This window comes from Engystomops pustulosus, chromosome 1 (assembly GCF_040894005.1).
Source record: "Engystomops pustulosus chromosome 1, aEngPut4.maternal, whole genome shotgun sequence".
NCBI lineage: Eukaryota > Metazoa > Chordata > Amphibia > Anura > Leptodactylidae > Engystomops > Engystomops pustulosus.
Genome location: NC_092411.1, coordinates 156,187,912 through 156,248,859, shown reverse-complemented (window position 1 = coordinate 156,248,859; position 60,948 = coordinate 156,187,912). Strand labels below are relative to the sequence as shown.

The 60,948-nt window shown below is 41.2% G+C and overlaps 1 protein-coding gene across 1 annotated transcript; it reads left to right on the top strand.

Moving 5' to 3' along the window:
• The first annotated feature begins 408 nt into the window (after nt 1–408).
• Nucleotides 409–38,485, top strand: REX1BD (required for excision 1-B domain containing). Its single transcript, XM_072112436.1, has 5 exons — nt 409–565; nt 6,448–6,530; nt 31,928–32,132; nt 32,208–32,296; nt 37,541–38,485. The coding sequence occupies exons 1-5, from the start codon at nt 563–565 to the stop codon at nt 37,611–37,613; spliced, it is 453 nt and encodes a 150-aa protein (XP_071968537.1). The 5' UTR covers nt 409–562; the 3' UTR covers nt 37,614–38,485.
• Nucleotides 38,486–60,948: the final 22,463 nt, after the last annotated feature.

Genomic DNA, 60,948 nt, shown 5'->3' with positions numbered 1-60,948 from the left:
GGGTTGGGGTGTGGCTAGGGTCGGTGACTGCCGCCTAGCGCGCGGCAGTCACTGCCGGCCTATGGAGCTAGCGGGGCGGTCCGGGGAAGAGACCTCATGAATACATCCGACAGCTTTGCAAGCTGTCCGATGATTACACTGCACCCCGCCGCAGTGTTTGATAGCGTTACCGAAGGTTTCCGGTAACGCTATCACTATAACACTGCGGCGTTTGATCAAACACTAGGAGAAGCTTACTTTAGTAAGCTTGCTTCTCTTAGGGGCACGGATCGAAGGGACCGCGGCGCGGGACATCGGCGCCGGAGGAGGTAAGTACATGTTTATTATGTTTAAATATCGCTCCCCAGCCATAAGAAATTTTTAAAACCCGGATATCCCCTTTAAGGTTCGTTTCCAGTCTTGTGTGAAGTGAAGCACAGATTGATCATTTGCGTGTCATAAGTCATCCATCAGATAGAGGGTGCTCCTGAGCCACAGATGGATCAGCACGGTTTCTTCTTGCCTCATTCAGGAAGAGTCCAGTCTTTAGTGGGATTCCTGACTAGAACGTGCGTGTGGTACAATGGTGAGCATTACACCAGCTAGGGATGTGTTCCCGCCATCACTGCTCCTCGACTGCTGTCAATTATGATCCACTTGTGACTGCGCTGGGTTATCTGGGGGGATACAGCTTACATCTGACGGTCTGTGTTATGGAGGAAATGCACTGTTTGCTATCAGCAGCCAGTTCTACTTCTTTGTTATGTAGTGAAAGTGATGCACGTGATTGTAGCACAGAGATGCCAAGGCACTGATAACATTAGTCTGCTTCTCTATCTGTATGCATATAATAATAATACTAATCTTTATTCATATAGAAGAACAAGAGCATCCATAGCTGTCTGCTGGATCATTCCAGAAGCTCCAGTCTCTGTGTAGTGGGAATGGTAGCCACCACTACTCAGAGAATATGGTCATATTCTTATCACCTATCCTATTGATTGGTCCTGAGTTTGCAAAGCTAGAACACCCTTGACGTTTTTTAATACTGTTTTAAAATATGAATTCTAGAAACTGGAGGTTTCTAAACTTGGTGTACCTATAATACTCTAAGGCACCAGTAGATGGTGATGCAGCTTTATCAACTACTCAATAGACACCATCATGTGATTCATCTTCTCCAGACAATATGATGCTCCAGACTCCTCTAATAAGAATAGATCTTCCACAGCTTACACCTTCTTCATGTGTTGTCTAACATAATGGACCAAATGCTTATGCTACGTCCTACCACCTGGACTTAACATCTCTAGGACCTTCCTGCAGCGACACGTTTCTTCTGCTCCCACACTAGACGCAGGAGTGGTTTATTAGTAGTAGAGCCAGCACTGATGGCTCAGGTTAATCACAGCTGCTGGGTCGGATCAGTCCTAATACAGCTCTGATCCAAATCCGCTCTCACAGGAAGTTGTTTCCACCTGTAACTGGGGCTCTTAAAGAAATAAAAATGTAAAAATCAGAAGACAAAAGAAAAAACAGTCAAGTTGTTCTCCAAGGGTCTTTTATGACCTCATGGGGGACATATAAAGTAAAAACACACACAAGATATGAATTAATATTCATAAAAATACATTCACATTTCCCAATATAATAAAAAACAAATCCCCTGCTACTCTAGAAAAAACATGGCCATAGTCGCCCCAAGACTATACATAGCACTAAAGAAAAAGAACACAAAAAAGGGGGGTAAACAAGAGGACAGCGCCTTGTTTTTTATTGTAAGATAAGTGAAAAACAGATACCAAAGAGATACATGTAGGAGGGAGGGTATAGAATACGCCCCTCCCTAGAAATACGTTCACCTTAGGTAGCTTAGGGCAGGTGTAGAACTGGCATATTATTTTGCTTTGCTGTGCTTTATTTATGAATTAAATATTTGTTATTTTTCGACACTCACGCGCTTTTTTGGGCACACAGTTTTGAAATCCCAAGACTTTTTTTTGCGCTTTTAGTTTCCCAACGCAGTTTTTGGCACACAGAGCTGCGAAAAGCTGGTCTACGGAGTTGTTTCATTATCATGTACTAAAGTTCTAAACCTTTTCAGTCCTGTACCAATTCATTAACCCCTTGCGCTGCAATCTAACATCCCAGTGTAAATTATAGCACAATTTGTGCACCAGAAACGGCAGACCCTGCGCCAAAATTGATAAATGCCCCACAATGTGTTTACTGCCACTACTTCTGGACGACTGAATGTACCCTTAGATGGCCAGATTTATCACTGGTCTAATACTGGATGATAAATCTTGAAGAAGACTGTTTAGTTGAGCTTTGCACATTCTTTTAGTTGGTCTAGTTTAAGTCCGAAAACTGCAACAAAAGTTTCTGTGCATTTGCATAATTTTTCCTGTACAGACTTTTTTTTCCGCAAAGCCACACTTATTCGGCCATGATAGGAAAAGTGTAAAAAAAAAAAAAAAAAAAAACCCTTGATAAATTTGCCACAAATTACAACATAGTCAACTTTCTTAAAGGAAACCTACCACTTGAAGTGGTAGGGGTAAACTGTAAATACCGAGCACCAGCTCAGGGTGAGCTGGTGCCGGTGCTTACTTTCGTTAGTGTTATTAACTGCTGTATCGCGGTTTTAACACTTTTTAAAGTTTATAGCTGTAGCTGCTTTGGCGCTGCGTGCGCCCGCGCGCCTACATAAGAAATGCTGGAGACGTTGCGCGCACATGGTCGCGCACAGCGCCGAAGCAGCTTCTGCTATAAACTTTCAAAAGTGTTAAAACCGCGATACAGCGGTTATTAACACTAACAAAAGTACCTGCATCAGCTCACCCTGAGCTGGTGCTCGGTATTTACAGCTTACCCCTACCATTTGAAATGGTAGGTTTCCTTTAAATCTTCCACTTTAACTGTACACCTTGTCGCTCAACTGGCATAGATGGCAGAGTAGTTGCAATTCCAGCTGGGAATTGTGACCAAACCGCGGCTTGTACGCTTGTGTTATCAGGTGTACAAGCAGTGATAATCCCCCCCCTCTTTGTCTGCACATGAATGTTGTTTTTGTATGTATGCTACCCGTTAATTTGGTGGATAGTTCACGGGCTCACACACACGGCCATGGCCATACTACTGGAGCCAATAAAGCACAGGCAGTCTTTTCTACTGTCATTGGCATGTGAGCGAACTTCACACGCCCAAATGACAAATGAGCTGCAAACAGGTCAATTGTTTGCAGCCCAAGAATGCACACATTCATTTGCAGTTAGATCTAGCCTTATGCTTGCACCTGGGAAAGCTTCAGGGTATACTATAATGTTCCCTCAAAATATGTATGACAAAAATATAAACCTTGAAATAATGCCAACTTTATTGCACAAAATAGAATATCCAAATTCAAAAACATTGTCACCAGTGACTATACCCTCTAATGTGGATAGTAATATAATCTCCAGATGCTACCTTTGGAGCCTAATATGCATATGTATGGTAATAATACAGCAATACTGCAGGGACAATTTATAAAGGTATATGTAACTTTATTGGTAGGTTTACAGAAAACTAATGTTCCAATAGGCCGCATTCTTGATAACATTTTAACCTAAATAAAAACATACCATGCAGTATATGTTCCATATATTTCCAGTAAGATATGTCAGGAATGTAGTATATGATATGGACTCCATTGTTTTGTTAGAGCTATAACAGTGCTAGAAGAATATAAGGACGCTGACCATCTCTGCCAACCTTCATATTACATTGGTAGGTTCCAGACAATGCCGCCAGAAACCACTATTGCATTTGTACAATAAGTAATATAGGACCTAGAGCAGGCTGTAATACAGTACGGACAATAACAATGATGATGAAAATTGTCTGAACTCAAGCAACAGGTAATAATTGTGAATGACTGGTTGCATGCAGGGGCTCTAATAGGCTCCAGTATTGTACCCTGCCTACAGCCAGCCGGTTATTCTTACTTATTATCTGCTGCACAGGACGGATTTTTGTTTTTTTGCTGCCTGAGGTAAAAACTAAAATGTGTCCCCCCGCAACTATTATACTGCACCTGTGTGCAAGAATAAAACTATGATAATGCAGCCCCCGATGCACAAGACTATAACTACTATAATACTGCCCCTATGTTCAGGAATACAACTACTATAATACTGCCCTCTATGTACAAGAATATAACGACTATAATACCACCCTCTATGTACAAGAGTATAACTACCATAATACTGCCCCTATGTACAAGAATTTAATTACTATAATACTGCCCTCTATGTACAAGAATATAACTACTATAATACTGCCCCCTATGTACAAGAATATAACTACTATAATACTGCCCCCTATGTACAAGAATATAACTACTATAATACTGCCCCCTATGTATAAGAATATAACTACTATAATAACGCCCTCTATGTACAAGAATACAACTACTATAATACTGCCCCTATGTACAATAATATAACTGCTATAATAACTGCTGATCACTATGGAGGCCCAGGATGGCTCACCTACCGTACATCCCGGTCCCGGTGTGTGCCGGTACCAGGGGCTCTGCGGGCCACGAGTTGTGCACCCCTGCAGTAAAGGATGGGCTCCTGCCCATTTTTGATACTGCTCATCTTCAGAAAGGCTTGTAGAGCAAATAAAAATAAAGGTTTCTTTTTACTTCACTGTGAGTTCTAATAAGTTACATTTATTTGTCAGGAGTTCCTTTAGAGCAAAACTGTTCCCAATCAGAGCTCAGCTTTCATTTTATAAACTGCTGTAATAAAAAGATGATCTCTGATTGGTTTCCATGGGCAACTAGCCAACCAAAAGTGATGCCCTTCAAACCAACAGAAGCCATAATTTCATAAGGAGTAGGGTTGCATCAATACCAGAATTTTGAGTGTGTTGCGATACCCATAAAAGTATCACAATACTCGCTACCGATGTGCTTTCAAGAAAAGAAAAAAAGTATTACAGGCGGTCCCCTACTTAAGAACACCCGACTTACAGACGACCCCCTAGTTACAAACGAACCACTGGATGTTGGTAATTTACCAGACTTCAGCCTTAGACTACAAGAAACAGCTATAACAGATATCGAAGGTGTCAGCAATGAAGCTTTATTGTTAGTCCTGTTTCTATGACAATCCAACATTTTTCAAATCCAGTTGTCACAAGCACCAAAATATACAGTTTCAACTTGCATACAAATTCAACTTAAGAACAAACCTACAGAACCTATCCTGTACGTAACCCGGGAACTGCCTGTATATGAATGTTTAAGGTGCGTTCACATGATCAAATGTAATGCAAACGTCTGGGGGTGGAGCTCGGCCCAATCACATATGCATTTCCATTGAAACACATGCAATCAGTAAAGGTCACCCAGTGATTTGCAAGGAGAAGCTTTTGTGTTTTATGACAGTGTAGTGTATGCATGTAGAATTTTGTATAGTTGCAGTTCCAGTCCTAGTGAGGGAGCTACGGCACAGCTGTAAGTCTAGAACAATCCCCTAAAAAGTCAGTGTAGTGAAAAAACCAAGCTGCTACCTCCAATTTCTGTCCAGATTGATCACAGAAAAAACCACAGTGTCTTCTTTATGTTGCAAATGGAACACAGACAAGTTTCCAATCTGCCCACACTTCTCCGGTATTATTTCTTTCATGTCCTGTTCACACTGAGCGGCAACAAACCTTCTCTGTATCAGCAGGATCTCCAAGATTTTAAAACGGGATAAAGTAAGACAGATTCATGGCATAGATGTTACTTTTAAAAGTATAAAATTCTTTTATTATACTCACAAGTATGATAGTAAAAGAGTAAAACAGCACTTTTCAGTTAAAAAGCTTGAGCCAAAGAGGCATACGCCTGACCCTGGGTTTTGCTGATTCCATTTTCTTCCGTGGCTTGCCCTTGGCTCACACATGTCTCCTTTTATACAGCTGTTGTCTTGTAAGGGATGTAATAGCATTGTTGGTGGTAACTGGTGGCAGTCCCACCAGGCTAACAAGGCTCTTTTAATGGGTCTACTGGGATCTCCGCTTTTCATGGATGTGAACGAGTGCTGTGCCAGGTTGAAGGTTGCATGGCCCATTCTCACTTCCTGTGCCCTTTTGAGGAGGTGAAAAACACTATTGGGCCCCTTTACACTGCCAATGTGGGGATGTGTATGGCGTCTGGCGGTGGTACGGTGACCACACACGTTTTGCACCATACTGTTCCCTGCAGGGGGAAAAGGTAGAGTGTGTTCTCTTTTTCCGTGTTTGTGGAGAGGGTAGGGGTGAGTACGGACTCCGGCCAGGAGAGCGTACGACAGTGTTAAAGTAGCCTTAGAGTGACCTTACAGATCCCAGGGGGCTGCTAAATATCACATCTGTCTAGTACATCTTTATACCAACATTAAGACGGGATTACTAAATAATTACAGTGTATATTCACCATTTTTCTTTTAGATGGACAATGATTTTCGCCTCCTTATTCAAAGATTTTACCAATTACAAGGTGAACGTGTGGAGACCTACCGTCTGTTTGATGAGTGAGTATTTTCATTTTCTTTAGTGTCAAAAAATGTGCAAGCATACATAAAACGTTTTAAAATATTGTTTGTGTTGTTTTCCTCTGAAGAAGATTCTCCCTTGTGTCTATCAAGGCATTAACACCTGGAGCTGACATGGCCTTCTACCTTCACTGATGGACGAATTAAGTGCTAAGCTGGTATTGCACAGATAAAAAGCTGTTACACCCAAAGTATTTTATACACTTTAGTGTAGCACTGCTGTATAATATCCACCTTACGGCTTCTAAGTGATAACACAGGGAACGGAATGTCATGTTTTCTCCATGTGTTGTATTTTGAAAACATAATAGTGGCTAGCCTTCATGCACTAGATAAGGGACAACTGATTATTAGAGAGAGTCCCCAGAGTGGGCAACTGCTTTGTATTGAAGAATACAAGTTATGAGAGATGTTATAACGGAGTCATTCAGAAGTTGCAATACACCATTAACCCCTTAATGACCGCCCTATCGGGTTTTTACGGCGGTCATTAAGGGTACTTCTTCTGACGCGTACGCCTTTCTACGGCGGCGCATCAGAAGAAGTTTTCGGGACACCGGGTCTCGCTGGTGCCGGTGTCGGGCTGTGATATCACAGCCCAGACCCGGCACTAACACCCGGGATCGGAAAAACTCCGATCCCGGGCGTTTAACCCCTTGCACGCCGCGGTCAAGCATGACCGCGGCATGCAAGTGTGTCCCCCGTGGATCGGACCCCCCCGGTGTGCTTACCGGGGGATCCGATCCCTCCTGCCGCTGCCCCGGGTCCCGACGAGTGAGTGCCTTCCTGGCAGGACCCGGCTGTAAGTAACTGAGCATGCGTAGCATGCTCAGTTACTTTCACTATACACTGCAATACAGTGTATTGCAGTGTAAAGGCTTGATCAGATGATCGCTTATTCAAGCCAAGAAGTTGAAAATGTAAAAAAGTAAAAAAAAAAAAAAATTTAATCTTTTTATAATATAATTAAATAAATAAAATAAAAGTCCCATAATCTCCCCAGTAACACATAAAATGCAAATAAAGTAAATAAAACACAAAAACACGTACATATTTGGTATCACTGCGTCCGTATTAATCTGTACAATAAATCTAAATCAATATTGAACCCGCTCGGTGAACTACGTAAAAAAAAAACTCGAAAAACTTCCCATAATATAAAATTTTTCATCAAACACCATCACAAAAAATGTTCTAAAAAGTGATCAAAAAAAGTTACGTTACCTAATATGATACGACTGAAAAGAACAACTCTTTTCGCAAAAAATAAGCCCTCAACCAGATCTGACAACAGAAAAATACAGAAGTTATGGCCCTGAAAAGTTGTCAATAGTAAAAACAATGGTTTCTAAATTGCAGGTCCATATTTTTTAACCCATGTGAAACACTTAAAGGGTTAATGGACTTAATAGAAGTTGTTTTACATATGTTGAGGGGTGAACTTTCTATAGTGGGGTAATTTATGGGGTTTTACTATTATTTAGGCCTCTCAAAGTCACTTGAAAGCTGAGTTGTCCCTCAAAATGTGAGTTTTGGCAATTTTCATGAAAATAAGAAAAATCGCACCTAAAGTTCTGCACCTCATAACATCCTAGAAAAATGACCGGAAGCATAAAATATCATCCCAACATAAAGCAGATATTCTGTAAATGTTAATTATCAAACTTTTTGGGTAGTTTTACTTCCTGTCTGGAAACCAGAACATTTCAAACTTGGAAAATGAAGAATTTTTACAAACTTTTGCCAAATTTTCACTTTTTTTCAGAACGAAACGCAAAACTTATCACTTAAATTTTATAACTAACATGAAGTACAATGTGTCACGAGAAAACATTCTCAAAATCACCAGGATATGTTAAAGCGTCCCGAAGTTATAACCAATTATCGTGAGACATGTCAGATTTGAAAAATCGAGTCTGGTCATTGAGCTGAAAACTAGTGTCGGTGATAAGGGGTTAAAGGAAACCTACCATGAGGAATCTACTATCAGAAGTATATCTAATGTTAGATTCCTCCTGCCTGCCTCTGCCCTAATCACTAATCTAATAATCCTGTAACCTAACCACACTTGTTAAAATATGTTATTTTAGCAATATGTAAATTAACTGGAGAGGCTACTGGGGCGTGTACTATCCCAGCCAGGCACTGGGAGTAGTGTTAATTTACATATTACTAAAATTAGTTAGGTTCCATGATTATTAAATTAAAGTTTAGCACAGAGGCAGACAGTAGGAATTTATCAACAAATCTACTTCTTATAGTAGATTCCTCATGGTAGGTTTTCTTTAAAGGTGTAGGTTTGTCTAAAGCAATAATGTCCTGGATAGGTGCTGAACCCCTTAGGGACGTGGCCCTTTTTGGTTTTTGGATTTTCATTTTTCACTCCTCACCAGATTTTTGAATCTGTAACTTTTTTATTTTTCTCTGTACAGAGCTCTTGTTCGGCGTAACAAATTGCACTTCATAGTAATGGTATTTATCATTCCATGCCGTGTACTGGGAAGCAGGAGAAAAATTCAAAATGCAGTGAAAATGATGAAAAATGCATTTGCACCGTTTTCTTGTGGGCTTGGATTTTACAACTTTCACTGAGCGCCCCAAATCACATGTCTATTTTATTTTTTGGTTCGGTACGATCACGAGGATACCAAAGTTGTACAGGTTTTATAATGTTTTCATACATTTAAAAAAATTAAAACCTTCTGTACAAAAAAAATTCTTCATTTTGCCATGTTCTGCCACTAATAACTTTTTCATACTTCAGTGCACAGAGCTGTGGGTGGTGTCATTTTTTGCGACTTTTGATGACGTTTTTAATGCTGTCATTTTGAGAACTGTATGGGCTTTTGATAACTTTTTATAGAATTTTTTATATTTTTCAAAATGGCAAAAAAGTGTCATTTTCGACTTTGGGCGCCAATTTCCGTTACGGGGTTAAACGCCGAGAAAAATCGCTAATATATTTTGATAGATCGGACATTTTGGGACGCGATAATACCTAAAGTGTTTTTTTTTAAGTGATTTTTACTATTTATGTATATTTATATCAGTTCTAGGGAAAGGGGGGTGATTTAAACTTTTTTTTACTATTTTTTTTCATATTTTTTTTTTACCATTATTTTAGATCCCCCCCAGGGTAATTTAACCCTGCAGGGTCCGATTGCTAATACTATATACTGCAATACTACGGTATAGCAGTATATAACTATTTTACTATGATTTTTAATAGCCTGCCCTCTGCTGGCTATTAAAAATCATTACACATGGCAAGCCTATAAGTCTCAATGAGACCCCGATGACGTTCCAGGGGGCGGCGATCAGCCATCCAAGATGGCGGCGCGCATCTAACGGTAAGTTAGGTGCCGTGATTGGGTTCGACTGCGGCACTTAACTTGTTAGCTGCCGCGATCGGTGCCAGCACCGACTGCGGCAGTGACAGGCTGTTTTATACAGCCATTACCCGGTGTGTATGGAGAGAGCTCGGTCGGCAAGGTGTTAAAGGGGTTGTCCACTTTCAGAGAATAATTGATATAGTTTGTGTAAGCTAAAGTTATATAATTCCAATATACTTTCTGTATCAATGCCTTGCGGTTTTCTCGCTGTTCTACTACATAAACCTTTTTTTTTTCCATGGTCTTGTTATGGACACGGAGGTGTACGAGCCGTTAGTATCACACAACTTTGATTACTCGCTATGATAATAACTGCTCGTGCATCTGCATATCCATCACATGACCATGGGCAGACATCTATCCAATGAAAATAAAACATGGGTTTCTGTAGTATGACAGCAAGCAGAGGTCTAGATAACCATGAGGAATTGATACAGAAAGTATATTGGAAAATTGTATAACTTTTAATTACACACACCGTATCAATTATTTGCTGAAAATGGGCAACCCTCTTAAAGGCTAGGTCAGTTGGAGTCTGAGCTCTGGGACACCCCAGATCTCTTATCTATTTATTGGGGAGATTGAATAGTGGTTCCAGATATCTAGCCATTTTCCCCAGTCCAGTGTATAGGTGGTGATCACTTCATATGATAATAACCTTTAGTGATAGATGTTATAGTGGAACTTGTTTTTTCCACTATAAACATCCTGACATTTCCAACCAGCCTGTTCGGTGCAATTTGGCACGTGTAAAGGTTTTATTTTTTTGCCAAGTTCATAGATGTCTTCCAGCAGGGGCATTGCTAGGGTCATAAAAGATCTGGGGCACGGGCCCCAATGCATTTTTATTGAATATTCAGTAGTGTCCATTTGTGTACCCTCAAATGAGCTTCCAGAGCCAACTGAGAACACAGGAGAAAACCCTACCTATTCCATCCAGTGGCTGTAGGTGATGTGTCTTCGGACAATAGTTGTTCTCTATCTTCTCCATTACGTCCTGTATCACCATGTCCCAACTTCTGATGTGTTCCTCCCCTGTGGAGTTCACCACACAGACATCTTATGTTCTTCATTATTCCTACATCGTGGGCCCCCAACACTGTCCCCCAAATACTGTAATATGACTACACAGGAAATCCCTAAATGTTCCTTAAATGTGGCCTAACATGTAATAATGCACTTAATACCTGTGGTCTCTTTTTTTTAATGCGCATTCAATGTAACCCTACACTGAATAATGCCCCCTCATCGCCCCTACACTTATTGTCTCACGATTGTGACCCCTTTCTAATCATGTGCAGTGAAAGGAGCCACCTAATTCCAACACCAAATAATACCCCCTCCACTGAATAATTCTCCTATATACTGGTTTGGTTTTAATCCCGCATCATGTCATAAGGCTTCCTGCGGGTCATGCTTGATGTCAAGGGAGCTGCCTTACAAATGTAGCTAAAAGAGGCAGGGTTTTCCTTACCCCTTTCTGGAAAACTTTGCATATTTTCCCAGAATTACATGTGATTTTTTTTTTTTTACTACATCGTCACATGTCCCTTAAGAATGGTCCAGCATGTGATATAATAACATCAGTGATTATAGGCCATTGTTTTTAGGCTGAGAAGTTGTGATCCAAGCTTTTAGGGTTTATGGGTTTATTTCTTAAACCCTACTCCGCATTACCCACTCTACTAAGGTTGTGTAATATTGGGTTATTATAATCATAAAGATTGCTCCGTTGCAGGCAGTGATGTTGCTGACTGAAGGCTATAGAGCGCTTTAAAAGCCACATGCAGTGTCCACATGCATCCAGCTCCACATGAGAGCTACAATTTTCACTGCCCACACTGAATGCATATATTTAGTCTTTCCACTACTGATGTGCCGCTGACAGCTGCCTCATCTGCTGTACTGCTAGTTCTGGTATCACTGCTTGCTCCAGAATCGCTTAGGAGCCCCTGTAGCTTGAGATCTATTACACAGCACATTCATTCTTTTCAGTCATTCCTCCATTACTGACTGGCTAGTAATAGATTGATAGGCTGGCTATCTATAACCTTCACACGTGTATATCACATTGTACACGGCGTGCAGCCGATATTTTGACATGCCGCCATGCTAAGAGTGTTGTTCCTTATAAGGATCCCCTTACAACACACCCCTTCCTGTCCTCCAATCAGGAGGTCAGTCCATGCCTCTTTTCCGAGCACCAGTAGGATACTGACAATCTCAGAAGCTCCGCCCCCTGCTAGTCACATGACCTCTGGGCCGGCCAAAGCATCCGGTCAGGTGACATAGAAGGAGTTTCCCTATGCAATGTCAACAAGAGTGAGTGAGGAAACAGAGCCCTGCCCACCCTTCTATTGGTCCGGACATGTTAACCCTTTGTGGAAGCGTCTCATTGAAGAGCTATTTGTTCTCTTGGTCCTTTTATAAGGCTATTTTGGCATTTTTTAACAATAGTAATAAAAGTTATTTTTTAGCGTCTTTAATCTATTCAGTGAAAATAATTAACTTTTGGAGGGACGTAAACTTGATCAGCTTAGGATAATCAGTGTCCCAAGTATATTATGTCGCCTCAGTCCCCAGTATATGCCCCCCTCAAACCACAGTAATGTCCCCATAGTCCCCAGTATATAATGCTCCACGTAGCCTCCAGTATAAATGTCCCCCACCTCCCCCAGTATGTTATGTCGCCACAGCCTCCAGTACATAATGTACCCCACAGTCCCCAGTATATGCCCCCCTCAAACCACAGTAATGTCCCCATAGTCCCCAGTTTATAATGCTCCCAATAGCCTCCAGTATAAATGTCCCCCACCCAGAGGTCGCATTAACGCCATTACCCCCCAAAATAATTGCCATGCGTAAAGTTACGCTTGGCAATTATTCCCTGTAGCGCGCAGGCTGAGCAGTTCGGCGCGCGCTGCAAAAGAGGTACATGTCTGTAGCGCGATCACAGCGCGCCGGGCCACTCAGCAGGACACGTCACACAGTTATCTGTGTCAGCAGCGCTCCGGAGCGAGAGCGCAGGCCCCGGGAGACCTGTGGACAGCGGGGCTGCTGCTCCCTGTGCTGCTCCATCTGTACCTGCCCGCAGATCCCGCCGGGACTTAAGAGCAAGGCCGGGTGAGTGTGTGCAGTGTGAGTGCAGTGTTCTGTGTGTGCAGTGTTCTGTGAGTGCGTGCAGTGTTCTGTGAGTGCGTGCAGTGTTCTGTGAGTGCGTGCAGTGTTCTGTGAGTGCGTGCAGTGTTCTGTGAGTGCGTGCAGTGTTCTGTGAGTGCGTGCAGTGTTCTGTGAGTGCGTGCAGTGTTCTGTGAGTGCGTGCAGTGTTCTGTGAGTGCGTGCAGTGTTCTGTGAGTGCGTGCAGTGTTCTGTGAGTGCGTGCAGTGTTCTGTGAGTGCGTGCAGTGTTCTGTGAGTGCGTGCAGTGTTCTGTGAGTGCGTGCAGTGTTCTGTGAGTGCGTGCAGTGTTCTGTGAGTGCGTGCAGTGTTGTGTGCGCAGTGTGAGTGTAGTGTTGTGTTGTGTGCGCAGTGTGAGTGTAGTGTTGTGTTGTGTGCGCAGTGTGAGTGTAGTGTGCGCGGTGTAGTGTAGTGTGCGCAGTGTAGTGTGCGCAGTGTGCGAGTGTAGTGTGTGCGCGCAGTGTGCGAGTGTAGTGTGTGCGGTGTATTACCGAAATTCTCGGGTAAAAATGCTCCTCAAAAATGGTGAGAGGAGTATTTTTACCCTTCTGGAAAAATGTTAGTTCGACCTCTGCCCCCACCGCCCCCAGTAAATTGTCGCCACAGCCTCCAGTACATAATGTACCCCACAGTCCCCAGTATATAATGTCCCCCACAGAGCCAAGTTAAAGGACATCTACCTACCATGGTGTGATGTGAATAAACAAAGAAGGATATATCATCATATTGTTAAACTGGTTAAAGGCAGGCCCTGTGCTAGTCATTTCAGTGACCTTCCTAAAAAATAATTGAAATGGCAGCAAATAAGAAATTTAGAAACTTGACTCAACTCCCTGTGGTCTTATTGCCCTATATTTGCACCACATACTAGTGGCTTAATTTGGGAAAAAAAAGTCTATCAAAATTTTGCCACAGGACTAAGTCCCTGTTTTTGCAGCGCTAAGGAGCAACAAAAACAAAGCTGTAGAGGGGAAGTTTGTTGCTTACTTTGTGATTTCTGTTGCCATATAATGTTAGGGAAGAGAGAATATTGGGAACAGAAGAAGGATGGTTGTGAAACATGTTGATTTATGAGGTGTTTTAATCATAGTCTCATACTATCATAGTATAGAAGGCTGGAAAAAGACACAAGTCCATCAAATCCAACGTTTAATAATGAAAAAAATGTTTTTTCCCCATAACCTGTTATATTTTTTCTCTCCAGAAAGTCATCCAGGCCTCTCTTGAACATGTACATAGAGTCCACCATAAGAACCTCCTGCGGCAGAGAGTTCCATAGTCTCACTGCTCTTACAGTAAAGAACCTTTGTCTATGTGGATGGTAGAATTGCCCCTCCTCTAGGCATAGAGGATGCCCCCTTGTCCTGGTCACAGGCCTAGGTATAAAAAGATCTTTGGAGAGATCCTTGTACTGTCCGTTCAGGTATTTGTACATTGTAATGAGGCCTCCCTTCAGCTGTCTTTTTTCTAAACTGAATAACCTCAAATTTTGTAATGTCATTGTATTCTAGTCCCCACATTCCCATAATAATCTTGGTTGCTCTCCTCTGCACCCGTTCCAGCTCTACTATATGCTTTTTATGTACTGGTGCCCAAAACTGTACACAATATTCCATGCGTGGTCTAACCTGTGATTTGTATAATGGCAAAACTATGTCCTTCTCCTGAGAATCTATTCCTATGTATTCTTGATACATCCCATAATTTTATCTTCTTTAGCAGTAGCCGCTTAAAATGAAGTTTACCATCCACTAGTACCCCTGCCACGTGTGCCCCGCAATCCATGTCACAGAGCACGGGCACACCCATGCCCCTCACTGTGGGGTTCCCCCTCTCCCGGCCCGCATATACCTCTTCCCAATCCAGTACCGGCTAGGCCACACCTGTGTCCCCCCTCCCCATGGGGTGCACGCGCCACCACTTGAAGATTTAAAAGCCCAGCGCACTGCTGATTGATGCTGGCCACTTCCGGCTTTCATTAAAGACCGGTGGCTCCCATCATTCCCCGCCGGATCTTCAAGCCATTCTGCGAGAAGAGAAAACCCCTCTGTGTTGCTGCGTTCCCGTTCCTGCTTCAGAATTCCTGTGTTCCGTTCCTGTTCCGTGTTCCTGTTTGTCCCTATGTTCCTGTTCCCATCTGCATGGACCTCCCGTTGATGACCCCGGATTTGAATTCTGACTTCTGCATCTCTGCTGCCTGTCCTGACTGCCCGCTTAGCCAGACCACGAGACTGTCACCTCCAACCTCATCCTCGGCTGCCATCGCGGGCTAGTTGCACCTGTGGAACGACCTGGTGGCACCCCCGCGCAGCAAGACCATCCCGCTTTGTTCCGGCCACTTAGATTCCGGTCCCAGGTGTCGGCTAGTACCATCTCCCGCGGTGGTCCACTGATCCCGAACCCTGACAACCCCCAAGTCTTTTTCAGCTGCAGTTTTATAAAGTAATTGACTGTTTGGAACATAATTGTACTTTTTTTTTCCCTGGCCCAAGTACATTACCTTACATTTATCTACATTAAACCATGTCAGCCATTTCTCCGCCCATTCCTTTAGCTTCCACAAATCCCTTTGCAATGCTATACTATCAGCTTCAGTATTAATTACTTTACACAGCTTAGTATCATCTGCAAACATTGGAACTTGACTCTGTAAACCCACTACAAGGTCATTAATAAAAATATTAAAAAGTGGCCCTAATACTGACCTCTGTGGCACTCTACTGGTAACGTCAACCCAATTTGAGAATCATTCAATGACATTTGGCAAATGTTGTCACCTGCTCTTACTGTTTGAGCATAGTGTTGGTGCCATCCTGTTTTACCTAGAAGGAGACAGACAGGCTTCCAAACCATTGGTATCATACATCCTTTGACATAAGTGAGTTAGGAGTAGTATATACAATCTGATTATAACTTGGAAACATTTGCATGTGGCTTTCTTTGAAATAAAATACAAGATGTTTCATTTTTCTCCATTTACCTCATCTGGACTTCATTAGTGATCCGAAATAACGCTTTACTTATAGTTCTGCCTATTTAAACTGCCATTTTTCCACTTTTGCAAAGAATAACAGGGCTGAGGAGTGCCTGATTTTAATTCTGTTTGCTCATTGCAGCCCTCTCCATTCTGTGGTATCCATAACACTAGATAATATTTGTTACTGGTACCTCTATGATTTATTGTCGGCCTCAGAAAAAAGTACACAAGTTCACTAAACACTTTCAGGTTTTTACAAGTGTGGTAATTGCTCCACAACAGGCAGGGGCATAGTTCGGATTACATAGAATTTCCCTAAAGGTTCTGAATTAGGACATCAGCTACAAAGGAAAGATATGGTCTAAATTCTGCAATGATTATGAGATGGTACATGGTAGGAAGAGACCACACAGGAATTAGATTACACATATTTAGTCCTAAATACAGATCCATAAAGAGATGGACTTCTATGGAAATATAATACCGTATATACTCGTGTATAAGCCGAGTTTTTCAGCACAAAAAAGTGCTGTAAAACCTCATATCGGCTTATACACGAATCAATAAAAAAATAAACTTACATGCACAGCCTCTGGCGTCCCCGATGCTCGTCGCGGCTCCGGATCGCCGTCAAGGCTCCTGGCAGCTCCTCTTCTTTCTTCTCTGTGCTGTAATTAGCCAGCAGAGTCGCGTCCATGCGATCTGCCACCGGACACTATGATGAGGTGGTGTCGCCACTGACGTCATAGTGTGCACCAGCCAGCAGATCACGTGGACACGTTACAAAGAGAAGAAAGAAGAGAAGCTCCGCAACGGGATTTTTTTTTCTTTATGTGCTTAGCTGGCTGTATAGTACATAGGGGGCCGGCTGGCTGTGTAGTACATGGGGGGCTGGCTGGCTGTGTAGTACATGGGGGGCCGGCTGGCTGTGTAGTACATGGGGGCTAGCTATATACTACTGGGGCCGGCTGGCTATATACTGGAAGCTGTGACCAATGCACTTCCCACCCTCGGCTTCAATACTCGAGTCAATAGGTTTTCCCAGTTTCTGGTGATAAAATTAGGGGTCTCGGCTTATACTCAAGTGTATATGGTAGTTTTGCCCTTGGTATCCTAGTATATAAGGCTGGAAAAAGACACAAGTCAACTACAGGCATATAAAGCTCTATGTACAGATGGGAAATATTGTGTAAATTTTTTTACACAGTGCCTTGTGCTACATTCATGACATTCATACATTCATTCATATGACCAGAGTGACATAATCGCAGGTCCTTTTAGCTTTCTAAGAATAGCAAACTGTACACCATTTATGTGGTTACATGAAATCACCGCAGCCTCCATGGAGGATGGAGAGGAGTAGAAGTCCATGGAGGCTGCTGTGACTTCATGAGGTCAGATACATGCATGGAGTTTGCTATTGTTAAGCGGCTAAAGGACCTGAAATGATGTCACTCTGGTCACATGATATGAACTGTGACCAGTAAGGAGGCATAATGCAAGGGGAGTATTCGATGGGAGGGGCCGGATGAGCAGGAAACGCCCTCTTTAATGCTAGATGGATGTAAGCAAAACAATTTTTAGCTAAAAGAAGGATGTCGGTCAATTATTAGAGCTCTATAGGAACCTGTCATTGGCTGTATATGTGCAAATGTGGCGACCAGTTCCATTTACATAATGACATCTTGCCCAGGTAGCTGCTCGTAGTGTGTTTGCAACGTCATCTCACAGTATCTGAAATGATCTACTAATACTAATGTATGGTGTTGCAATGACTGTCACTAGGTGTTTCAGGGGAGGCCTTATATTTCTAAGCGTGAAGCAAATTGCACTAAGTATTATTTTTGGGGGATGTCTTATTTTCAGGGAAACAGGGTATGAGGCAGATATCAGGACAAGCCAGGTGAGGGATAGTATGAGGCAGATATCAGGACACGGCCAGGTGAGGGATAGTATGAGGCAGATATCTGGACACGGCCAAGTGAGGGATAGTATGAGGCAGATATCCGGACACGGCCAAGTGAGGGATAGTATGAGGCAGATATCAGGACACGGCCAGGTGAGGGATAGTATGAGGCAGATATCAGGACACGGCCAGGTGAGGGATAGTATGAGGGAGACATCAGGACACGGCCAAGTGAGGGATAATATGAGGCAGATATCAGGACACGGCCAAGTGAGGGATAATATGAGGCAGATATCAGGACACAGCCAGGTGAGGGATAATATGAGGAAGATATCAGGACACGGCCAAGTGAGGGATAATATGAGGCAGACATCAGGACACGGCCAGGTGAGGGATAATATGAGGCAGATATCAGGACACGGCCAGGTGAGGGATAGTATGAGGCAGATATCAGGACACGGCCAGGTGAGGGATAGTATGAGGCAGATATCAGGACACGGCCAGGTGAGGGATAATATGAGGCAGATATCAGGACACGGCCAGGTGAGGGATAATATGAGGCAGATATCAGGACACAGCCAGGTGAGGGATAGTATGAGGCAGATATCAGGACACGGCCAGGTGAGGGATAGTATGAGGCAGATATCAGGACACGGCCAGGTGAGGGATAGTATGAGGCAGATATCAGGACAAGACCAGGTGAGGGATAGTATGAGGCAGATATCAGGACAAGACCAGGTAAAGTATAGTATGAGGCGGATATTAACCCCTTAATGACCGCCCTATCAGGTTTTTACGGCGGTCATTAAGGGTACTTCTTCTGACGCGTACGCCTTTCTACGGCGCCGCGTCAGAAGAAGATTTTGGGACATCGGGTCAGTATAGTGCCGGTGTCGGGCTGTGATATCACAGCCCAGACCCGGCACTAACACCCGGGATCGGAAAAACTCTGATCCCGGGTGTTAAACCCCTTACACGCCGCGGTCAAGCGTGTCCCCCGTGGATCAGACCCCCCCCCCCCGGTGTGCTTACCGGGAGATCCGATCCCTCCTGCCGCTGCCCCGGGTCCCGACGAGTGACCCGAGGCTGTCGGCTCCTCTTCTTGCCGGGTCCTGCCTTCGTGGCAGGACCCGGCTGTAAGTAACTGAGCATGCGCAGCATGCTTAGTTACTTACACTATACACTGCAATACAAGTGTATTGCAGTGTAAAGGCTTGAATAAGCGATCGGATGATCGCTTATTCAAGCCAAGAAGTGGAAAATGTAAAAAAGTTAAAAAAAAAAAAAAAAAAATAAATCTTTTTATAATATAATTAAATAAATAAATAAAATAAAAGTCCCATAATCTCCCCAGTAACACATAAAATACAAATAAAGTAAATAAAACACAAAAACACGTACATATTTGGTATCACCGCGTCCGTATTAATCTGTACAATAAATCTAAATCAATATTGAACCCGCTCGGTGAACTACGTAAAAAAAAAACTCGGAAAACTTCCCATGATATACAATTTTTGTAAATGTTCTAAAAAGTGATCAAAAAAAGTTACGTTCCCTAATATGATACGACTGAAAAGAACAACTGTTTTCGCAAAAAATAAGCCCTCAACCAGATCTGACAACAGAAAAATACAGAAGTTATGGCCATGAAAAGTTGCCAATAGTAAAAACAATGCGATTTTCTCCAATATTGGTTTTGCTCAGGAAAATTAAGCAAAAATAAGAAAAACTATATAAATGAGGTATCACCGCAATCGTAGTGAACCAGAGAATAAAGATAAAATATTATTTTTACGTTACGGTGAGCGGGGGAAAAATAATGCTAACAATCCAAAATAAAAATTGATGATTTTGTTTGTGTCCCCCTTGAAATAGTTAATAAAATCTCAAGAATAAGCTTTAGACTCCCAAAATGAATTATCTATACATTGTATCTCATCCCATAAAAAATAAGCCCTCATATGTTTGCATTACCAAAAAAAATAAAAATTTATAGGTCGTACAATGTGACAATACAAATCTGCTGTGAATGGCGCCTCCATTCATTCTATACTCGGCCGTGCGCCTGTACAGCAGTTTACCACCACATACGGCAGGAATTGGGCATCAAGCGTTGCAGTGCGTTTCATCATTTAATTTATTCTGAAAATGTCAGTTTTGGCCTAAATGAATGCATTTTCCAAAAAAATTCTATAGTTTCTAAATCGCAGGTCCATATTGTTTTAACCCATGTGAAACACTTAAAGGGTTAATAGACTTAATAGAAGTTGTTTTACATACGTTGAGGGGTGAACTTTCTATAGTGGGGTAATTTATGGGGTTTTACTATTATTTAGGCCTTACAAAGTCACTTGAAAGCTGAGTTGTCCCTCAAAATGTGTGTTTTGGCAATTTTCATGAAAATAAGAAAAATGGCACCTAAAGTTCTGCACCTCATAACATCCTAGAAAAATGACCGGAAGCATAAAATATCATCCCAACATAAAGCAGATATTCTGTAAATGTTAATTATCAAACTTTTTGGGTAGTTTTACATCTAGTCTGGAAACCAGAACATTTCAAACTTGGAAAATGAAGAATTTTTACAAACTTTTGCCAAATTTTCACTTTTTTTCAGAACGAAACGCAAAACTTATCACTTAAATTTTATAACTAACATGAAGTACAATGTGTCACGAGAAAACATTCTCAAAATCACCCGGATATGTTAAAGCGTTCCGAAGTTATAACCAATTATCGTGAGACATGTCACATTTGAAAAATTGAGTCTGGTCATTGAGCTGAAAACTAGTGTCGGTGATAAGGGGTTAAGGACACTGGTGAGGTGTAGCATTGCAGAAGACATTAGCGGAAGAAATTATTCTTACTCTTATGTAAGACGGTAGTATTGATAATATACAACATATATTAAGAACAACAGTACATAAAGAATACATAAAACATACATTTATCTGCTACAATGTGCAAACCAGATTTCCATCTTTATGCTGTAAAACTGATATTATTTTTTCACACGTCTATAGAGAATGCATCTGCAACTTTTTTCTGTCTTTTATGCACCGTACCTCCTTATGTGTCCGCACTACATTTTGAAGGTTTATCTTTCAGGGTCAATCTGCAAGTCAATTTTTCAAAGACAGAGAATATAGAGAGTTCCAATTTTAACACTTCTGCCCCAAATCATTGGCTTATTTATTTTATATATCTGGAATCTTTATTTGAAAAAATAATAGTAAAAATAAGAATATATAATAATAAAAAGTTAAACGTTCCCACATGACAGGATATTGGAGGATTGCTTGACTTCAAGACATCTGCTGGCTCTGTGTCTTACAACCTTTATCCATATGAAATATAGAGGTATTTCTGCAATGTGTTAATCATATTTGTATTACTGAGGATTAAACAACAAACTCATAACTTCAGTCTTGAAATTGTGCAGTTTATTGTCTGCAAGATTTTAATAACTTCTGAGATATTCCCAAATGTAATAAGAAATATAAAGAAGAATGACTGGCAATGTCAACAATTGCAATTGATAATTAAATTTTTGTAGTTGTAATACTTTCATTCATACTCTGCTTCATTGTATTTTTGGAAATATGGCCTGTGAAAGCATACCATATTACGAACTATAAGATGCACTATTTAGTGAAAAAGTAATTTAGAAAAACTTTGCCTGTATCTTTTAGTTAACACTTTTCGAACTGCGTTCTGGTAGATGCATAAATGTTCTTTAGGGTGTGTCACTGCAAACGCAGATACGATCAGGCCGAACCCGTTTACGCAATGCAAACGCTATGTGTGAGCCCACCCTTGGAGCTGTGTATTTAGCTGTTTGTATGTAACAGAGCTGTATGTGTGAGCAGCGGGAGAAGTTTTATTTGGCATCAAATATCAATTTTTCAAATTTTTTTTTTTTGTCTTACAGCCTGAATATATATTTTCTTATCTGCTCTCTTAAACTGCCCTATAACGTATGTTAACTAGTCCTGCTTATTCTGAGGGACTCAGCATTCCCTCTAATATGTATGGGGAGACATGGAGCCGGTACCAGAAGCATGGGGTGCCAGCTGTATGTTATGGCTGGCACCCGTCTCTAGTACCCGCGATCGGAGTTTCCCCTGATCGCGGGCATTAACCCCTTACACGCCGCGGTCACGCCGCGGTGACCGTGGCATGCAAGGGTCTTGTGCGCTAAATCGGACCGCCCCCCCCCCCCCACAGCACTTACCCGGGGGGGGGGGGGGGATTCTCTGCTGTCATCCCTGGCGTCTGCCAGTGCTCCGGGGATACGCGGCTACTTCCTGCAGCCGGGTCCTGCCTTCTGGTATTGATTGGTATGATCTAAAATAAATTTATCTATTTTCATTATATCGGCTGGACCGTGGTTTGTGTGAACCCAATAGAGGTCTCCTGCATACAACGGCTATAGTGGTTGTGTTTTTCTAGCGCCCCAAGATAACGCTCACTCTGTTTAATCTTCCATATATTCTGGCAGGACCCGGCTGTGATACACTGAGGATGTGCAGCATGTCACATAATATAGTTTAATACATCTGTATTACACTGTATTAGCTGAAGAAGAGCTTGAACAAGCGATCAGAGGATCGCTTTTCCAAGCCAACCTGTAAAAGTAAGAAAAAAAGTTAAAAACACTTAACATAAACATTTATTAATAAAAAGAATTAATTAAATAAAGTTAAAGTCCCTTAAACACAAACATACATATTTAATAAGGTAAAAAAAAAAACCAAACCACAAAATCACCGGAAAAAACCTTGATATTTGGTATCTGCACGTCCATTACAATCTGTACAATAATGCAGTATCATTATTGTACCTGGTTGGTGTAAAAACTGTAAAAACAAAACCCGAAAAACTTGCCAAAAATTTATATTTTTCATTAAATCTCTTCACAAAAATGTTCTAAAAAGTGAACAAAAAAGTTATGTACGTCAAAATGGTATCACTGAAATGGACACGAATACGTAAAAAATAAGCCTTAAACCAGCTCTGTCAACTAAAAAATATTAGCATTATATCTAAGTAAAGATGGCGATACGAAAATAAATGAGATTTCCTCTGAATTAGTTTTTCTTCAGTAAAATTGTAAAAATATATGAAAAACTATATAAATGTAGGTATCACCGTAATCGTAGTTGGACTTAAGAGGCGACAATAACTAATGGTGGATGTGGCAAGCTGGCGCTTCTGCGATGAGGCAGTATTCCCAGAGCCTCATTAACATATTTTTAAAAAATGAATTTTTTCAAAATGCATCGATTTTAATATTACAGACGGCCCCCTACTTAAGAACACCCGACTCCCCACCCATTTTACGGCTTTCACTTTGCGCCCCAAATGACATGTCTACTTTATTCTTTGGGTTGGTGCGATTTACAGGGATAACAAATTTGTATAGGTTTTATCATTTTTTTATTATAAACAAAAATTAAAACCACCTGTACAAAAGTTTTTTTAGATTTTGCCATCTTCTGGCGCTAATAACTTTTTTACACTTCGTTGTATGGAGCTGTTGCGCTGCCATCTTTCTGAAGCCGCTGGAAGCTTTGCCGGTGGCGATCGCTCACGATATGTGCTAGCACTGTTTGCTGATGTTGCTGGTAGGTCTTGGCTGCAATAGACTATTACGGCGCGCGTCGGTAAGGGGTTAATATTTTACCATTTAATGTCTATGGAAATAGCTGAAAATATTGGAGCACAAAACTTTCTCACACTCTCATTCATCTGCTTTGAGAGTGCCACAGATCAACCTCTGGGAATCCCTCTGATCAGATTACTATTTATCTCGGCAACAAAGGGTGCAAATTAAACACGGGGCAACATACTTAAACAAATTGTCCAACAAACTTAGACCTCATGCACACAACAGATGCTGGGTGAGAATCCAGCCAGGTGCAGGAGAGAAGAGGGGTCCTCTCCCCTCTCCATGGAAAGACTAGCTGCCATCACCATAGTACTGCAAAATATTGGACATGTATTATATTTTTTCTGAGCATGGTCACAGTGTGGTGAGACAGCGTGTGTTCACTGCACTGTGACCAAGTGCAATAGACGTCTGTTGGGACTGTGTGGTGGGATCATGGTCCCCATTATGTTTGTGTGCATGAGGACTCATGCCGAGGACCCCAACTATCAGAAGAATTGATGTCTTTGAGTTCTTTGTGTAATGTGTGTGCATGACCACGACATCATTCACTTTTATGTGATTTCTGCACTTCCTGCAGTCCCTTAGGAACAACGGAAGTGTTGGTTGCTTGTATGTATTCTATCAGAGTACAATTCCTGCGGCTGGGCATAGGTTGGCACCTGTGCACAAGTGGTATTTTATATGTTTCATGAAGTAACATGTTCTCATGCAGAGATCGCGATAAGGCCTGTACAAGCGTCTATGACGCATGCAGAGGCTCATTTACTCTCCAAATAAACAACCAAGCGTATAAATACGCTTGGTGATGTAATTGTGTAAGCGCTGTCAGCAGTAGCGAAGTGCAGCTGCCGCCTGCTATTGTGTGAGAGACAGAGCGGGCAGCGGAGCTCAGACACAGAGCTGTCACTTGCCCTGCACACTGCCCCACTACACTGCAGAGATGTATCTGCTCCTCCCCCGCAGAAGAGGAGCTCAGGCCACGCCCCCCTCAGCACAGAGCAGTCACTGTCTTCTCCCAGCTGCTCTGTATCCAGTATCACTAGCATATAGGGAGCAGCAGGGGAATCACATTACACTGAGGGGCGGGGCAAGGCACAGGCAGGAGGACAGGACATGTGACCTTTACTGGGGTCTCTGCTCCTCCTCCCCTCCTGACCCGTCTCTAGTTCTAATAGATACAGCTGCACATGTGCACTAGCAGAAGAGAGTGGAGGAGCGTTTGATTCCAAAGGGGTTTGTTGTCATCTGTGGTGGGGGTCCTGTGCCTGGTGTGGTGGTCCTGTGCCTGCTGTGGTGGTCCTGTGCCTGCTGTGGTGGTCTCACAGGTTTGTGTGACTGACCTATTCCCAGGGAGTTCAATTAATGAATAGTGGTTACCTGAGCCTGACATAAGATGTATTCAATAAAGTACAAAATAGTTATGATTGAGGTTCTATGCATGGGACACAGGAGGGGACAGTGCTTGTACAATGGGCCCCAGAGCTTACAATCTATGAGGAGGGGGACACAGGAAATGACAGTGCTTGTACAATGGTCACAAGAGCTTACAATCTATGAGAAGGAGGAGGGGACACAGGAGATGACAGTGCTTGTACAATGGTCACAAGAGCTTACAATCTATGAGAAGGAGGAGGGGACACAGGAGATGACAGCGCTTGTACAATGGTCACAAGAGCTTACAATCTATGAGAAGGAGGAGAGAACACAGGAGATGACAGCGCTTGTACAATGGTCACAAGAGCTTACAATCTATGAGAAGGAGGAGAGGACACAGGAGATGACAGCGCTTGTACAATGGTCACAAGAGCTTACAGTCTATGAGAAAGAGGAGAGGACACAGGAGATGACAGCGCTTGTACAATGGTCACAAGAGCTTACAGTCTATGAGAAGGAGGAGAGGACACAGGAGATGACAGCGCTTGTACAATGGTCACAAGAGCTTACAATCTATGAGAAGGAGGAGGGGACACAGGAGATGACAGCGCTTGTACAATGGTCACAAGAGCTTACAATCTATGAGAAAGAGGAGGGGACACAGGAGGTGACAGTGCCTGTTTAATGATCCAGGCATTTCAAGTAAGGTATAAAATAAATAAATACCCCCAAAGACCCTAAGGCTGTGTTCACATTGTATTGATACTCATTCTATTGTAAAAAATCCTCCCTGAACCAAAACACTTGTGCTGAGTAAGTAGCAACTTTATCGCGGCCAAATACATCTTGCTAGTTATTGAACGCAAGTGCATTGGTCAGAAGGCTTATGCTTTAGGGAAGGACTAAAATAAAGGTAAAAAATAAACTCCACACCCCAAAAATAAATATTAAATAAATTTAGTGGCGGCAGCCCCAGCCTGCTCAGTATGGGGAGGTAGGGGGTTTGGGGCTGGCTATTAACAATGTATACGACTAGGAGTTATATATTTGTATTACTGAAAATTCCATACTCTTCCTCGGGTAAAAATACTCCTCAAAAATGGTGAGAGGAGTATTATTACCCTTCTGGAAAAATGTTAGTGCTACCTCTGTTCTCATGTAAAACTGCTTGTACCACTGTAATTAGTAGGCAGAGAATGAGTTACATTGAAACTACACTACACACAAACTGGCTACACTCGCAGTCTGTGGTGGGAACCGCTTTAAGTAGTGTTAGTACTTTTTTCCTGGAACCTGCAGGAAGGTAAGCGGAATATGGTAATATGGCCTTTACCCACAAACCCTAACTGTAACAGAGGGGGGAGGAGTCGTTGTTTAGTTAGTAGGTCAGTTGAAACAGGCTTTGGCCAGACATCTCTGTTTGAGTGGAAAATGGAGACCAAGTGGAGAGCTGAGCATGTGAGAGAAAATTCAGCCGGTCTACCTCTAAATGAAAGGTACCTCTACTATTAGTGGAAAACCCACAACCCAAATGGACTTGAGGATATTGGGTGGCAGATTAAACGTACAAGGACATGTGGATTATTCAAGGAACGCACGTAGTATCTTTTAGCTCGGACTATATACTTAAAGGGGTATTCCAGGAATAGGCATAATTCAAATACAAATGGGTCCTTAAAATATAAGATTTTAAATTTTGCTCCCCTCAGCAGAAAAATGCTGTGGACATGCACTGTAATGAAGAATTCAAATCCTGCTGGCAATTTAATCAGTCCGTTGATTTTCTCCACGCAGAACAGACACAGGTCCGGCCGCTGGTCACATGTACACATCACGTGTCCTGCACCTGCCTGGCAGGTCATGTGATCATCGCTATGTTTGGCTGTAGTCTGTTGGTTGCAGTATGTCCAGTGTTGTTGTGAGACGTCATCTCAGTGAGGCACTGTGCAGTGATAACAGTTACACTTCATTAATATGATAACAGGGCAGGGCAGTCTGTTATATCATCACTGGGAGCAGAGCATAAGAGGTAGGAGGAGTTACTGAGAACTAAAGCATCATGGGACTTGTAGGTTCCAGTGGCGGCCATCTTGGTGATAACTCCACCTACATTAGAAAGCCCATAACATTTTGTGAATAATAAAATCAAACTTTTTAAGCACCGTTTTGTGACTGACATTTAGTTTTTTTATTTTCATTTATATATAGCATTATGGGGTTTTGTATCGGACATTCGTATTCCCTGAATACCCATTTAAGTAGAAAGCTCCCTATGTTAAAGGGAGGTAAAAGACACAAGCACCATTGGGAAAGTTGGGATAAGGGGGCCAACCAGCCCCCAAATCATACTGATAAACTGGGGTTTAAAGAAGATATCGATTTCTTTACCCACAAACACAGCAACTAATTCCAGGCCACCAGTATTAAGATTTATATGTAACTGGACTGTACAAGTGCCTTCAAGTTATCAGTAAAAGAGTTATTGCTACATTGTCTGCCTCCTTGTCTACCTGTTGTCTGGTCCATCTGCACCTCTCCACCATGAAGGGCCACCTTGTCGGACCGCAGTATTAGGGGATGGCCCCAGGGGAACTACAGGTCCAGTGCCCCTAAAACCTCTACAGCGGCCCCCAGAAACGAGAGAGATTACAGACTATGACAGGTGAGTAAGTTTGTGGTGCATTACAAGGCCAAGCCATCCAAGGTAACAGCACCACTCTCACCCTGCAACTTGTTGTATCCCCTCAAACCAGAACTCAGCGTAACCAAACAACAGCAGACTTTGCTACTACCAGCATCATCCTCTCCTCTGTCCCTCTCACTCTCTTCAACAACCAGGAACTCTGCACATACACGCTACACCCCCATAGGGTGCTTAATTTTAGTTGAACTATTATTGATTTATACATTATGACTATGAGACATGTACAAGGTATAAATACCTCCAGACCAGGAAAGTCTCCTGAAATGCATGTCTGGGTGTGTGTGTGTGTGGGGGAGTTTAGTATTGGGGGCTTGTCATCCTGGTAGGTGTAGTTGTTATCAACATGGGTTAGCACCTTTTGCAATTATTTTCACCTTAGGTAATTTTTCTGCATTCTCCCTGCCACTCTGCTGGTTATGAATACATTGTGGGAGATCTATTAATGCAGGGGTCACGATAACGCCTCTACAAGCGTCTATGAGGCATGTAGAGGCTGATTTACTCCACCCAAAAATCATTAAGCGTATAAATACTTTTCTTGTTTAGGCACTGGCTGACGGCTCCGAGCGCACAACGTCAACAGAGCCTGCTGGCGGCTCAGATAGAACGTCATGTCACCGGATTTTAGGTCACATGATGTGCTACAGCGGGGAGTAGCTACGCCCATCCCCAGGGCTGCGTGCAATTGTGCACACAGTGCACAACCCTCATTTCCCTAAAACTAGGCCGGCACCTAGTATGATGTCATCAGCGGCGCCCGGGAGACAGCAATGGCGGCGCCCAGCGCGATGTACAGAGCACACAAGAGGCGCCGGGAAGCCAGAAGAGGACCCGCACAGACATCGGGGGAGCAGCACTGCAGATCGGGGCCACCGGAGGGTGAGTATATAAGTTTATTATTTTTTAAGTATTTTTTGAGACTCGTGTATAAGCCCAGGGGACGTTTTTCAGCACATTTTTTGTACTGAAAAACTCGGCTTATACACGAGTATAAACGGTATGTCCCCCATACATGTGTGTGAATGTAGCCTAAGACTGGTGAGTCGTTCTGTGCACTTCCTATTTGTTGATGTTTTGGTATGTCTCCTTTGTGGCATTCAAGTCCTCATTATTTGACCCCTGTTTTTCTATACATTGTTATTGTCAATAAAACATTTTTAAATTATTTTAATGAATTTTTGGAGTGGTATAAAATTTATTGTAGGTATTATGTTTATGTTGTCAGTTCTATTTGTCAAAGGTATTCCATTACACACAACATTGTAGTAGTAACTAAATTTGGGTTGCTGGTAATTTTTTTCAGTCCTAAAACCATTTTTCTCTTTTCCCTTTTTGCCATTTTTCCCCAACTTTGGTTTAGAGTGTGCTAATGCTCCTTGTTGTTGCTGAATTGCAACACCTTTGGTGCCATTTGATCAGTAATATGTTTGTATGGTTTCTATGCATATCTAAAGTGTTATATTTCCACTGTGTATTAACTCTGTATCTGTTTAACCCTTTAACAACCTGGCCTTTTTTTGTTCATTTCCATTTTTCGCTCCCCACCTTCAAAAATCTATAACTTATTTTTACATATAAAGAGCCCTGTGATGGCTTGTTTTCTGTGTAACAAATTACAATTCATAGTGATGGTTTTGAATATTCCATGGCGTGTACTGGGAAGCAGGGAAAATAATTCCAAATGCTGTGAAAATGGTGACAAAACGCATTTGCAACATTTTCTTGTGGGCTTGGATTTTACGGCTTTCACTGTTCGCCCCAAATGATATTGCGGAGATCCACGAGATGCTTGAGGTATTATCCCGCTTCTGGAGGCGCTGCTGCTAGTGTAGAATGAGTGTGTACACTCGGTACGATAAAAAACTATTTTATTTAGAAACACTACGCGTTTCGGCCCCGGGCTGGGGCCTTCGTCAGGTGAAATAGTAACATACAATTCCAAGAAACATTAGGCATTTAAATATGCAGGGGTTTGACGTCACTGATGACGGTAATCGGAAGTGACGTAAAAGACATTAATAAAGATTGATTGTAAAAAAATTGATTATAAAAAGGACTTGTACATAAAATCAAATAAATATATTGGTAAAAGAAAGATTAAGAAACACAATTACATGTACCTGCGGACGTGGGTGACAAAGGTGGAAAGGAATGTGGAATATGTGTGGAGCACGGGAGTATGGCGCACGGGGGAAGGAGGCGGTGTATACGAGGCGCACAGCAAGTGTGTCTCTACTGGGTGTGAAAGAACGGGGGGATCGCTGGATGTATGTTTGAGAAAGACTGCATAGCTGACTGTGGTATCGAACGTGGAGGGTCCAGAGACAACTTTTGTAACGATGTGGAGGTAAGCGGCAATGGATGGGTGAGAGTGACTGGATAAGGATGATGAATGGTGGAAAGGGTGAGTGGTAATTGTAAAACAGACCCCATAGATAGTTGCATGGTAGAGAGATGAATCAGGGGAGAATGTTGATGGTTGTATGAGAAGAAGTGGTTATACATGTTCGATGACTTCATTTAATCCATCAGGTTGAAGGCTTTTGATCTTGTAGATCCAGAAAGATTCTCTTTTATTTGGTCTTTCGTGTCTGTTATTGAGATCTTCTGCAATCTGTTCTATCCCTATGAGTTTTAGCTGGTGAAAATTTTTATTGTGTGATAGGGTGAGGTGTTTTGATAGACTTTGTTGTAAAAAGCCTGACTTAGTTTTAAAACGATGACCATTCATGCGCACCTGTAGGGATTGGGCGGTGCGACCTACATACTGGAGCCTGCATTCGCACGTAATCAGGTACACTACATACGAAGAGTCGCAGGTAATGTGTTGTTTGCAGGAATGTGTTTCTCCGGTGCTTGTAGATTTAAAAGTTTGTTTTCCATTGTCGATTATATTGCAGCATAGACATTTGGGTTTATTGCATTTGAAGCAAGACAGAGAGCTAGACAGGTTAGTGTGTTGATTGATGTTTTTTAGCTTGCTAGGAGCTAGTATGTTTTTAATTGACCTGGCCTTCCTATATGTAATACTAGGTTGAGGTGGAAGTTCTTTTTTGAGGATCGGATCCTGTAGTAGAATGCCAGTTTTCTTGCAAAATTTTTCTTATGGCATGATGGCCTTTGTCAAAGGTGGTGACGAAATTATAGTTAAAACTGTTTGTATCTGTCTTTTTTTGAAGGTGATTCGATTTCTTTTTTTCTTTGTTAAGTTGATAAGCTGTCTGGATGAGTTTTTTAGGAAATTTTTTCTCATTAAATTTCCTGGATATGATTTTTGCTTGTTCCTGATAGTCCTTGTTTAGGGAGCAGTTTTTTCGAATTCTGGCAAATTGGCTAAACGGTATATTTTTAAGCCATTTGCCGTAGTGGGCACTTCTGCAGTCAAGGTATCCATTGCTATCAACTTTTTTAAAATGATTTTTTGTAACAATGGTGCTCGAATTGTGACCTATTTCTAAGTCTAAAAAAAACCATAAGGTCTTTACTATTCGCCGTAAAATTGATACCCCAGTTGTTGTGGTTTAGTTCTTCAATGAATATTTCTGCCTCCTGTATTGTACTTTTTGCGATCATGAAAATGTCGTTGATATAACGACGATAGTATACAGTATTTTTGACCCAGAATTGGGAAGCGTATACCATAGAGGACTCGAAGTGGCCCATGAATAAATTGGCGTAGCTGGGTGCCAGAAAAGACAACAGATGACTTCGAATTATTCCTGGATTTGAATAAGTTCGTGTGTAACCTATCTAGGAAAAGATTTTTTTCCACCAAACAAAATACTAGTACTGAAATCTCCACTGCAAAAGATCCCTATCTCCATCAACCGGTTAAGAAAAAATCCACATTCAATCCAGTACACCAACCTAGCACTATAAACCCAACCTAGCACTATTTTGTCTCCTGGCCTGTGGTGAACTGGTGCACATTTATGCACCCACCCTTAGCATTTCGTCTGCCCCAAATGACATGTCTACTTTATTCTTTGGGTCGGTGCAATCACAGGGATACTAAATAGGTATAGGTAAGGTATAGGTTTTATAATGTTTTCATACATTTACAAAAATTAAAACCTCTTGTACAAATAACTTGCAGTATATTTCGGAAAAATGAATTAATTTTAAGTGCAAACAACTTTTTTTTATTAATTACATTTTTTTTTATTTCAGAGGACATCAGGCTTATCTGAAATCTGGACCACACTATGACTTTATCCATTACCGGCAGTTGGTACATGAGATCACACAGGCTTTCAGTGGTATCAGCAAAGAGCTTATCCAAATAAAGGACCGCTTCAGGGAACTGCACGACCGACCTGATCTATCTGAACACCTAGAAAAGATTCAGGAGCTGGAGAAAGAGAAGTTAGAACTAGTATGATCAAATTTCATATTCCTATTTTGTCGACAAATGATTTGCTACTGGTTTTAATGTTTTCTTTTTTGGTAGACTGCAAGATTACAGCTAGCTAAGCAGAATGCCCAGGACCATCCTACTGATGACTCACATCAAGAGCAGGTTCAGCTTCTTAAGCATAAGTAAGTGACTGTGTTACTTTTAGTTATATTTTAGTTATTCCCCTTTTAACCCTTTGGCAACATCCACAATACAGGTACATAGTAATTATGCTGGTGGTTGGGTGTCAGCAATGGGACATTAAGATGCAAACACTTTCACAGATGGACCGGGCTCCTCTTCACCAAATGGGTTTGCATGGCAGTTGGCTGCCTAATGAAGGCCCCAGACCTGTCATCTTGGTACTTTTATCATACAGTGTGGTTTTGTTTGGCATCTTCTTATTTGCATGATTTAAAGGAAACCTACCATTTTAAATGGTAGGTTTAAGCTGTAAACACCGAGCAGCAGCTCAGGGTGAGCTGGTGCCGTTGCTTAGTTTCGTTAGTGTTAAAACCGCGGTATCACGGTTTTAACACTTTTTAAACTTTATAGCAGAAGCCGCTTCGGCGCCGAAGCAGTTTATGCTATAAAGTTTAAAAAGTGTTAAAACCGCGATACCGCGGTTTTAACACTAACGAAACTAAGCACCGGCACCAGCTCACCCTGAGCTGGTGCTCGGTGTTTACAGCTTAAACCTACCATTTGAAATGGTAGGTTTCCTTTAAGAAGAATTTTTCGGAGGAGAGATAGGGGAAAGGCTATATCCAGCTCTTATGACAATGTGTCACCCCCTACTGGTGATAGCACCCAGCCCCTTGCCAAAAGTAAACCATTTATACCCAAAAGTACCTCAGAAAGAGGAAAGGAAGGAAGGCCAGACTGGGTTTATAATGAAATTGAATACAAAAACTTTATTGAAACAAAAGAGTTTTTTTTTTATACAATATGAACTGTTATATAGAAGATGCAGTACAGAAGTTGTGATCCACAGACAGAAAAAGTAAATCCCGGACATAAATAAGGAGCACATAAAACATAAGAGACATATGGTGGATTGGTAACAGATACGAAATTACAAAGGAAGCCTTCAAACAGATGATAGGGTATTTATATTAAGTAAGTCAAACACTTAATGCAGGTGGTACATAGTGAGGCAACCAACATGAAAGAAGACTCCTTACCAAAGTAGCAGAAAGTTAGCCTCCAATGCCTGGGATGACTACTGCCCCGATGTGCGTATCGGCTCACACTGTCCCTGCTTCTGCTGTGTTAGAGTGACCTGAAGAGCTGAGCTCCGTTTTTTAGCCTGTATAATGTGTTTCCTATATTCTCCTCTCAAATGTGACTTTGCGGTGTTCAATAATACTGCTGTGGAGAATGAGTTAACATTATCCACAAAGTAGTCCAGCATATTTGTCTGGATCTCTGCAGCATTATTTAGGACCAGTAACCAATAAGCATTTAGCTTCCATACATCCTACGCCTCAAGTCGCCCAGATCCACTTCCACTTTTAGCGAGGCATGATCCGGTGAGGATCTGGTAAGATATTCTAGCTAAATCTATTGATATTGACATTTATGCTATAGAGAAGCACGAATATCTCCTCTCCTCTGGGTGTCCAGTTCTACACACATCCACCAGCCCCACCTCCTCCAACAGATGAGCCAGCGCTGTGGGGGGCTATCACGTAGAGTGTCATCAGCACAGTATTTATCAAGATAAGAGGATAACCAATAGTTAAAATCGGCAATCATAAGGACAGGCGTATTTGACGGAGCTAGGAGAAATGGGAGTGCCTCCTTAATTACAGAGGCGTTATACGGGGGAGGGACATATATTGCCACAATACACATCTCCATATTGTAAATGCTTCCCACTATACAGACATATCTACCCTCTAGATCTATCAGGCAGCAGAAGTAGACAAATGCGACATTTTTGTGGACGAGAATGCTTACTGCAGTTTGCTCTATAGCACGAATGAAAGGCACATCCTATCCAGGCTCTTTTAAGTAGATGACTATTCTCTGTCATATGCGTCTCCTGAAGACAAACAATTGAGTTCACAAACTGCCTCAGGAAGGGAGTAGTGGCACAGCGTTTGTTTGCCTCCCCCGTATACCTCTCATGTGTGTGTAGGAGACGGAGCCCTATATAGATTTTTTAATTTTTTTAATATAGATTTCTGCTCCGAAAAAGGCACTAGGTCTTATTTTTCAAGTACAAATAAATCAACTTCTCCAGCATCCAAACTCTAAATATCATGCTGAATTTCTTGTGATTCCATTTCTATTGGAATCATTGGCCCCAATCTCTCAATAGCACTTTCCTTATATCAGCCCTTCTTGTCTGTGTAGCTGCTTGTATCTCATTTGCAGTGATGCAATGATTTCTTTGCCCATGTCACAACTTCTTGCAATATCTAAACAATCTACAGGCGGTCCCCTACTTAAGAACACCTGACTTACATACGACCCCTAGTTACAAATGGACCTTTGGATGTTGGTCATTTACTATACTTTAGTCCCAGGCTACAATAAAAAGCTGTAAGAGTTATCAACGTTGTCTACAATGAAACTTTATTGTTAATCCTGGTTCTTATAACAATCCAACATTTTAAAAATCCAATTGTCACAGAGACCAAAAAAAAATTTGGCTGGGGTTACAATTGTAAAATATACAGTTCCGACTTACATACAAATTCAACTTAAAAACAAAACTACAGAACCTATTGTGTACGTAATCCGGGGACTGCTTGTACTAATACTAATTTATGGTGTGGATGGAGCTGTAGCAATGAATGCTGCTTGGTGTTATTCTCAGGGGAGGTCTTATATTTCTTAGCTGCAATAAAATTGTTCTAGGTCCTATTTTTCGTGAGGTGTCTTATTTTAGGGGAAACAGGGTAATATCTAAATGATCTACTAATCTAATATATAGCGTGGGGAGAGTTGAAGCTAACTGTACAAACCACAAGCAAAAAAACCCAGTGTGTCATAGGGCAAGGTACAAGAAAATAGAAACAATTTTTATTGGGTTACCACAGATAATAAACAAGACAAACTCACGATTAAAATCAATTAAAAAGTACAAAGTACATGCAAAAAATGCCACGTTGGTTACACGGGTAAGTATACACCAACAACACCCCCTCACACACTGAATATAGTATTCCCAAGGATAACTTGTAAACACCTGACTGTGTGCTAGCTAGTCCCATTAGTGGACAAAAGGATAAACATAATTAAAGTGCATGATATACAAAGGTACATGGGTCCTGCATGAGGCCTAGATACATTACGCTGCACATGGAACCATGGTGTTCCGATCGGTGGAGAAAAAATCACTGAGTGAGGTAACGGAATGAAGGTGGAGGGGGTGGAGGGCTCCCCACGCGTTCCGTCTCCTACTTGGAGACTTCCTCAGGGGTAGAAGTGCCCCCTAGAGTGCCAAGCTCCCTTATATGCCTCCATCCTACCTGCCTCCAGGTGCACCTGAGTCCAGCTATGATCGTAAGTAATTCTGCAATCAGCGCTGCGCGTGCGCCGGAAGTGTCGCAGTAGGTACACAAGTATCGCGATACTTGGTTGCCAAGCAATCAATGTGAGAGTCTGAGTTTACAGGTGTGAAGGAAAGCGCCGCGATCGTCTCATGAGATGCTTAGTAACAGTGATATCAAAGAGTAAGGGGATTGAGAGGTTTAAGCAAAGGTAAGTATCGTTCCAAGCTATGAATAAATGAGCGACATAATATTAAATGGATGATTGCTCCTGTAGCAGACTCAGTTATCATCTAGTGCAAGACATTACTTTTTACATATATAAGAGAATGCATAGATAAGTATATTGCGAAAAGCAAGTTTTCGGCGCCGGTGAGTAAAAAATTAGTTGCAAAAAGCAATAGAGATACAAATATTTGTTATCAAATGAATATACAAAGTCGCCGGTACTCGTATAAGAGGTGCATGAAACAGACAGCACAACTCGTTTTGAAAATAAATATATTAAAATAGATCATTGTGAACGACAAATTATTTAGTGACCATCACAAAGTGAAATAATTATTAAGCAGAGATAAGCTATTTGTCAGAATAAAAATTGGTCCCTAGGGAGATGAAAAAGAGTTATTTTGAAGATATCAAGTACTATTACAATCGATAAGGATGAAGCCGATAGTCGATACTACAGTACAAAGTGCTAAACATAAAGTGCTAGTGCATATATGACAAGAATACATATAACTAATAGAGTCGGTGATACAACCATATGCACCCTGTTGTATAGATAAAGAAGTGAATTATGCAGCGTATATTGTAGACTCGGGGGTGTTGCGCCAGTAGGGACACCTGGAGGGAGGCAGGCGGAAGGCACAAAGGAAGGAAGCCGGCCTCCATACACAAAATTTGAGGCAATAAAGATCCAAAAAACAATATAAAATAAGAATGATTACACACAGTGAGTTAGTCCTGTAGATTCAATGTATCTATATAGCATATCACAGTGATAGTTAGAATGGTAACCTCACAATAGATTAATAGAGGTTAAGTTTTGTATATAATTTGAGTACTCCAGATCCATCAGTCCGGGTTAGACCGGTTCAGAATATAGAGAAAGTCCAGAGAGAATGGGAGATGCGGAGAAGGATTCAGTTGGAGCAATATGAATGGGAGATGCGGAGAATGATTCAATTGGAGCAATATGAATGGGAGATGCGGAGAAGGATTCAGTTGGAGCAATATGAATGTTGGTACGTATTCCACATGGAGTCAGGACGGTTGTGCATTGGTAGGTATCGATGGTTCGCCATAATCCTGTGCAGCGGCTACATCAGAGTTGAAGCTATTACTGCCTCTAGGTCTTATTTTCAGGGGAGCCCTTATATTTTTATGCGTCAAAATATATATATATAATATATGTATACTGGGTGTCCTTGCCTCTCTTCAGATATTCCAAATTGTTTGTACCCTCCATTTTTCTCTACTGTTAGACTCTGCACAGTAACTGGAGAAAAAGCCAAGTATATGTAAAAGAAGGCATATCTGCTCAGTTACAGTCACTCTTTGTCCATTACTAACCCTTAACATATAAAACCCTGTACTATCCCGGTGAAGTAACAGTATTGGTATGGTACATGGGTTTCTTTATATCTATTATAACTCTTTCACAAATAGCAACCTGCAGAAGTGTTCATTAAGGAAAATTGTTTGTTTCCACTATTGTTCTGACAGGTATATATCACTACAAAAACACCTTGAAAGCGCCTCAGTTCTAAACAAGAAGCGCAGTTCTTTTTCTGGGTGTTTCATAAACACTACCTAAACTTCTATATTGTGAGTAATGGAAGCCAGATGTATATTATTTATAGTTCCCATCCGTTCCTGTAGGATAATTAAAAGCGTGGAAGCAATCAGTGAAGTACTGCAGGATTTCAAGTATGATTGTGAAGAAATACAGTGACGACTGCCCCTTTGGAAGCCACAGAATGGAAAGCTGAGCCTCGTCTGGACCACTTATTTGGATCTGCACTCTTAGCAGACCAGCTATGTTTCATCTGTTGCCCTCTTGGGTGACATTTTGGCTCTTTGTGAAGCAACACCTACTGATAGATATGGCAGAGATACGTTTTTTGCACTTCATTCTCTCCTATTGAATTTAAGACATGATGTATGTATCATTCCACTGGTTTTTATTGGGTTTGTGAAATATTCCCTATGATCTGCTTCCAGTATTCCTTTTTTTTGCAAATCACTTAGCATCATTTAAGGTTATGTTGTAAATCATGTGGTCTGTGTAAATGAAAAGGGAGTTACTATTTTTTTAGTTACTTGATAACCTTTTGAATTGTGTCTACAAATAATTGTAAAGTAAACCCTCTGTGAGATACCTAAAACTTCATTGTGTATTGGCCTTCTAGAACAGTGGCTCCTCAAAGAAAATTGAAAGTATGTATAATATATGGTTGACTAAAAACCAAAGTGGACTCCACATGAATCATTAGCTTACATTCACACACTTTTAAATTAAATCTCACTTTCTTCCTCAGAACACTTACAATTGAAGTTTAAGATGTTCCCCTTTTCCATAGTTTTTTCAACCCTGTATGCTAATCAGAGTTGTAATCTGCAAGACGATGTGCTTAAAACTATATAAGGAGTAAAAAGGTGAATGTAAAACATTTTTATACTGAAATTGTCCTAAAATATTATTCAATTTTGTACATTTTGAACTACATTGTATATACATGCCTGTGTATTAAAAATGAAATCATCAGTTTTCTTGTTTGACTGCTTTGGAACCGGAATTAAAAATTAAAATTTCAATAATGTAAATTTGGCTCTTGCATCTTGTTCTGGCTGATGGCATTTCTACTTAGAGAGTCCCCTACTATATTCATTGACCCTTTTAGGTTGACTGCAAACAGGGATAGAACATTGTTTTCTACCCAAGAGAATATTTTGCTGGAATGACTTAAAGGACACCTGTCATCAGGTCTGTGTCACTTGTCCTGTCACCTCTACCTGTTGGAGCAGCTCACAAGGATCCCATCCCAGGCTTTATCTAGTTATTTCATACATTAATCATTGTAAAATCATCTATTCTTTATCATATAAATGAGGCTGGTCACATGGTCAGAGGCAGTGATGTCACCCCTGTTATTCCTCCCCTCTCCTCCCCCTGCTCATGTCTGTGTGTAATGTATAGTAAAGCATGGCTAGTGTGAGTGCTGCATCTGCTGACATGCTGCATCCTCCTAATATACAGGTGAGAGACACAGACATCAGTTACACATGAATCTGACATGTTCTGCTGTAACATGGCTGCCTGGAGCTGCTGTATCTCTCCTATACACAAACACATACACACACAGGCTGCAGGGGGCGTGGCCACCAGCACCAGGAAGCACATCATTATACAGCCTCACATCATTATACAGGCTGTCAGTTATGCACTGGGGGTGTGGTTGTGCCTCCCACTCATGAATAGAGTGGACAGCTTGAATATGCTAATGACTCATTGGACATTTCACAGGTCATTTGCATACAGCTTTAGGACCTCATTGCTTAGGTTTACAGGCATGTAGAGGGACAATGAAGGGATAGAGGCAATGCTCTCTAATGGCAGTTTATGAAAATATATTTAGTTTAGGGGGGTTATTTTGCATGACGGGTTCTCTTTAAAAGGTCTTGAGACCTTGTCCTCAATGATGACGAAGCTAGACCACTGTTGTAATGTTGTCAACTTAAAAATGATCCTATTGCACTTGAAGGACAGAGGGGGGAGACCTGTTCTGCTTATTGTAACAACTTCTGAAGCCACAGTACTGAGAGGCTTCACATTCTGACTCATTAGCATAATTTTAAAAGTTGATTTTAGAAGGAAGGGAGGCCATGGATAACAAATTGAAGAGGATCACCAATGTCACAGTGCCTGAATATATGAGTAAGTGTCCCTGGTTTATCATGTTTGATTTGGTGTTGGATTTTCTTTAACCCCTTACCGACTTGATGTAGTACTACGTTACGCTTCGGCTGCGGGTGAATGGAATGGGCTCATGGGTTGAGTGCTCTCCATAGCCGGTAAATCTTTGTTGCATATTGCAGCAAACACTTACCGGTAACACCCCTGAACCGCGCTAGCGATGCTGCCGAGGGCTCCGAAGAGATAGCGGCGCCCATAGTGAATCTTAATGAAGATCGTCGCTCCCTGTGATGTCATCTGGAGGGGTTTTAACCTATTCATTACAATGTGCTATTCGCATTATATGGTAAGATCAATCAGATAACCTAGGGTTAATGTACCCTAGGGGGTGTGAAAAATAGTAGAATTTTTTTTAAAAAAATAGAAAAATTCTAATCACCTTCCTTTTCCTGGAAGTCATATAAATAAACAGTAAAAATCTTAAACACATTAGGTATCGCCGCATCCAAAAATGCCCGATCTATCAAAATGTAATAAAGGTTTTTCACTGCGTTAAATCCTGTAAAGGAAAATGGAGCCCAAAGTCGAAAATGGCACTTTTTTACCATTTTGAAAACTATAAAACAATTTTTAAAAAGTTATCAAAGGCCGTACTGGCCTAAAAATAGAAGCATTGAAAATGTCATCCAAAAGTTGCAAAAAATGACACCACCCACACCGAAGTATGAAATTGGTTGCCATGGGCAACTGGAAATATTCTGACTTTCAGACTGCTTGATAAATCTGCCCCATTGTTGCTGAATTACTGTAGGTATCTGATGTACATTGTATCCATTCAAAAGTGCTTTTAAATGCCAGCAAAGCCGTCAGTGCGTGCTTGGCACCACTAACTCTAGGATATTTTCTCCCCAATGGAGTGTTGATCCACAGAAAAAGCTGGTGGGGGTGACTTTTTTTGATACTAAAACCAGGAACAAACTATTAGGTTTAGGATCTTGAACCAATCACTCATCCCTAGACCTTTACAATTGGTTCAAAAAAGTCCTGAAATTTGGAAACTATCTGTTTGATTAGTAAACCTGATATATGTTATTAAAAGTATTGAAACATAATAAATCCATATAAATTTGGTATCTCTTTGATCGTACTTACCCAAAGAATAAAGGGTATGTTTCTCTTGCAGCCCATAGTCAAAGATCTAAAAACACAGATAATAAGCAAAAGGGTGTTGTCAAAATCACAAGAAAAGGCAGAGAATATTTAATGTTGCCAATAAGAAGTACAATCTCTCAGAAAAAAAGCATGCATCTTTTAAAATGGAAAAATCAAAAAAGTTCTGGCATTTAGAAGAGAAGAATGATGGAAACAAAGAAAGGTAAAAGAACTGTGGGTGCATTTTTTTTCATTAGCCAGCATGATCTACCCTGTTATGTATTTACTTACCTATTTGTTTTATGTTTATTATTATTTTTGGATATGTTGTACAGTGTTAGATCTCCTTCACACAACTGTTTAATATGGGCATGTGCTATCCATAGCGTTTCAGTGCACAGCCCTATTGCCCTCCGTACCACCAGCAGAAAAAAAATATATCATGCTCTACCTTTCGCAATACTTATGCCTGGCTCCCTACGGAGAGGGGAGTGGTGAGGAGCACTCACCCCTCTCTTTCTCCAGCCGGTTGTATGCTATATGCATAGCATACATTTGTCTGAAAGGAGCCTTAGAGTGGGCCTTATTAAGCCTAACTGCACAAGAAGGTTTGCATTCACTGGCCACAAACAATGGACAGCACATACACCAGTAAAATAAGTCCCCGAGCCGGAAACGTGTGCAGTAAAAGGAAGTGCTCTGAGTTTTTGCCGCACCAGCAGTTGCCTACCACACATGGCTTTGTGTGAGCCCACTGAAATACATTGGTTGATTACTGTGCAGGAGGCCTAGGAATGCGCTAATTCAAAAGTTTATACATTTAGAGTTCACATAAGAAATTCTAGAAAGAATATGTTATACCCTTTTGTCAGGTGGCAAGCAGTTTGTGCATACCCATGCGGTGCATCGAAAACAGCGGTGCATGGCCGCACACTCGCCGAAAGATAGAGCAGGCTCTATCTTTTTGAGGTGTGCGGCCCGTATCGGTGCCACACATGTGTATCCCCGCCGTGCCGCTATTGCAGCATGCGGCCATGTGAATAAGCCCTAATGGGGTAGATTTCTGTCCTAAACATAATCATTGAATAAACTCCAATAAGAATAAATTCCACCCATGTCCCATTCATTTTTTTAATGAAGTAACTGCTGCAATAGACCAGTATTCCCTGCTTTATGCTGGCTCTCTTGTGATCTCTAATCCTACTAAAAATGTAACAGGTCTTAACTTACTCTGTCACTAGTTTGTTGAATAAAAATACAAATTGGTATATGTACATTTGTATAAAATGTATATATTCACTGCCCCACACTTGTATTAATGTCATTTAATGTTTATTTGGATGGTTCAATACAGTATTTTTATTAAGAGTGTAAACCACAAAGATTTAGATCAGGGGTCCCCAAACTTTTTACGTAGGGGGCTGTTCACTGTCTCTCTCAGACCGTTGGAGGGCTGGACTTAAGTTTAAAAATAAATAGCGGTACATCCATCGCATTATGGATCACTGCATCCATAATACACTGGCACCCCCCTCAATTAATTATTTTATATATTGCAATCCCTTATGAACTATTTTATATATTGGCCCAATTAATTAATTAATATACTGGGACCTCTCTCCATTAATTATTGAATATGCCTCCACCCCATTAATTACTAGACTGCCCCTCATAATTAATTACTTCCTATACCACTAATTATATAGGAAAAAGGCCAAATGCCCCAATTGCCGAATAGGCTATCTAGGGCTGTAGGCTGTACCTACCACCAATATAGAATCAGTATCTTACAGAAAGGTGGGTAAAATATAACTTTTAATTAAACAATCTTAAAATGAAAATAAATGTTCTGTTACAGTATAGACATACACTATCATTAGACGTATAAAAACACTATATCATCAAAATTCATCAGAAGGGATACAGGACGTGAACTGGTTAATTATCCTGGAAATAATTGGAGAGCTATCTACACATTATAGGGTCACCAGGTCCAATAGGTACATAACATAGTGTTAGTGACACTCGAAATGGAGATACACTGCGGGTACAATGTTAGACATGGGCACATACAGTAAGATGTAAAATGATAAGTTCTTACCGTCCGCCAATCTGTGTTTGCAAAGATGAAAAAAGGTATAGGGTAATCTTACCAGTTCTTGGTGATCACAGGTAGTCGGTTCCTACAATTCATGCAGAGAGCCTGTATAGCCCTAGCACTTAGATAACCCTCAAGGTGCCCAGACTCCCGTCCTAACAAGGACGGTCCACAGCTATCCCTTATCCAATAATTTGCCCTAACTAGATAGTCTCCAAATGGTAACGGTCCCAACGCGTTTCCTCTGCAATAATGCAGATTCATCAGGGGATAAAGATGAAGAATAAACTAATCCTTTTCTGAGAGAAGATACACTAATGTAAACTAATCTTGGAGAGACAGAGCAGTGGCTCCATTCCAAATGCAAACCGGCATAGTGAATACCGGATGCTCGGCTGGCGTGTGCAGAGTAAGTCTGCGCATGTCCTGCTGTTTATACAGCGTTTTACGCGCTCAGGCCGATTACTTCCGCCCTTGTCACGTGATCGCGTCACATGGCCGGTCAGCTGATCCGGTCACATGATCGGTCACCTGATTTCAAAGAGCGGAGACCTGCAATTAGGACGGGACATCGGGAATTGTAAGTATAAAACCCGTTGATGCTCCCCCGTCAATAAAAACAGGACGGAACCAAAACAGTGATTTCGCACAGAAGAGTATTTAACCTCTTCTAAGCGACACTTGATTTTGGACTAAATAAGGTACAAAGCGTGATATTTCTGGCAGTACTCCAGCCTCCATTAGAACACTTCATTTTAGGAGGCCGGGCCATTGATGATCTCTGATACAGAGCAGACCAAAGGAAATACACATTTCGAAAGAGAGGCTAACCTGCAGAACTTTATACAGAATAGTCACGTACAGCAAAAAGATACAGTTCAAATTGGATTCTCAAAAATATATATATATACAAATACAATACTCATTTAATTTACGAGGATTAGTAGAGCAAGATGTTTAATATATTAGTAGCTGTATTGTACATTGTAGTCTTGAGGAGGACATATCATGTATCTATAAACGAGGCAAAGCTCAAAGTTTCATTAAGCCCTGCTGGGGCTACCGTCCCAAGCCTAAAAATCCACCTAGTTTCCATTTGGAGGATTTTTTTATCCCAGTTGCCTCCTCTGACGCTACGTGGTACCTGGGCAATACCATGAAACCTCAGCACAGTCGCATCACCCTGATGTTGATCAATGACATGTTTAGCAACTGAGGTGTCCCTGGAGTGTCTAATGTCGGCCAGATGTTCCCCGACTCTTCTCCTAAATTGCCGATATGTCTTGCCGACATATTCCATCCCACAACTACATATCACCCTATAGATCACGCCTTCCGTTTTGCAGTTAATGAAGGCTTTAATCATAATCTGCTCACCTGTAACATTTGCCTTAAATTGTTTTGTTACTAGAATAAAGGGACATGCCACACATCCACAGCGACAAACTCTCTCTTGAGGTGGGAGAGCAGCCATCCTGTACCACTCAAGAGGGGGATACCGCGAGGACAATATCTCAGATTGAGAAGAAATTGTTCAGATACTAACACCTTTCTCAAACAAGCAGATGACCTCAGACAGAGGTTTCTACAAAAGGGATATCCAGATAAGATCCTAAGAGATGCTTTTCAGAATGCATTAGGTAAAGACCGGCAAGATCTGTTGACCCCAACTACTAAAGAGGACTCAGATAAGACTGTCAGATTTATCACCACTTTCAGTAATGGCTCAGAAAAAATAAAGGAGATTGTCTCCAAACATTGGAGTACTCTCCTTATGGACCCTGACATCTCTGACGCCATTAGTGAATCACCCTCCATCACATATAGAAAAGGTCGCTCCATAAAAGACAGACTCGTCCATAGTCATTACTCAAGCGCAAACAATGTGACTTGGCTTGAGGAAGCTAGACCAAAAGGCTCATACAAATGCAGTGGATGTGTGGCATGTCCCTTTATTCTAGTAACAAAACAATTTAAGGCAAATGTTACAGGTGAGCAGATTATGATTAAAGCCTTCATTAACTGCAAAACGGAAGGCGTGATCTATAGGGTGATATGTAGTTGTGGGATGGAATATGTCGGCAAGACATATCGGCAATTTAGGAGAAGAGTCGGGGAACATCTGGCCGACATTAGACACTCCAGGGACACCTCAGTTGCTAAACATGTCATTGATCAACATCAGGGTGATGCGACTGTGCTGAGGTTTCATGGTATTGCCCAGGTACCACGTAGCGTCAGAGGAGGCAACTGGGATAAAAAAATCCTCCAAATGGAAACTAGGTGGATTTTTAGGCTTGGGACGGTAGCCCCAGCAGGGCTTAATGAAACTTTGAGCTTTGCCTCGTTTATAGATACATGATATGTCCTCCTCAAGACTACAATGTACAATACAGCTACTAATATATTAAACATCTTGCTCTACTAATCCTCGTAAATTAAATGAGTATTGTATTTGTATATATATATATTTTTTGAGAATCCAATTTGAACTGTATCTTTTTGCTGTACGTGACTATTCTGTATAAAGTTCTGCAAGTTAGCCTCTCTTTCGAAATGTGTATTTCCTTTGGTCTGCTCTGTATCAGAGATCATCAATGGCCCGGCCTCCTAAAATGAAGTGTTCTAATGGAGGCTGGAGTACTGCCAGAAATATCACGCTTTGTACCTTATTTAGTCCAAAATCAAGTGTCGCTTAGAAGAGGTTAAATACTCTTCTGTGCGAAATCACTGTTTTGGTTCCGTCCTGTTTTTATTGACGGGGGAGCATCAACGGGTTTTATACTTACAATTCCCGATGTCCCGTCCTAATTGCAGGTCTCCGCTCTTTGAAATCAGGTGACCGATCATGTGACCGGATCAGCTGACCGGCCATGTGACGCGATCACGTGACAAGGGCGGAAGTAATCGGCCTGAGCGCGTAAAACGCTGTATAAACAGCAGGACATGCGCAGACTTACTCTGCACACGCCAGCCGAGCATCCGGTATTCACTATGCCGGTTTGCATTTGGAATGGAGCCACTGCTCTGTCTCTCCAAGATTAGTTTACATTAGTGTATCTTCTCTCAGAAAAGGATTAGTTTATTCTTCATCTTTATCCCCTGATGAATCTGCATTATTGCAGAGGAAACGCGTTGGGACCGTTACCATTTGGAGACTATCTAGTTAGGGCAAATTATTGGATAAGGGATAGCTGTGGACCGTCCTTGTTAGGACGGGAGTCTGGGCACCTTGAGGGTTATCTAAGTGCTAGGGCTATACAGGCTCTCTGCATGAATTGTAGGAACCGACTACCTGTGATCACCAAGAACTGGTAAGATTACCCTATACCTTTTTTCATCTTTGCAAACACAGATTGGCGGACGGTAAGAACTTATCATTTTACATCTTACTGTATGTGCCCATGTCTAACATTGTACCCGCAGTGTATCTCCATTTCGAGTGTCACTAACACTATGTTATGTACCTATTGGACCTGGTGACCCTATAATGTGTAGATAGCTCTCCAATTATTTCCAGGATAATTAACCAGTTCACGTCCTGTATCCCTTCTGATGAATTTTGATGATATAGTGTTTTTATACGTCTAATGATAGTGTATGTCTATACTGTAACAGAACATTTATTTTCATTTTAAGATTGTTTAATTAAAAGTTATATTTTACCCACCTTTCTGTAAGATACTGATTCTATATTGGTGGTAGGTACAGCCTACAGCCCTAGATAGCCTATTCGGCAATTGGGGCATTTGGCCTTTTTCCTATATAATTCTTGCTCTTTGTGATATGGCGGGTTTTTTGACAACGGGATTAAATACACAGACTTGGCTAGATGAGGCGAGGGAAGTGTTCTCAGATAGGGAATACACACAGCAAAAATACACTCCAACCTTTAATGCAGCATTCAGAGAATTAACGAAAATATATAAAGACAAAATCACGTCCTGGTGGGAACTCTCATCTCTTGAGAACTACATCAAAAACTCTATCGTTCCAAGAGGTCTGAGAATCTCACTTGTTCCAGCAGCTAGATGTAGAACTCCAAGTCTAATGAAGAGATGGGAAAAGGAGGCTACAAATAGTTCCTTGAGGCTAATGCAGATCTTATTGGAAGAGGAAAAGGGGATTCTCCAGAATCTGGAGAATAGATTGAACGAACAGATCAAAATTACAAAGAAATTTGAATCTGAACCTGAATTTAAAACCAAGGAAAGCCAACTTCAACTGGTGATTGAAAAATACCAATACCACTTGAAGGAGCGGAAACATAATCAATTTTTACGCGACTTGCAAGATTTTAGAGATAACAAGGCATACTCATTGATATACAATCGTAAGCACATTGAGACAGACATCTCCTCCTCAGAAACTGATAACTCTGATATTGAATCCTCGGGGAAGCACTCTAAATCACGGAGAGGTAGAGGGAGAGGAAGAGGCACACAAAGAGGTAGAGGGGCAAGGACTGATTTTTTAGATCAACCCTATCAGACCAGAGCAAGGAGCAGACCACCGACAACTCAGACAGGGACTCCCAAATCATAAATTTATCTAAAAGGACACTCTCTCAAGCAGAAATACAACTTTTGAAAAAGGGCTTGAATTTTGTCCCCTCAAGTAAGGCGGACATTTTTGAGACCGTGAAAGACCTACACCTATTTACAAGAAAACTTAGGTGGAAAAAACAGTTTGCAAAGAGAGATAAAAAAATGTGTAGGGAACTACAGATTCCCTGCGATCTCTTGCAAGATGTAAGATTATTATACGGTTTGGAGGAATCGAGCCCGCAGACTGTAGGCAAGGGCCCATTCACGGACTTACATAGAAAAAGCGTGAGGTTCCCTCCTCTTTCAGATATCTCCCCTATCGACGTGTTTCTTAGAGATGTGACAAATGACATAAAAAAGATGAAAGTACCGTTTGTACCCTTTAATTGTACTAAAGTAGAACTACAGGCCCTAGAACAACTAGAAAAAGACAAAGGGTTAATAATTAAACCATCCGATAAGGGCGGTAACGTTGTGATAATGGATTCTGATAACTATAAAGAGATGTGTCTTAATTTGTTGTCGGACAAATCGGCATATGAAGTCCTGAAAATGAATCCGACTGCTAAATATAAAGAGGAGCTAATGATGATCCTTAATGATGCATTAAGGTCAGACCTGATTGATCAAAAAGAATTTCACTTTATGGAACCTGTCACCCCAATGCTGGCCACCTTTTACAGCCTGCCAAAAGTTCATAAAGGACTTGATCCCCTAAAGGGGAGGCCAATTGTTTCTGGGATTAATAACATCACCCAGAATGTGGGGATCTATCTAGATAGAGTACTGAGACCCCATGTTGAATCTCTTCAATCATATACTCGAGACTCACTAGATCTTCTGAGGAGACTTGATGGGATATCAGTGGAGAGGGATTGGCTTCTGGCGTCAATTGACGTAGAAGCCCTCTACTCCTCAATTCCCCACGAGAAAGGTCTCACTGCAGTTGCGTATTTTCTAAAATCACGAGGTACACAATTCAGACAGCATGATGATTTTATACTTCGATCCCTTTTGTTCTGTTTGACTCACAACTATTTCCTGTTTGACGGCAAATTCTACCACCAGCTCAGGGGCATGGCTATGGGTTGGCCGTGTGCGCCAACCTATGCCAACTTGCTCCTGGACTGGTGGGAGGATGCCGTCATCTTTGCACCAGAAAACTCCTTCTTCCAGTATATTGAGATCTGGTTACGCTATATTGATGATGTACTGGTAGTTTGGAAGGGACCCAAGTCTCTCTTTGTAGAGTTTGTAGAGAGTCTTAATCATAATGACTTTGGGTTGAAGTTTACATATGACATTAGCTGCGATAAGTTACCTTTTCTGGATGTTTTGCTTTCTAAAGACCATGACGGCACTGTACATACGGAGGTCTTTAGAAAGGCCACAGCGACAAACTCTCTCTTGAGGTGGGAGAGCAGCCATCCCGTACCACTCAAGAGGGGGATACCGCGAGGACAATATCTCAGATTGAGAAGAAATTGTTCAGATACTAACACCTTTCTCAAACAAGCAGATGACCTCAGACAGAGGTTTCTACAAAAGGGATATCCAGAGAAGATCCTAAGAGATGCTTTTCAGAATGCATTAGGTAAAGACCGGCAAGATCTGTTGACCCCAACTACTAAAGAGGACTCAGATAAGACTGTCAGATTTATCACCACTTTCAGTAATGGCTCAGAAAAAATAAAGGAGATTGTCTCCAAACTTGGAGTACTCTCCTTATGGACCCTGACATCTCTGACGCCATTAGTGAATCACCCTCCATCACATATAGAAAAGGTCGCTCCATAAAAGACAGACTCGTCCATAGTCATTACTCAAGCGCAAACAATGTGACTTGGCTTGAGGAAGCTAGACCAAAAGGCTCATACAAATGCAGTGGATGTGTGGCATGTCCCTTTATTCTAGTAACAAAACAATTTAAGGCAAATGTTACAGGTGAGCAGATTATGATTAAAGCCTTCATTAACTGCAAAACGGAAGGCGTGATCTATAGGGTGATATGTAGTTGTGGGATGGAATATGTCGGCAAGACATATCGGCAATTTAGGAGAAGAGTCGGGGAACATCTGGCCGACATTAGACACTCCAGGGACACCTCAGTTGCTAAACATGTCATTGATCAACATCAGGGTGATGCGACTGTGCTGAGGGTTCATGGTATTGCCCAGGTACCACGTAGCGTCAGAGGAGGCAACTGGGATAAAAAAATCCTCCAAATGGAAACTAGGTGGATTTTTAGGCTTGGGACGGTAGCCCCAGCAGGGCTTAATGAAACTTTGAGCTTTGCCTCGTTTATAGATACATGATATGTCCTCCTCAAGACTACAATGTACAATACAGCTACTAATATATTAAACATCTTGCTCTACTAATCCTCGTAAATTAAATGAGTATTGTATTTGTATATATATATATTTTTTGAGAATCCAATTTGAACTGTATCTTTTTGCTGTACGTGACTATTCTGTATAAAGTTCTGCAGGTTAGCCTCTCTTTCGAAATGTGTATTTCCTTTGGTCTGCTCTGTATCAGAGATCATCAAGGGCCCGGCCTCCTAAAATGAAGTGTTCTAATGGAGGCTGGAGTACTGCCAGAAATATCACGCTTTGTACCTTATTTAGTCCAAAATCAAGTGTCGCTTAGAAGAGGTTAAATACTCTTCTGTGCGAAATCACTGTTTTGGTTCCGTCCTGTTTTTATTGACGGGGGAGCATCAACGGGTTTTATACTTACAATTCCCGATGTCCCGTCCTAATTGCAGGTCTCCGCTCTTTGAAATCAGGTGACCGATCATGTGACCGGATCAGCTGACCGGCCATGTGACGCGATCATGTGACAAGGGCGGAAGTAATCGGCCTGAGCGCGTAAAACGCTGTATAAACAGCAGGACATGCGCAGACTTACTCTGCACACGCCAGCCGAGCATCCGGTATTCACTATGCCGGTTTGCATTTGGAATGAAGCCACTGCTCTGTCTCTCCAAGATTAGTTTACATTAGTGTATCTTCTCTCAGAAAAGGATTAGTTTATTCTTCATCTTTATCCCCTGATGAATCTGCATTATTGCAGAGGAAACGCGTTGGGACCGTTACCATTTGGAGACTATCTAGTTAGGGCAAATTATTGGATAAGGGATAGCTGTGGACCGTCCTTGTTAGGACGGGAGTCTGGGCACCTTGAGGGTTATCTAAGTGCTAGGGCTATACAGGCTCTCTGCATGAATTGTAGGAACCGACTACCTGTGATCACCAAGAACTGGTAAGATTACCCTATACCTTTTTTCATCTTTGCAAACACAGATTGGCGGACGGTAAGAACTTATCATTTTACATCTTACTGTATGTGCCCATGTCTAACAATGTACCCGCAGTGTATCTCCATTTCGAGTGTCACTAACACTATGTTATGTACCTATTGGACCTGGTGACCCTATAATGTGTAGATAGCTCTCCAATTATTTCCAGGATAATTAACCAGTTCACGTCCTGTATCCCTTCTGATGAATTTTGATGATATAGTGTTTTTATACGTCTAATGATAGTGTATGTCTATACTGTAACAGAACATTTATTTTCATTTTAAGATTGTTTAATTAAAAGTTATATTTTACCCACCTTTCTGTAAGATACTTCCTATACCACTACCATTAATTATTTCCTATGCTTCCCCCCACCATTAATTATTTCCTAAGCTGCCCTCATAATTAATTATTTTCTATGCTGCCCCTCATAATTATTTCCTATGCTGCCCCCCACCATTAATTATTTCCTATGCATCTGCAGACAGAGGAGACTTCTGTTTGCGTCATTGTTATCCTGCAACACAACTTTCTCTTGTGCATTGGTACTGTGATAAGGCTTCAGTGATACGGATGCTGCAGTTAATAGTGTGCTGAACTTATTAATTTAATAATTAAAACACAATGGGGCACATATACCAAGGGCTGTGCGTCAGTTTTCTGTTGCACATTCTTTCTAGTCCAAACTGCTTGCACAAATATTTAACTGTGCGCTAGATTTAACATGCAAAGTCTGACAGAAATGTGTCACATTCCCTATGTTAAAGGTGCACCAATAAAAGCAGAGGGTACCAGATTCATGAAGAACACACTCCAGAAATCCTGCATCTTACCTCCGGTGCTCTCCCACAGCGTCCTCTTCTCCCCTGGCACCTCCATGCTCTCTGCCCTCATGCACACATATGGCGTGACATCATCAGGTGGCAACACACAACTTTATAGTGTGTTGGTGCAGGCAGAGAGCACAGACGTCAAGTCACAACTGACCGGAGAAGAGGACGCCAGAGGCGAGTACTAAGTTTATTATTTTATCATGAAAGGGGCACTGCTGAACATCTCTATAAAGGGGGCTCTGCTGGACATTTTCATTAAAGAGTAGTTGCTGCATCTTTCACCTTAGGCTTATTATTCAGTCAATGCGTTTTCCCAGTTGCAATTGCAACTTATTCAGTTTTATTTCTGTTTTAGCTCCTATCATTCCCTAGGCTTCTCAGTGCAAAATTCCAGATTGTGGGCGGGAACTCTCTAAGCAGACACATTATGATCCTTCTAGTTCTGGGGAGACAGTGTGGTTTATATACACTTTTTTTTTTTTTTTTTTTAAGCTTCTGAATATTGTTCACACACAGAGAGAGATAAGACAGGTCAGCTCTTCTTCTACATCTCTGCTATTCCACAACACACTAGATCTGCTGTGTGTAGAATCAAAGATGGCGGGCTGACTCCAAGTCAGAAGTTAAATTTTTTTCTAAATGGATTTTAAAAAGATATAAATAATGAATTTTTACATAAAAGACTTAATGGAAACCTGTCATTTGGTGTAGTAGTGAAAACTTTGACAGGTTTCCCTTAGCTTATATATGAAGAGAGATTTCGGCTATCCCCACCAGATGAGTTTTAAAAAAACATGGGGCACATTTACTAAGGGTCCGAACACCGCATGGGTTTTTCGGGGTGTGGACGTCGGACAACCCGACTGATTCGGACAAACCGTGGAATTTAAAAACCAAATTGTGTCACAATAGCAGCACTCACATGCAGCGGGACCCCGTGGACCTCAGCGGGGGAAGCGACACATGTAGGAAATTGGATGCACGATCTTAGTGAATCGCGGTAGCTCTGAATCCTCGTCAGTGATTCCGGATCGGCAGCGCCACCAGGACGGGTAAGTAAATGTGCCCCCATGTCTTTATTGGCAATCCATGAAAAAATGTAACAGCACAAATTTGACCAAAGACCAGGAAAAAAAATAGCCTACGCTTTTCAGGCAGCACTTGCGCCCTTAGTCATTCCCTTAGCTTAATGCTACCATTAAGAAATCTAAGGAGACCCTCCACAAAGGGACAGCTGACATCCCATCCCTGATTTCTATCAGATTGATGGTGAGTATATTGTGATATGTATTATGTTGACTACACTACCTCTATATTAAAAGATTGAGTATGTCCCAATTCTGCTGCTAAACAAGCCTACTAAACCATTCTTAATGCTAAGTGGTCCTTGCACAGTCAACACCTTTAAGTCAAAGATCTCTATTTTTGCCCTCCCCTAGGTCTTTCTTTTGATTCTCATAGGTACTTTTGTGTCACTTGCAAAACAAATTATTTTAGATGTTCGTTATTATGTGTCATCATAGTGTGGAAATTCTTATTAAACATTTTTTTAAGTTTTTACTCCTATCCCCAAAATTCGTACAACCTGGAATTTTGGGGATAGGAGCAAAAACAAAACAAAAAACAGTTTAATAAGAATTTCCACACTATGATGGAGCATAATAATTAAAATCTAAAATAATTTGTGTTGCAAGTGACAAAAAGATTAGTTATGACATCATTCTCAGAACTCCAACACTGACACAAACATAGACATTTCCAGGTAACGAAAGACCCACCGCAATGCGATGCTTCAGTGTAGTAGTGTTAATGTATCAATGCCCTGGAAGCCAGACCTGAGTTGTCAATCCACAGTGCCCAGATCTTCTCAAAATTAGGCAGTGGACTTCATCTATAGAACAGCATTTGTGCATATTACGCATTTGTGCTACTGCTAAATTACCAATTTCAGAGGTAGGCAACTCTTCTATATAACCCTAAAGATACAGTATTATTGAGAGTTGTCACCTCAGACTAAACTCCTCTAAATCCAGGCAGGAATGGTTTCTTGGTGAAAGAGGGCAAACAAATAGTTTTGTACAATATTTGGGGTTTATATGTGGTAAGAATGTTGCAGGTATCATTTTACCATTTTTAATGACAGACATTTTATTATGCATTATATAATGTATAATGATGCTATTATCTACAATTCCCATACATTTCTTGTTTTTTATTGTATTTATTGTATTTTTTGTATTTGATGTCTTAATGAATGTGTTAATTCATGTTCGATTTTCTTATACATTAAGGCATACCGTATGAAAAATTGAGGAACAGTATAAACAGACTACAGGTTCTCTATATGTAAGAAATATATGGTGTAACAAAGTCATATGAAAAATGTCCTTTGGGAACTTATCACTACTATATATGTGTGCATTATTGTGCAATATTCCTGAGCTTATCTCATATAGGTGTTGTGGAAGCAGCATGATGTCACTTTTTTGCCAGTTATTTGTTGAATGTGTGACTTTGACAGATAATTCATCTTTCAATAGGGAAATATGTTAGAAAACCAATTAATCCCTCTCTGACAAGCCTTTACCATTGTTGGTAATCTCTTCCTTCAACTTTAATATTGTCTTTTGGGGAAAAAAAAGCATTGGATTTCCCCTACAAAAGCTGCCCTGTATGTTTTATATAAGCCTGTCCAGAGTGGAAGAGGTTAACACCCTGAAGATATATGGTTTGTGTTTTCACTTACACCAGATTCTGACATTTTAATAATAGAAGAAAAAAAAGAGAAGCTGAGGTTTTTCCAATGGCAGATCTTATAAATAACTACATGCACTCCAGGCGTTTGTGGCCTGCTCTTTCCACTTGAGTAATTGTGAATGATCAAACTTTCCAGACAAGGATTTCCAGAGTTGGCTCAATTCACAGCCTTATTGGAGAATAACAGAACAAGTAAACAGAGTAGTGCAATGGAGAAGCACATCCTAAAATACATTTTAGTCATTTACTATGTATTTCTCATTATTTCTACAAGATGCCTACAAGATAATCTATTGTAGCCTCCTGTAGTTTCTCCTTGACAAACCATCCCTTTTGTTTATAACCCCTATCACTTCAGTTATTTCCATGAATTCTAAAGTTCTAAAATGTGTTAAAGTTCCTGACTGCCTGTATAAGTGCATATGAGGAAGTGACTGTATACCAGCACCAATGAATGAGGGCCACATTCTTTTTTTATGGATGTCTACAAGAGTGTGTGACTGTACACCTGTCCCTGACTTGTTCTATAAATGTTAAAGGGAACCTACCACCACGATTCTACCTATAAAGGTAGATCGGGTGGTAGGTGGATGAATGGGACGTGAGGATAGACCTTTTTTGGGCTAATCCTCACGTCCTGGCTATTGTCTATTTCTCTGAACGCTGGTTTAGCGTGCTAAGGGGAGGAGGGGGAAGGGAGGATTCCTATAGATCTCAAATGCTGTCCCTTATAGCTGTCCCTGTATCTTGGCATTCTAGACCCTATATTAATTCCCTATTTGAGCAGCTGCTAAATTCTGCTGAGCTAAAATCAACACAAAGTTAGCCCCCCCGACATGTTTCGCCCCACGAGGTGGCGTCCTCAGGGGTATCGGGTCTATTATGCGGCACACAATGGAGAGCAGTATCATTTATTACCTCCTATCATGACGTACCAGGAGGGCCCGTTCATACCAGCCAATCACCTGGCAAGGGGCTTGGTTGGATAGACCAATCCATAATCCGAGTGACTGGTGATGTCAACAAGGGGGGTGTAATTCGCACATGTCAATTAACTTAGTGCAGGGGTCGTCGCCTTTCCTAGTGCGCATGACAGTAGGGCTTAGTATCGACGCGAGTATGGCGCCAGTGCGCATGTCAAGGAAATTAGTTCCCTTTGGCAGTAGATGCACTTAATGCCAAGCTGTACATATGTTGGTTATATGATGGTAAGTATATTTATACATGTGCCTATAGGGGTCGTTCTAAGCCCTATATAGATCTGCGGTATATAGGAACCCGATCGAGTTGGCGCACGATGCTTTTATTCCCTCAGATGAATTATTTAATTGTGTGTGTGTCCCATATTTGTTGTCCTCCATTGTCGTAGTGCGGAGTTATGTACTAAGATAAAATAACTCTAGTCATAGTGTGCCTATATGGATGAGTACTCCCATTATAATGCAGTAAAAATGATTCTGCATAATATAATGTATTAATCCCTATCATAGGAAGGCTGCAAAGGTAAATCCTTCATTGAGACCCTTAGGATTCAATGTGTCCAATTTGTAAATCCATTTTGCCTCAAGCTGTAGGAGCCTACGATCCAAATCTCCTGTCCTAATACCTGTTCTGAGGCAGTCGATTCCCCGAAGTCGAAAATGGCATTTTTTTGCCGTTTTGAAAAAAAAAAGGTCGCACAGTCCTAAAAATTATAGCAATGAAACCGCCATCAAAATTCGCAAAAAATGACACTACCCACAGCTCCGTACACCAAAGTACAAATTTGGTATCCACGCGATTGCACCGACCCAAAAAATAAAGTAGAAATGTCATTTGGGGCGCACATTGAAAGCTGTAAAATCCAAGCCCACAAGAAAACATTGCAAATGTGTTTTTTTACCATTTTCACTGCATTTGGAATTTTTTCCCGCTTCCCAGTACATGGCATGGAATTTTAAATACCATCACTATGAAGTGTAATTTTTTACGCGTAAAATAAGCCATAACAGAGCTCTTTATGTGGAAAAATAAAAAAGTTATAGATTTTTGAATGTGGTGAGTGAAAAATGGAAGTGAAAAAACTAAAAAAGGCTAAGTCGTTAAGGGGTTAATATACTCACATCTCCCCATAGTTTATTAAATTTATGTAGCTAACCTATACAAGGTAAAGTGCTAACAGAAGCAAAACTGAACTGAATCCATCAGTTTAAAGCTGAGGAAATGGCTTTTCCGTAAAGCACTTAAAAGTGATATTTTACATGTTGTCTTGCTATTGTGAGAAAATACAGCAAGCTGATTAATTCTTATTTGGTTGAGTTACTGTCCTCTAATCCCGTATGATTATGGATGTATAACTTATCATGACAGCACTGTAGGCTATGTTTTGGCACTTTGAGCAGAAATGGAAATACTAGATTTAGCCTTATTATGACCTGAAATGTTGATTAGGGGTTTGCCTTTTGTATTTTTATTCTATAGTAGAAACATTTAAAGCAAATTCAGTCAACAATTCATGTACTATTTCATGTAGCCATCCTTATTTATCGTAAACAACCTTAAAGCAGCAGAGTAGTAGATAAGACCTGTATATAAAAGGTGGGATCTGTAAATGGGATTAGCTGTTACGAGGCTCATTGACCACTTCCACATAAATATTTTTATAACGTGATATATAAAATTAATATTAAAGTAAATCTACCACCGGGATGAAGGATTGTAAAGCAAACACACTTACATGCTAGTGTGTGCCCCCTCTGTCAGGATAATTTCTTCTTTAACCCCTTCCCGACGCCGGGTCCCGGTGCATGGAGAGGGCTCGCGGGCCGAGCCCTCTCCATAGCCGGTAAGTCTTTGCTGCATATTGCAGCAAAGGCTTACCGGTAACACCCGCGATCGGTGCTAGCACCGATCGCGGGTGCTTTCACCGCGATCGCCGCCGGCAATGCTGCCGGAGGCTTCAAAAAGATGGCGCCGCATGGGCGCCGCCATCTTGGCGCGGATCTTCGCTCCCCGATGACGTCACGGGGAGCGGTGATCCGTTGCCATGACAGCATCGGGCCTCACGAAGGCCCGAAGCTGTCTAGTTTTAACCCATTCATTACAATGTGCTATCAGCACATTGTAATGAATGAGGAGTAAAATCCCCATATACTGCCATATTGCAGTATGGCAGTATATGGTAGGATCGATCAGACAACCTAGGGTTAAAGTACCCTAGGGAGTCTGAAAAATAGTTAAAGTAAAAGTAAAAAAAAGTTAAAAAAAAAAAATTATATTAAAAAAACCTAAAAATTCAAATCACCCCCCTTTCCCTAGAACTGATATTAATATTAATAAACAGTAAAAATCATAAACACATTAGGTATCACCGTGTCCGAAAATGTCCGATCTATCAAAATATAATAACGGTTTTTCACTGCGTTTAACCCCGTAACGGAAAATAGCGTCCAAAGTCAAAAATGACATTTTTTTGCCATTTTGGAAAATATAAAAAAATTTATAAAAAGTGATCAAAAGGTAGCACAGTCCTAACAATGATAGCAATGAAAACGCCATCAAAAGTCGCAAAAAATGACACCACCCACAGCTCCGTACACCAAAGTATGAAAAAGTTATTAGCGCCAGAAGATGGCAAAATCAAAAAAAAAATTTTTGTACAGGAGGTTTTAATTTTTTTAAATGTATGAAAACATTATAAAACCTGTACAAATGTGGTATCCCTGTGATCGTAGCAACCCAAAGAATAAAGTAGACCTGTCATTTGGGGCACACAGTGAAAGCTGTAAAATCCAAGCCCACAAGAAAACGTCGCAAATGTGTTTTTTCACCATTTTCACTGCATTTGGAATTTTTTTCCCGCTTCCCAGTACGCGCCTTGGAATATTAAATACCGTCACTACGAAGTGCAATTTGTTACGCAGAAAATAAGCCATCACAGAGCTCTTTATGTGGAAAAATAAAAAAGTTATAGATTTTTGAAGGTGGGGTGTGAAAAATGGAAGTGAAAAAACTAAAAAAGGCCAAGTCGTTAAGGGGTTAAGCTTCTTATGCTCTTGTTTTTACACAAAAGGGTTTAAAAAATTATGCACGAGCCTCCTGAGGGGCACCATAGAGGTTAATTGAGCCCGGAGCCCCTAAAACATATTTTAAAGCCTTTTTATTGTAAAAACAAGGGCATAAGAAACTAAAAAAAGAAAGGATCCTGGCAGAGGGGGCACACACTAGCATGTGAGTGTCCTTGGTTTACAATCCTTTATCCTGGCGGTTGATTTAGTTTAAATTAATATATTTTTATATGAAACATTTAAATATAGCATTTTCTTATATTACAATACCTTATTTATAATGCTTAATTAAATTGCATACTTGGTACGCAGCGGGGTTAGATAAGAGGTCACCAGCACAGGAATGCACCTAACCTATCTGCCACCTGAGGCAAAATATAGAAAAAGCCCCCCCCCCCCCCTTAGACCCAAGGGAGAAGACATCTCATCCATGAGGTACTAGATGCCACTTCTGTATGTGTCTGATAACTACTGTAGATATTAAAGGAGTTTGCCCATGAAAGAAAGTTCTCAAATTGTAATCCCTTAGTGATATTTACACAATACAGGTAATTTTTACTTTACAATTTTACTCCAGTTTTAATGCTGTTGTAGCTCCTACAACTCAGTGATGGTCAGTGTAATATTCCAGAGTGTGGGCGGGGACTTGCGGAGCAGACACTTCATGATCCCTTCATGCCATGAGATGCTGTTTGCCGACAATGTGCTTAGATGATCAGAGTATAGGTTTATATACACTTTCATTTAGCTTCACTAAATATTCACTAGTATCTGACACATAGAAAAAGAGAAATGAGACATATCAGAGATGATGAGATCCATGAGATGGATATAACACACAATGACACCCTGCTAACTCAGCTATGTCTCTTTCTCCTGCTATAAAGATCTTATCTATAGCTTGTAGAGTAAGTCTCTGCATGTTGCTTGCCGGCAGGAAGTGCGTGAGCTCGTCTTGTAATGCAGGGGCAGAAATCACACTGCATGGAGCAGAGAGGAGAAGCTAAACATGAGAAGAATCTGCCCTGCCCTACCAAAAAAGATTTACGGTGGGATCCCAGGGCAACGAAAATTGTGTAGACCAGGACTGATAGACAGGTTGGAATTGTATATGTGAAAGCTGTATTTTTGTAAATAACAGTGAAATGGAAAATGTGTTATGCTGAGTATATTTAAGAATCTTGTCTTTGTGGAAATACTTCTTTAAAATAAATCTACCACCAAGATTAAGGATTGTAAAACTAGAACACTTACCGTATATACTCGAGTATAAGCCGACCCGTGTATAAGTTGAGGTATCTAGTTATAACCCAGTATATAACCTTCCAGGCCATGCCCCCCAGTATATAGTCTGCCAGGCCCTGCAGTATATAGCCTTCCAGGCCTTGCAGTATATAGCCAGCCAGCCCCTACTCCCCAGTTTATAGCCTGCTAGCCCCTGCCCCCTCAGTATATAGCCCGCCAGCTCCTCCCCCCCAGTATATAGCCTTCCAGCCCCTGCCCCCCCCCCAGTATATAGCCGACCAGCCCCTGCAGACCCCCCCCACTAGATAGCCTGCCAGCCTCTGCTCCCCTAGTGTATAGCATGCCAGCCCCCCCCACCAGTATATAACCGGCCAGCCCCGAGTATGCCAAGCTGTAATCTATTGCTGCGGGCCCCGGCAGCGGGGACGTGCCACATCTGAAAATGCTGTTAGCAGGGGGCACCACCCGAGGCGGGATTGACTTTGCGCCAGCATTGCCCTACCATCTGAGATTTTGCATGGTTCAGGAATGGCCATTACTTTTTGATGGGACTGCTATTCACCACAGATTTCTCCTCTGATTTATTGTTGACATAATAAACTACATCTTCTCCCCCTTAACTCCAGGGAAATTGAGTGACAACAACTAGTTGGAGACACCTGGAACAGTCCAAGATCACCAACAACCCACTGTAGGCATTTTGTTGCTGGTGCAATTAACCTCTGTGTCAAACAAAAAGGGTGCTGTCCATGTAAGCAAAATAATTATGACTAAAATCAGCCCTTCATCTGTCGGTATGAAAGCATCAAACATAAAAATGTCTATATAGCAACATCATATTTCACACATAAGGGAAGCATTTTGGTAAAGCATTGAGAAAACACCCCCTTTATGGAATCTGTCTGGGCAGGGAGAGCTTTGAGCAGCAGCAGAACAGTGAAGAGATCGCACAAAGCAGTGGTCCAGAGTTCTCTGATTGCAGCTGCAAAATCAGGATAATTGGAAATGGGTGCTAGAAAAAGAGAAATGAGTTTGCCCTACGAAACACATCCCTGAGTGCCTACAGGTTTTCCATAATACAATGTAGTGGGGAAAGCATGGACAAATGGACCAAATTGTGCTTCCATGAAGGGTAAGCATAAATGCCTGCTGTAAAGCCCTATAAAATTCTGCTAAACAGAAGGACACGTAGTTCTTACTGTATACAGAGGTTAAAGGGGCTGTCCACTTCCAGCTAATAATTGGTTTGTGTAAGGAAAAGTTATACAATTTTCCAATATACTTTCTCTATCAATTACTCATGGTTTTCTAGATCTCTGCTTTCTGTCCTGCTATAGAAAGATTCTATGTTTACTTCCAGTGTATATAAATATGTCCAAGATCTTGTG

What these genes read in the sequence shown, in the direction of transcription:
- REX1BD (XM_072112436.1), top strand. An exon ending in AGAAAGAGAAGTTAGAACTA is followed by an intron (nt 32,133 to 32,207) that starts GTATGATCAAAT and finishes CTTTTTTGGTAG; the next exon opens with ACTGCAAGATTACAGCTAGC. An exon ending in GTTCAGCTTCTTAAGCATAA is followed by an intron (nt 32,297 to 37,540) that starts GTAAGTGACTGT and finishes CCGTTCCTGTAG; the next exon opens with GATAATTAAAAGCGTGGAAG.